At 43.0% G+C, this 62,883-nt stretch overlaps 4 protein-coding genes across 4 annotated transcripts; 2 read left to right on the top strand and 2 right to left on the bottom strand.

Annotated features, from left to right (window-relative positions):
* Window positions 1-13,791: 13,791 nt before the first annotated feature.
* Window positions 13,792-29,336, top strand: LOC308140251 (chondroitin sulfate proteoglycan 4-like; the record flags this gene model as incomplete). Its single annotated transcript, XM_080509936.1, has 22 exons — window positions 13,792-13,855; window positions 16,299-16,462; window positions 17,169-18,260; window positions 18,365-18,787; window positions 18,867-18,988; window positions 19,075-19,183; window positions 19,271-20,590; window positions 20,809-20,901; window positions 21,087-21,584; window positions 21,756-21,887; window positions 22,292-22,477; window positions 22,586-22,768; window positions 22,865-23,041; window positions 23,129-23,327; window positions 23,419-23,550; window positions 24,134-24,309; window positions 24,391-24,586; window positions 24,667-24,838; window positions 24,965-25,349; window positions 25,431-25,583; window positions 26,843-27,424; window positions 28,218-29,336. 22 exons carry the CDS (start codon window positions 13,792-13,794, stop codon window positions 29,334-29,336), a joined length of 7,677 nt encoding a protein of 2,558 aa, XP_080366062.1.
* A 2,662-nt stretch (window positions 29,337-31,998) lies between these two features.
* Window positions 31,999-43,120, bottom strand: LOC308140384 (sorting nexin-18-like). Its single transcript, XM_080510146.1, has 4 exons — window positions 41,835-43,120; window positions 41,196-41,489; window positions 40,225-40,607; window positions 31,999-34,085 (listed from the first exon to the last, which is right to left on the bottom strand). Exons 1-4 carry the CDS (start codon window positions 42,617-42,619, stop codon window positions 33,859-33,861), a joined length of 1,689 nt encoding a protein of 562 aa, XP_080366272.1. The 5' UTR covers window positions 42,620-43,120; the 3' UTR covers window positions 31,999-33,858.
* Window positions 43,121-45,178: 2,058 nt separating this feature from the next.
* Window positions 45,179-47,347, bottom strand: inip (ints3 and nabp interacting protein). The gene is made up of 4 exons (XM_080510338.1): window positions 47,202-47,347; window positions 46,154-46,250; window positions 45,867-45,954; window positions 45,179-45,772 (listed from the first exon to the last, which is right to left on the bottom strand). The coding sequence occupies exons 1-4, from the start codon at window positions 47,224-47,226 to the stop codon at window positions 45,674-45,676; spliced, it is 309 nt and encodes a 102-aa protein (XP_080366464.1). The 5' UTR covers window positions 47,227-47,347; the 3' UTR covers window positions 45,179-45,673.
* Window positions 47,348-48,854: 1,507 nt separating this feature from the next.
* Window positions 48,855-62,103, top strand: snx30 (sorting nexin family member 30). Its single transcript, XM_080509780.1, has 9 exons — window positions 48,855-49,106; window positions 52,862-53,098; window positions 53,937-54,047; window positions 54,137-54,295; window positions 54,456-54,645; window positions 55,468-55,667; window positions 56,395-56,484; window positions 56,688-56,840; window positions 57,622-62,103. Exons 1-9 carry the CDS (start codon window positions 48,972-48,974, stop codon window positions 57,697-57,699), a joined length of 1,353 nt encoding a protein of 450 aa, XP_080365906.1. The 5' UTR covers window positions 48,855-48,971; the 3' UTR covers window positions 57,700-62,103.
* The last annotated feature ends 780 nt before the right edge of the window (window positions 62,104-62,883 follow it).

The raw sequence follows: 62,883 nt of genomic DNA, 5'->3' as shown, positions 1-62,883 counted from the left end.
CGAGCAACAAGGGAGACTTACAGAATATTCGGGGTGTTTTCATTTGTTTTGTTATGTCAGAATAGGTTTTAATGTTACACGTCCACCTTGGTTTTGAGAATCCGGGAGTTTATAAACAAGCCCAGACCCAGACTCAGATCTTTGAAAACTGTGTATTGAATGATGTGTGACTTTAAGAGATGTTTTTATTCTAAATGTCATGACAAGAGAAGAAATGACTGTAGAGTCAGACCAATATGACAGGACCTTTTGAAACAGTGTGTTTGATGCACCTCTTTCCAGCCTCACTGCTCTGTTTAAAAGGGACTGATGACGTACAATGTGTTGGTGTGCTTTCCACCCTGAGCAGTAGCTGCCGCAATAACAACCGAAATGGTGTCCATGTAAAAGCTTGAGTTCACCTATAAACACCAAAACTTTGGAGCTTGTTTCTAACGATAAAGCTAACATGAATCATTGCCTTTGTTAAGGCACTATGGTTGAATTCCTGTAACTGAAGGCCTGCACAAATTGCACTGAAACTCTCCATTTGCCTTGAGTTTCAGCAGTGATTTAATGTTTTCCAGCATAACGTAAAACTGTAGTTTACTGTAGTAACAATTCTAACCTCCCTTTACTGTCAATCTCAGCAATCAGACAGTTGAACATAAGGTGTTTCAAGGCTGTTGGGGTCAAGATGAATACTCCCAAAAGATTGTTCCCTGAAAACTAAAAGGTTTTCTGGTCTTTTGCCATCTGCAGTTACACTGTGACATGATGTAACACGACACGAGTGGAGCTTGAGGGCTATGTACCCGGCCATATGCAGAACGACAACCAACAGAAGTTATTAGGACTGAAAAGAAGGATTTTAGATTCCTTAAACATGTACTAAAAGGATAATGACCCCCAAGCTTCTCAGAACTTCGGGAATGTGCCTCTGGGTTTCTTGAAACGACGGTGGGACATTCTTAGTGGTGACCAAAGAGAGATGTTCAAACACTCATGCATGTGTTGCACTGTCAGCACTGTTTGATGGTCTAATGTCTGGTTGAGTGCAGAAGAACCTATTTGGAAGAAGAGCCTCTACTCTGGAAGTCTCAAAAAGAAACCAAAAAAAAAAATGCATTAACTAGTTACAGGAAAATATAGCAACATAAAAGCAGAGGTCATCGACCAACATGCAGACTGCAGCATGAGCGTTAGGTCAGGTCATATTATAAATGAAATAAAAAGTCCTGTTGCATTTCTGAACAAAGTTTGATGAATCTTGTCTAATCTCTGCAGAGTGTCTGTCTTCAATCACTGTGACCCAGAATCCTTACATAATAACAATATGAACAATAACAGTACAGCAGCTGCCTGCATTCCTTTCATTCTTCTCCATAATAGGATGGATGCAACATCTATGTTCATCTCGGTGACCAAATTTAAACCGTCAACCTCGACTGAGAAGAATGCAAAGGAATCTGAGAGCATCCCGGACTTTCTATTGTCTCCTGTGACGTGTCGGAGGAAAACAAGAGTTATTTTTTGCTGTTTGTTTCCCCACATGTTGGGATGAATGGAGCGCCCCAGAGCGTTTGTGCGGACCTTGTGGTGCAGGTGCACAATCAAACCCCGGGGAAGGAAATGGAGGGGAGGGGTTTGAATGTGACACAAACAGGAAACAAGCTTCGTGTTCCCTCTGGCTCAGCAGTGTACAGAAAACATTCAGTCCCGACTTCTTTTTTTCACATGTGCGCTCTTCTCTGTAGGCCTTTCCAGAAGCTTACATAACAAACACTGGTTTGAGATAAATTTACCTCTGTCAGGAAGCTTTTTAAATCCTTAATTGGTCACATTTTCAACTTCTCGCGGACTTCTTTCTTTCTTTCTTTTTTTTTTTGCATAGAGATCTGATTCAGTAATTAATAGAAGCTCCGGGCGAAGTGCCACTGGATATTCAGGAGTAGGCTCTCTGCTTCATTGGCAAACTATCTCCACTCTCACCATGTTCAACTGTTTGTTTCGTGTCTATTTTCTGCCAGTTGTCCTCCTGACTGTTGATTTATCAGTGTTTCTAGCATTTCGGGTTAAAAAACAAATTAACACTGCTTTGCAGAGAAAAAAAGAAGAACACTTTCAAATAAAGAACAGGAAGGAGTCATAAACCTGCAAAAACATCTTGGTTTAAACTCCCTATTAAAAAGGACTCAAAACACCCCTTACATGTTTGTTCAGGACAAACTCAACTTGTCCTGAGGGAAAAAATGTAGCGTCAGCGCCAAGTCGTGCTCGGTTTTATGTTTTCTAGTGATTGTAATGATGACGGACACTGGCCTTGAAGTGCTTGAAAACATAACGTACCAGCATCCAAACCTCAAGCACGGAGTCCGCACATTATGTCTCTGGCCAGAGGGGCACTGGTGTTGTCTATCTGTGTGTTTGTCATGCGTGCGAGGGATGTCCCACACTTTGTGGGAACTGCCTTCCCCTCCCCAGGAAAGACATTAGGAGCAACGAGAGGCAAGCGGGAAGAGGAGGAGGGAGGCTTTTCAAGGAAGGGAGGAAATGAAAGGAGAACACCCTCTCGGTCTCGCAACAAAACCGCCCCCGTCCTCCCTACCCTCCTCCTCCTCCTCCTCCTCCTCCTCGCCTCCCTGACAAGTGCAAAGTGTCCCTCTCTTCAACAATAAGAGCACTGCAGCGTGGCACAACAACAAATAGTGCGTCACTAACGAGGCGCAGCAAAACATTCCAGCCCGTCTGCGTTTGCACGTCGTCCGTCGGTTCCCGCCACCCCGACTCAAACCAGTGTTTTGACACAGATAGCTTGTTATGGGAGGGGCCCTCTATAGGTCAGGGGGAACTGTCTGGCTGTTTTGTTAAAACCAAGCTATTATATGATTGCTTGAAAAAAAAAAAAAAGTTCCCCACAGTTTGACCTAGAAATGTAGCATAAATCACTTTTGTTTGAAAACCTGCAGTTAACTTATGTGATTCTTTGTCATGGATGCAAGAACATGATCCAGTGTGTGGGTTCCCTTGAATTCTCCATGTTTTAGAAGTGGTTTCTTTATAAGAGTAAATCATCATATCTGGCATCGCTGACGGACGTACTCTGATTTATCAAATTGCTTTAATTCCAGCCAGACTGTCAAGTTTCTTTCAATGTTGCCCAGACTGGATCTGAAAGTATTTCACATGACTGAAAACGGCGTCAGTCCTCTGATGAGCCGGTAATCCTTCTGTTGAGGTTTTCGCATGAAGATCCCCACTATTAGACATGAGGTTTTCATATATCAACTGCAATATTTTTGTCTCGAATCCAGGCTGCAGACCGCTCCACTGTCAACCAAAGGGAAGGAAGAGTGCTTCTTGTTTTGACTGGAGTGCCACTCCGGCGGCACTCAGGGGAGTGATTCACCCCCGTATTCAAAGAGCGTCAGAGGAAAGAGAGCGAGCGCGGCAGCGTGTGTTATTACAGGCTTTAATAAAGCACAAGTAATTACATATACATACACAGGTGCTAACAAATTACTGGAAATTACTCGAAAGCGTTTGTTCTCTGAAATTGTGGCTTAATCCAAACATGCTACAACGACACTCAGTTATAGCTGGTGAGTTATCATAAACATTCACATGCAAGAAAACCTCACTGAAGAGAGACATGAAAGTATTGTCCTCGCGGCAACTTGCTTGGTATTGACGGTATGGCCTTAAAGAGCAATGGTCAATCCGCAGGGTTGGTGAGCTCATTGTTTCAGTCAGTTGCTTAGTATTGCTCTCGCTGATTCCCGCCTTTATAAAACTCTGGGCCAAGTGTCACCGCTGAATAGTGGCTGCACACTCCTCTGTGTCAACATTCAGCTCGCCACAACACAGCTGCCTCTCTGTGGCTGTACAATGCTGAACAAGTTCACTTTCATGTAAAAAGAAATGTGGGGAAAATAAAGAGACAAATACTGTGGCGAAAATCACATTTTGGTTGTTGAAGCAATTTAACCTTTCAGTTTCCAACATAAATTTCTTTTTTTTTCTGTTTAAATGTTGTTTTAATGGAAACAAATGATTTTATTTCAATGTGTTACATTTTCAGGCTGGTACAGCATAGATTTATTCAACCTTTATGTATTAAAGGGACACCTATGAAGTTCTAATCCATCCATTTCTTATACTGCTTTATCCTGTTTAGGGTCGCATGGCACTGGAGCCAGTCCCAGCTTACTGTGTGGCCGAGGGCAGGATACACCTGGACAGTCCATCAAAGACACAGACAACCGCACACGCTCACGTTCACACCTTGGGGCAAATTCAGTGTCACCAATTTATCTTACATGCTTGTTTTTTGGACCGTGGGAGGAAACCGGAGTAGCCAGAGGAAAATCACACACACACACAAAGAAAACAGGCAAACTCCACACAGCCCAGCCAGTATTTGAACCCACAACCTTCTCGCTGTGGAACATTTTTAATCTTGTGTGTTGATGAAATTTCCTCTGTTAATTGAGTTTTGATTTTGTAAATGAAACTTATTATTATAATCATAAATATCATCGATTCTTTCTGTTAGACATTTTTTAACCATTTATATGACATATTTAGATCATCATTTTCCAATATTGTTTGGATGAAAAGGTCTTTTTCTATATACCACACACTATTGTGTAATCTTTGGTGGGTTTTTTAAATTTTTGCAAGCAGGTGTGATTTTTTTTCATCACCCTGTGTGCAAGCAATACACAGCTTTAGATACAATTCTCAATTTTATCGATTCTATATTACTTTCTTTTTCCACTTGATTTAAATAGATCTTTTTTGTAAACCAATGTCCTAATCATAAGCATGTAATACAGATTATTATAACAAGTAAAACTTTAATGTACAGTGGCCCAGATGGGCCAATAGCACATTGCAACCGCAAATGCCACAACACAACAAGTTCCGCTTGTTGTGTGGAGCACACAAAATTAAAATACATTTAAAGCCATATTGATCAAATGTAGCCTGAACATCATAAAATTCCCAACAATGGGATTGAAAATAGTGGATTGAATGGATGTCACTGTATTTTTCATTGTTTACAATAGGCAGATTTTAGTGGCTGAGTCAGATTTCAAAAACATATATCAAATCTGAAAAGTTTTTGAAATATCAATGACCAGGAATTGTGAAAAATATTGTGACCTTTAATAACATGTGGTGCAAAGTGTGTAAAACCCACACCTCTGTCCCTCCTAAATGACACAGCGAGTTTCAGTTCACTGTGAAAGAGAAGGAGCTTTACGGTCAATCACATGGGAACCCTGATGTGAGTATAGCATCAGCATATGTTTGGCAATCCTGTGTGTGATTCTGGGTTACAGCGAAACACTCTTGGAAATGCCAAAATTAGACAGTTTTGGAGGAAAACAATGATCGATTCATGGCTGAATTGCTTTGCGACCAGGTGACAGTTTGACCTTCTGACCCTGGTTTTTGTCCGTGATTTTGCATCACGACCTCCTAATTAGTTCAACCTCACAATTGGCTCTTTCATTTAATGCCCAGACTCTTTTCGGGCTGCTTGTTGTTTAAAAAGGCACAACACTGTCGAGCTGTGATACCGGCTGTACGAGTTCAGCTGCAGCGAGAGGAATCGTGGAAATACCGGTTTGAAAACACGAGGGGGTTGGAACTTAATTTAATAGATTATCAGTATCTCACTGTGCTTGATACCAAGCCAGCATATTTGTCTTATTATTTGTTAATGACACACTACTGGCCTCAAAACATTAAAGTATGATAGCCATAGCTTTAAGGTAAGACTACATAACTGCATCCCCAGGGGTTTTCTTGGTGCAAAGTGTAAAAAAATCCATAAGAACATTATGTTGAGTGTTTTTTGGGTTTTTTTTGACAGCTTCTGATTGTTGGAATGAAGACAAACGCACTCCTGTGTGTCGAACCCTGAGAAATTGTGTCAGTGTAGATAATCTGGTTACACGTTGTCTGTACACGGGAGGACATCGCTGAGAGAACGAGAACATTAGCACATGATATGCTTTGCATTTCCTGTGCTTCTGAGGTCAAACACAAGTCTGAGCTGTGTTTGAGGCCAAACCTCTAAACTATAACCAACCTCAGAGTTGTGAAAGTGCATCACGCAGCTGAGCCATGCGAGCCTCCAGTCACATGAACATAAAGCACGCTGTACTCCAACCTGTTCCCGTGGTCCATGCCCCGGGAATGAAAATCCGCGCTGTGAACACATGTGCTACCCCCTGCGTGCTACTTATTTCCCATAGCCCTCGCTTGTTGTGTGGAGCACAGTAGCAGTGACTCAGGCGATGTTTTGCTTAGAAGTCTTTTGACGAAGTTTAATTGTGTGATAAGCTGCTGGGCTTTAAATGGCTTGGCTGTGAGTCAGGCCACCAGCTGCTGGCGGCCATTGTGTCCAGGGGACTGACCTTTTGTCACAGCGATGGAGAGAGGAAGAGTGGAAAACGGGAGCAAAAACAATGCTCGGTTGAGTGTCACATTGTGCTGGACGTGCAAGCAGCGTATGCGAGTGGAGAGCGCCTGCCCTGCGACTTGTGATTCGCATGAGTTCCTGCAAGTGTTTATTTGGAGGTGTGCACATGTGGCTCTCAGCTCATTGGACTGGATCTGTTTATTACTCAGAAAACAAAATCCAAGTACAGAGCGAGACTTTGTTCCTGCATTTGAAACCTTTTAGAAGACAATAACTACATTTACAGAGTTGAACACGGAAGGGAGGGAGGGGGGGGCACGGTGAGGTCCAAAGTCTCCTGATGCATGACCAGGTTTCTTCCATTTGTACAACTTTCTCAGCATTATGGAAAAGAAATAATTATAAAGTCATTTCCTGGAGTGTGTTCCCATCCTTCCTCTCCTGGAGTTTCCCCTCCTGATCGCTCAACGTGTTGAGTGCTGATCTTGCACATGGTTCCCTTTCTTGTTTTCTCAGGACTGAGGGCTGTTTAGACAGAAAGAAAAGTGAAAGTATCATGAGTTCAGGACAGCCGGGCCAATTCATGTGAAGTAGCGGTGACTTGATGTCAAACCTAATATTCGGCATCAGTGCCGCTAGATTATTTGTACTCAGAGTCAACTTGCATTCTTTTTTTTTTTTTTAATGGTGTTTTTTCAAGTGAACTAACAGAAGCAACAATGTTTATGGCAGCTCACTCGCTCCAGTGTGGCTGACTGTTTTTCCACCTGTTTCTTTTCCTGCCAGTTAATGTGTTGTAAAAGAAATCTGTCCAGGTCTCTTTCTATTGCAGTTTTTTTTTTTTTTCATTTTTGACAGATTTTTGACATTCGGGATGCAAATGAATACCACAATCTCCACCACAAGTTCAAAATGCTGCTGCAACATTTCTGACAGAAGCTCCCAGACGCTGTTATATAACTCCTATTTTAAAGTTCCTGCACTGACTTCCAGTTAATTTCAGGGTCCAGTTCAAAATTCCGGTGCTTGTTTTCTGAGCGTTTCACGGTCGGACTGTTTAAATTAAAGAGCTGCTGAAGCCTCATGTGTCCGGACATTGAGGACATTGAGATCTTATGAACAGGGTTTACTTGTTTCTGTGTTATCCAGTGTCTCGGAAGACATTTTTAAAAAGCAACCCATCATTGTAATCTTGCTTTTATCTAATTGTGCATGTCTGGTTTTTTATTTTTGTACCATTTTTTGATCTGATTACTGTGAAACACGTGACATTTCTGCTCTGTGAGTAAATAAATCTTCATTCATTTATTTTAAATTCTCCAGGACTCATTGTACTTGTATTTTGTTTTTTTTGTTATTTTGCTTTATTCATGTGTGGGAAGAAAATGCTGATTCTAATCAGTCTAATTGATTTTTAAAGTGAGGAGACCAGGATGACCCAGACAGATACGGCGAAGTGTAAACCACAGCAGGCAGAAATTCATTTTCAGAATTCTTATCACAATATTTTCCTTTGGTCATTAATATTTTCTACATTTCAAAGCCTCGTGTTTATATTTTACTGTGTGTATTTATTTTATTTTACAAGGTTATTCTCAACCTTTCATTCTCAAGTTGTTTTTAAAGCTTTATTATTTACCTTCAGTGTTAAACTGTTTCATTTTTATTTTTATCTGCTTTTTTTTTGTGTATGTTTTAAAGGCCCTACTGTGGACAATGTGATTGTCCTGCATTATGTTTGTATGAATGGTTCTACAATACAGAGTTGGTTGGTTGCTTGATAAATTAAAGAGAACCCAGTCCAAGGAAGCGAATGTCTTCCATGGACTGTCAAAGTGTCCATGGTGTACTAAGGCTGTCAAACCCCCTTGTCCTGCATCTTTCAGGTCTCGTCCATCAGCAACACAACTCCCTTCAAAGACAGACTTTATTATTAAACTTTCATAGACGCTCGGTGATGATCATGCAGGGAGACGTCTCGCAATATTGAGAGCAATTCCCCTCCAGGACCGGGGTCGGCCAACACCAGGCCAGATGGTTGGCTTGGGCCCTTTTTGCTGTAGCTGAGCTAAATCAGAAAACAAACCAAAACTGAATGAGCAGGAGCCATTTTTTTTCCTGATACTGTGTCAACGTCGCCCTTATGCCAACAGCACAATAGTCTTACTGCTTTAGTCTCGTTTACGGGTTGGATTGGCGAGGGTTTGTCTAGTGGTGTGATGATTGGTCAGTTTGAGAAGCTTTATGGGGGTTTGTCATTCAGCAGGGTTGGTATCCCAGGGTTAACATAATGTGGACTAAAGTAGACTAAGCCTACTATTTTCTCGAAAAAGAAAAAGCGAAGTACTTTCTTCCTGCCAATGTCTGAGCACCGCTCAGCTGAAGATATTGCAGACTTGGAAATGCTTCTCTACACATAATTTGCATTTGTACTTTTGAGCTTACACTAGTTTTGTTCTGTCTGCGAGATTATTATCGCCTTGTCACGATCGCTCTTCTTTGTGTTTTCATACCTTCTCCTCTTCCAACACATGAGCTCAGTAAAGTAGCTCCTGACTCAAAACGTGACTCACACCTCGTCGCTTTCTTTCACATGCGTGTCAATGCATGAGATAGACTCCCGTTTGATCAGCCGTTCATTACGGTAAGTGTTCTCTCTCCATCATCCTTGGCGTCTGAAAATTGCACTGCCTGGTGAAATATATCCCACCACACACGCTTTGATATGTTTTGTGTATTTCATGTCTTAAAAGTGCCGATTCAAATGTTCAGGGGAACTTTTCTGATATTTGATATTTGATTGCCAAACCATGCAACTTGACGCTGAGACCGGCTGTCACCTTTGCTCGGGGACACGCTGGAGTCTTTGTGTCTGTGTGTCGAGGTATTTACTCCTGTTGTTAGGAGCTAAATCTGTGTATGTAATCACATTAAGGGGATTTATCATCCTTGTGGGGACAAAAAGCGAGTCGAAGTGAGTAAAACCCTCTCCTGTTGAGGTGAAGACACGTCTGAAGGCGAGACTGAGGTTACAGTTAAGTTATGGGTGTTGGAAACGGTTACAATTAGGTACGCTGTCGAGTTTAGAGTAAATCTGATAACGCAGGGTCATGTCAGAGTACCCTAAACCCAAACTGTGTCCAGTTCATTTCTCATTTAACATAGTTTGTCCTCAAATTAGTCCTGAGGGAAGCATTTCAGTACAAACTAGTCTTGAAAGGTAAACACAGACATAAATTCACATGTGTTCTCAAATGACTTAAACCTGGCAACTGTAGTCAAAATCAAACCATACCCGTTGCTTGTCTAACCATAAATGTATAAACTGAGGTGAGATGGTCCTTAAAAAATTAGATTTGTGGATCATTCGCACACACACACACACACACACACGTACACCCGAAAGGATCAGATGTCCGGAGTGCTTCTCATTGAGTTTTGTTAAAAATGTCATGATATTTCAACTAAATGCTAAAAATGGCCAAAGCAACAAAAGCAACTCCCTACGTCACCCGCCCCCTCATAGCCGCCCCCCCACAACAACCTGGCTGCTATTTATCCAAGCTCTTTCAGTCTGGAAGGACCATGGTAAAATCTCCCTCTATGCACTGTTTCTGCGTTTATATATCTGTTTGGAGATTTTGCTCTGCAGCTCGCTTCTCCTTCTGTTCTTATGCAACCTGCTCATGAATAGAAAGTGGACGTGTCACTCAATTATTGTATTTATGCTGGAAATGGTCGAAAGGCTCGGGCCAAGGTTTATGCCGAAGCCCACACAGCGTTTTCAGCCTTCTTCCATTAACTTTATTTTTACTCCCGTATGAAAACACAGTGACTCATTTATCACGCCTGCACAGGTGGATGATGCGGGAGGCTTTCTCTCCTCCTTTTTATAGCGCACCTCGCCACACAAAAATCAATGGATCCGCATTGAAATGCCACAGGAAAATTAGGAGCGATGCATGTTCAAGCAGGGCCAAGAGTGTCAACACGTGGAGGATATGAAAGGTGAGGAAGGAAGCCGGTGGAGTGAGGGGAGGGAACAAAAGGAAGCCGTCATGTGTTTTCACTGGTTTTCACTCAATGTTTTCTTTGCATGCTGTCTTGTACACACTCGGCGAGAAGCAGGGACCTTTCAGGTTGGTCCCGTCCAGATGTGTCGGGTGTTTTTTTTTATTGTTTTAGCTGCTGCTGGAGTTAAATCAGTGTGGTTCTTCCTGCTGCTCCATGCTCTTGGCCTTATCCGAAGCCAGGTGGTTCCTGTACGTGTGCCTTGTGTTGTACCAGTTATGTGGCTGTGGGCACTGCTCTTTCTGGACCACCAACACTTTTCAAGGTCTTCCAGCTGAAGTCATTCGTACATTCGTACGGCTGTTTTCTGCAAGTCCCGTCAGAATGCTCAGCAATGTTTGTCAAAGGTAGAAATAAAAAAATAAAAAAAAAACTCATGGATTTTTCTGGAGATATTCATAATGTATTGAGGAAAACATACATATAAAAGGGTTAATGTTAATAATAACTTATTAACCATAACCATAAAGTGCTATAGTGACAAGCCACCAGAAAGCTGAAGCCAGCTGGTAAAATTACTTTAACATCACATCTATACTGCAAAAGTGAGATTGTGAAAACATTCATGCTGAAGGCTGCAGAAATCAACAGGCCTCATGCAACATTAGTCCAAAGAGCATTTCTGTGGCAGATAGAACTGATCCGTATCCACTTGATATACAGGAACATGTCAGGTTGTTTATTGCAGTTCAACAGGAGACTCTTGTTGTTATTGAAATGTTTGCATGCGCTCTGTTCAACGTCACCACCTGGTTGAAGGTTCAGACGTCAAACAGGAAGCGCGAGATTCCAGCACTCTTTAAAGTGAGGGCTTATCTGATTGTGCCGTGATGAGAGACGTGTATTGTTTGCAAGAGGCACAGTCTAAGAAGCCCCAAACAACCTGCATCACGAGTGGTAGACTGATTTTTGTTGTTGTTTTTCTTTTGTTAGGGAAGTCGCATCAACATGATTCATCGATTGTGAAAACTCCTGATTTGTGCTTTGAAGGCCAGCTCAGCACTGCAGAGTTCAATATTGTGTGTGTGTGTGTGTGTGTATGTGTGTGTGTGTGTGCGTGTGTGTGTGTGTGTGTGTGTGTGTGTGTGTGTGTGTGTGTGTGTGTGTGTGTGTGTGTGTGTGTGTGTGTGTGTGTGTGCGTGTGTGTGTGTGCGTGTGTGTGTGTGTGATTTACTTGTTTGATTTATGAAAAGCTTGCCTAATCGTCAAAGTTTTGTGACATTTGTACACACTTATAATGAAACTATATGAAATCACGAGGTAAAAAGTTGAAAAGTCAGAAAGTATAGTGAGCATGATATGTGCAGTTGGATTTGAAGATGCAACGTATCAGATGGTCTCGTTTAGCTGTTTTAACCTCTGTATAAAATTGAAATAAATCACAAGCAGGATTATTCATTATTGGGGTTTTTTTTTGTCAAGCAAAATATACAAATGTAGTACTTTTTAAAATTGTTTTCAAAGAGCCTGGATTCTATTTGATTGAAGGCTATATTTGTGTATCTTTTATGATGTTTTTGAGATTTTTTTTATCAATAAATGAAGGAGTGGTTTCATGTTGTTTGTTCTCCAAGTCATTTCATTTCATACTAAATTGTGGATTAAATCCAAACAATTCTTCTCATCTTATATGCTTGCCAAGATAGCATGTTGCTGCTGGTAGTACCAAAAGTGACTATGATGTGATCATTAACTTGTAGTTCGCATATATAAATTGTTTATTTAGAATTTGTCGATACAATCTTTACAACTCAACACGGAGGCTGATTTGGTCAAGTAAGTACTAGTTGAGCTTGAGAGACTTTTCCATCGTGGAAAGACAAGACGGTAATCCTCTCAGCGTGGGACCCAGGCTCATTAAAACCCCATGCCACCCTCATCCAGGCAGCAACCAGCCACCAGCTGAACTGTGACCCATTTTAAGGGTGTGACCCTTTCGCTTAAGGAACCAGACTGTAGTGTATTATTCAGCATCCTGGGAACTAAACCAAAACACAGCCCTCCGTTGGAGTACCAGCGGTTGAATAGGTGCGCACTCGCTGATTTCCTTCCATCCATTATCCACGTGTACTTTGTCATTTAGTGGGGTCGTCTGGAGGTGGGGCCTCCTCCAATTCACATCCAGTAAAGAGAGACCTCGCAGCAGTATGAAAGGATATTGTCAGACCTTTAGTGGGATTGTATTCATAGTGGTTTTTTTTTTTGGTTTTTTTGTTTTTTTTACAAATATTATGACAAATTAGACATTTCTGCTGTGCCAATTTCATAATCATAATGAAGTAGCCATGCATTTTAAAAGTGAGTTTCGTAGTATAGGAAGCTGATTGGAATTAGATTATTATGGTAATGTAAACTGTAAAAAGAAATTTAAAAAAATAAAATAAAAAATAGGGCTTCATTCTGCTGCTCAGGAGCAGTACTTGTATGGTGTCGCTGGGACACGCCCTCCTGTAATCTAATTGGCCTTCTTGTGAGTACTCTCTATTGTCATTGGTTAAAATGTATGTCAATCATTAGTAAAAAAAAAATTCACCAATTACTCGTTATTGTTATATAAAGGATAATCAACTCAAAGCTGAGAGAAAAGACTATTTCACAATGAAGACTTTCCTGTAGATACCCTTCTTGTTCGTAATTTCAATATCTAGATATTTAATTTGAATATTTAGGCAACAACGGCAAGATGAAGAAATAAGTGTAATGACTGCACACTATAAATACAGTTTATTTCCACATAGTAGTATACATTTTAGTGTCTGTAAGTACTGCCCCCCCCCCCAGTAGAAATGTTCTGGGTCTGCCCCCGCTCTGGACTTTTTCCCACACTGGTCAAAAATATATTGTCATGGGTTTCCAAGTTTGGCACCACCTGAGATTCACTCTGGGTCTCCCCAATGAAAAGAAACACCACACCATCTGCTGCACTTTCTGTAAAGCACTTCTTCCTTTTTTTTTTTTTTTTTTTAAATAACCACCTGCTCCATGTTAGTTTCTACATGCTGCAACACTGCCCCCCACTGTCTTGTTTTAGTACCGAGCACAGATAGACCTCCTGGATCTGATAATGGGAGGATCTGGGAGGTGAAGCTCCACCTCTCTGCCCTGCTCACAGGTACATTTTTTTTTTTTTTAAAGAGTGTAATCCAGAGCCAGTAGAGAGAGAGCACACCACAAGTTGAGGCTGTCTGGAAGTTTCCAGCCATGCAGGGACAGTGCTGCACACACAGGACAATGGACTGCACGGTCAAGCTGCCAGATGTTGCTCTTTACTGACTGCAAATGCCACTGTAAGAGACTAACCAACGATGAGGTGTTTTATGGTTGACCTTTTTCTACTCCTGCTGGTCTCCACGGGGCACATTTATGCAGGTAAGGAATAAGAATCATTCATTTCACCTGAAAAGACGCATGGGTTATAGATTGTCACTGCAATTTTTTTTTTACATTAGTGGAGGAAAACACTTGCAGATGTCGGACTGCATGCAATACCTGCCTAATTGCAGTTATTATTATAATCATGCATAATGCTTAAAATGTGTGTGACAGTTGCCAGATTATTGTTTTATCCAGTCTAGTTTTGTAGACTGGTGACATATGGCATTATGCTGGATTATATATATATATATATATATATATATATATATATATATATATATATATATATATATATATATATATATATATATATATATATATTAGAGTTGTGTTTAATAAACTTTTTAAGTAGTTTAATTTGATGCTCAGAAGTTCAATATGGATAAACAAATCTATCACCATCAACTTTCTGCACTTTAACCTACTCTGCAAAACAGTAAAATCTGGAATTCCTTACCTCATCTGTTAGTTTTCTTTCAATTAAAACTAAATTAGCAACATAGATAAAAAAAAAAAAAAAGAAATGATGCATGTGCAGAAAAATGTTACCCTCAGACAGTTGTTACTCACACTGTTATTTATGTTTTTAAATATGCTTTTTGAATTATTCTCATCATTGGGGCCTGCATTTATATACAAGGTGTCTGTAGCCGAAGGAAGATTACTAATAATAATCCAGTGTTCACTGGTATCATAGAGGCAGATTAGAGATGAGTGGACAGGCACTGGTATGACCATGAGCTTATAGGCTTTATTCAGAGAGGCATGCTGGGCCGGCCTGCTGACTGAGTACTTCTCCTGTCGACCAATGTTATAACACTCAGCTTTGATAATAAACCTTTTCCAGGCAGGGCATCTGCCAATTGCAGATAAATAAAAAAAAAAGTGATGGGTCAGTGGGACAAATGAAACCAGTGCAGACAAATTATAAATCTGGATTGTGGAGTTATTCTGGCTAAAGACAACATTTTGTTTGTACATGAATAATCGTTTAAACTTAATTTCCGATGTTTTTTCCTTGATCCATTAATGACAGAATAATGCACAGAATTTTGTAATACTATGTGAGAAGATATAGTATTTTAGTTTAATCCAACATCTTGTGTAAGAACTTGATGGTCTGGACTAAACATGGAGGATGGTGAACTTCAGTTTTCCCCACTGAGCTGAAAATGGAAACAGAGGCACTCCAACATGTCCGTCTGCCATATTTCTTTTTACTTTTGTGGCCAGTGCCTCCCAACACTGCTGTGCCATTTTCTGCAGTTTTCATCGTCCTCGATCCCTGAAAGTAACACGTCGCTCTGACCTCTATTTGCTGCGTGTCAGAGATACAACAAATGGACCGTCATTTTCACAAAGCACTTCAGTGCTACTACCACTTTGTAGGTCAAATCGATAGAAAGGAAAAAAAAGACAGCTTTACTTTATTCGTCATTCACCAGTGTCACTTCAGTGCAAAATACAAGTGCTGTAAAAAAGAAATGATGCACTACAAACCCGTAGAAGGAAAATAATTGAATCACATATCTAATCATTGTTGTCTGGATTGAAGTAAAGGTGGATTCATGATTGAAAAGGCATTTGCATCCACATGGGTCATGGCAAGGGGAGACCTGGATTATTCAACACATACAAATGATCAAACCAAATCTTTCAGGGATTTCCTAATTCATGGAACACAAGCCATATTTCTTGATGGAAACCTTTTTCCCAGTGCAAGGTTTGATGCTAGAGATCTTTATATTTACCTCAGGTTAAATTAATTACACTTATCTTTTGATAGAACATAGTAAGGCCCTTATTTGTTGGTCAAAATGTCTTTCACAGCCTCGACTCAGTATCAAAATGCTAACCTGTGTAGTTGCATTCTTAACAAACTTCTTCGAATGAATACTACTTCTGGACATATGACTATTATTTTCCTTTTAAATACTTATTATTTTCTTACAACTAAAGGCAACACTATCAAATGTTTCAGCGCTTTTCTGACAATTTATTTATTAAATTCCTACCCTATCAAAAGGGAAACGGCACACAACAAATGCTGGTATTTGTGCCTGCAGTTTATGCAGGTTTGCGCAACTGAAAGTCCAATTTGCGTCATCTGGGTCAGCCAGTGTAGTGTAATTAGCATCAGACCGTTTCGGCGCGACCCGATCCGGAATGCATTAGTCGTCATTAATTGAATTCAGAGAGCAGGTGCAAAGTGCAGAACGGACACCACATCGACAGACCAGTCAATACAGATTAATGGTCTTTGCTGAACTCCTGTTGCCACCTAGTATTTTAAATTTCAAGCCATGTGGGCTTTCTTTTTAAGTAACAGCCACATAAAGTGAATTATTACTAAAACAGCAGAGATGTCAGCGATTCTGACCTTGGAACAGATTACAATAAAAAAATTTTAAATATGCCTCTTTTTTCATTGTTGCAGTTTCATTCTACGGCGATGGCTACATCCACCTGCGGACAGTGGAGACGTCTGTTCAGACGTTAATCCATGTTCGATTTCGAACCTCCGGCCAGTCAGGCATGCTGTTCTTGGCAGCGGGGCCCAAAGACTTCATGCTCCTGGAGCTGATTTCTGGTCGTCTGCAGGTCGGCCACAAGACACGAGCGCCACCTATTCCTCACGCAAATCACAAAGCTTCACCATTTTTTTAAAAGTTACACCAATATTCCGACAGCAAGTGTTGGAAGTTATTATCTGGAACAATAAATATGTTATTGGAATTTCTGAAATGACTACAGGTCAGTAAACCTCGGGGCTCCCACCTAAAAAATTCCTCACATTTCCAAAATGAGAGAAACTTGTCCCTCGGGCCATTTTCCACTCATCTATGTGAGCTTTTACTATCCAGAGGAGGGCCATTGAAGGAAAGCACACTCAAGGTGTTGAGTTGCACACACACACACACACACACACACACACACACACACACACACACACACACACACACACACACACACACACACACACACACACACACACACACACACACACACACACACACATAGAAAATGAACCCTTTGACTCTGCTTTCATGATAGAACAAGTTCCATCATGACCAAGGTTATGTTTAATGAAAAGTACCCAGCAATGACACCACTAATGAAAGACCCGGATTGCATTTGTTTTTATACAATAATAATTAAGTGTTCCCTCTCATTATTCTTCGAAAACTCTGTCATCAGTAACTCATGAAGGTTGCAACACTTTACTGCTTCAACTTCCACAGTGGTTCTGTTAAAGTCCTTCTCTAAATGCTTTCTCTTTTCTTTATCTCTGTATCCAAACCTCTAGATACGTCTAGACCTGGGCTCAGGTGAGCGCTCACTGCGTTCAGAAAAGGGTGTCCATCTTAATGATCTGGCATGGCACACTGTAGAGCTGACCCACAATCACCACAATATAACCATGACCGTGGACCGAAACTCTCGCACCGCCCTCCGAATGCCCGGACCAGACCTGGAGCTCAGTGTGGAGGATGGACTTGTTGTTGGTGGAACAGGTGGGTTAGACCTTCCCTACCTCCTCAACATCTCCTCCGGGTTTAGAGGCTGCATGGATGAAGTGGTCTTCAATGAGCACAATCTATTATCCAGTCTCAGACCATACTCTGGGTACAAGAGTGTCCATGAGGTGTCTCTGGGTTGCAGCGCACAGTTCTCTGCAACAGAAGACGATCCTGTCAGTTTCTTCAGCTCCAAAGCTTTCATTGCCCTCCCGGTCTGGGAGGTACTTCAGGAGGGGGCATTTGAATGTGAGTTGCACCCTTCTGCAAGAGAAGACGACGGCATGGTCCTGTTCAGCTCCGGGAAGCCAGGAGAGTTTGTTGCCATTGAGATCAGAAATGGTCACCTGGTGGCGTCGGTAGGAAATGATCGAGGGAGTAAAACTGAGCTGCACTCTCTTACGCATGTCCACAGCAATCACACCTGGTACTCCATCCAGCTGCATTTGCTGCCCCAGAGTGTCCAACTGAAGGTAGACAGGGAGTTAGTAAAGGCCCGGCTGAGTGAGGAGCTTCAGGCCATCCAGCTCAAAGGGCCGCTTCTCCTCGGAGGGCTTCATGAAGAGGCGCGGTTAGAAGCAAGGCGAGCCGGACTGCCGATTCCACCCGGAGGAGGGGGCTCCTTTAAAGGCTGCCTCCGAGACATTAAAGTGAACACTCAAAAAACAGGCCTACCTCATGCCACAGTCACCAAGGACGTCACAGTGTCCTGTAAGATAGGACAAGCTCCAAAGACGGTCACCACCATCAGGCCGACGGATCGTCCTGAGTCTGAAGTGACGACCATCGTAAACAACAAGAAAAACCCCAACATATTGTTTCTCAGGAGGTTAGAGGTGGCAGAAGGAGGCCGGGCACCACTCGAACCCAAACACTTGAAGGTAAGAGCTTTCAGTTTTATGTATATTATGCTTTTCTGCTCCCAAAGAAAATCGTAAGAATTAGATTGCATGATGAATCTGTTCCTTCGTTGACTCTCTGGCAGGTTAGTTTGGATTTCCATAAATTGGGCGTCCATCCATCCCAGTTGATGTTCCGCATCGAGGAGCAGCCTGTCCACGGCCAGCTCCGTCTCGACCTCAGCCCCGACCTCAGTCCAGACATCAGTGGGAGGCTGAAGGAAGGGCAGGGGAGGACAATGACGATAGGAGTAGAGGAGAGGGACCGCACTTTCAGCATGCTGGACCTGTGGCAGGGCCGGGTCATGTACGTCCACAGTGGCTCAGAAGATCAGAACGACTTCTTCATATTTTCTGTGTTTTCCACTGTCAAGAAGGAGCTGCCTGTGTTTCTGAGGGGAAACCGTCTGTACCGGTTTGATATTAGCATCACTCCCGTTAATGACGCACCTGTGCTCAGTTTGCCCGACGGGAACCTCTTCACTCTACTCGAGAGATCCAGTCGACGGGTAAGTCAAACTTATCATTGATATTCATGTAAACGGGTTTATAGTGCATAAAAACCAATGTATCCCAAACTCCCACCAGCTGACGACAGATGTGCTGAGAGTGTCGGACCCTGACAGTAGCCCCGAGGAGCTGCTTATCAGCTCCCTGGGAGACCTCAACACTGAGGCTGGATATCTGGAGCACCAGGATTACCCCAGCAGGTCAGTGCCCTGATGTGAAGCTTAGCAAAACTTCTAACAAGTAATGTTTGGACATCCAAAGTAATGTTGTCACATCTGTCCTTCAGGGCTGTCAACTTGTTCTCCTTAACTGACCTGCAAGAGGGTAAGATAAGCTTTGTCCACACGGGGGTTTCCAACACCAGGCTGGCTCTCAGGGTCAGCGATGGACAGAAGGTGAGAATTATTGTGACGTTGCAGCAGTAATAGTAATAGCAATACAGTTTTAAATGTTTTTTTATGTTCATTTTCGTCTTTCTGCAGGTGAGCAACACCGTGGTTTTAAGGATTATGATGGTGGCACTCGAGCACAAGCTGGTGAACCACACTGGACTGGAGGTGAACCAAGGCGAAGCCTCTGTCATCTCCACCAATCAGCTCGCAGTACAAGTGAACTTGGCCGTGGAGGTCTGGTACAACGTGAGTGAGTTTCCACGATACGGAGAGCTCCAGCGGTTGCACTCAAGTGGAGACTGGAAACCAACTGTTGCCTTCTCGCAGAAGCTTCTCGAAAAAGAACGGATACGATACCTCAGCACTTACCGGGGCCTCCAGACACAGACTAACATCACTGACTACTTCAAATGCAAAATTAGCATTGATTCCACGGCTAGAGAGGAGGTGGTTTTCCCCATAGTGGTACGTTGGATTCAGTTTAAGGTCACAAGAAGCAAGATGGAGGTCACTGGTGTTCACAGTGCTGTTTTAACTGCTGAGGACCTCCATGTGATTTCTAAAGGTGTTAAACTGAATGAGAGTGAACTTTTCTTCCGGCTTCTATCAGTGCCAAAGAAAGGGCAGCTGTTCTTCAACGACAAAGTCCTCCAAAAGAACTCGGCTTTCAGCCAGAAGAATGTCACAGATGGCTTGGTGAAGTATGAGCTTCTGAACAGGCCGCAGGATGACACAAGAGACACGCTCAGCTTCCGAGTGTTTTCACAGCATGCCACTTCTTCAACTTATGACTTCAGGATCAACATCAGGGCCGAGTCGAATGCCGTCGTCGTCGTTAACGAAGGCCTGTCGATCATGGAGGGAGGGACCAAAGTCCTCACCAGAGATATTCTGTTCGCTCACACAGCAAGTAACCGTGAGGTCCACTACAACATCACGGTCGGCCCCCGTCATGGACGGATCCGGAGAATCAACTTCTCCAACTCGACTTCCATTAATGACAACATCACGTTCTTCACAAATCAAGATATCATTGAGGAGAGGATCATGTACGTTCACGATGACAGCGAGACCAAGCAGGATTCCTTTGTGTATCATTTTACCGTTTACAAACCTCACAAACACGCGAACAAGAAGGAGGATAGAAACGCGGGAGAACACGCCTTTAATATCTCAGTGCAGCTCGTCAATGACCAGCGACCCATCAGGGTTGTCGATAAAGTTTTTCACGTGGCCCGTGACAGCCAGAGGCTGGTGACGCTGAATGACCTCCGTTACCGGGATGACGACTCGGACTTTGAGGACAGCTGGTTGGTGTACACGCGGAGAGGGATTCCCATGGGAGAGCTGGTGTTGGCCAGCAATCCGAGTCACAAGCTGTACGAGTTCACACAACGAGACCTGGAGCAGGTTAGTGAAAGTCACTTCATAAGTCATCATATGTTGATGATGATTACTCTTTCATGGATGCACGGATGGGGTGGGATTTAATAACGCTGCACTTATTTTCTTTCATCTATTTTCAACTTTTATTTATAATTATATCAGATTCTAATTTGATTTATCGTCAAAGTAAAGTAATTCATTCACTCAAAAAAAAAGTCCCACACATGCTTCTCTCTTTCCAGAAAAAAGTCTTGTTCGTCCACCGGGGAGTGAGTTTTGGCCGTTTTGTGCTTTTCGTATCAGATGGGAAGCATTATGTTTCAACGCTGCTTGAGGTGATCACAATATTGTATTTTATTTTACATATTTTTCTCATAGTGTTAGAAGGAGACATGACTCTTTTAAAAGTAATCATTTAAAATGAATTCCTGGACACTGACTAACTTTTGAATATGGATAACTCAAAAAGAGGAAACATTTATTATTTTATTTTCTTTGTTGTGTCGCTTGGCTTGTGTAGGTCATGGCGCAAGATCCCTACTTGCAAACGGAGAACAACACAGGCTTCATGGTGCAGCGAGGCGGGGTCGCGACCCTGACCTCGGCTAACCTCAGCGTCCTCAGCAACCTCGACATCCGAGAGCCGCAGGAGGTGACGTTCGAGGTTTTCCTGCCGCCGAAGCACGGCGTGCTCTGCTTTAGCGAAGGACAGAGGCAGGCTGTCACCGAATCCGACGCAATTTCAATCTTCACCCAGCGAGACTTGGTGGCTGGGCGTCTGGTTTACCACCACGACGGCAGTCCAGACTTGTCGGACGGCTTCAACGTGACCGCGAGAGCGAGAGAAAGGAGCACAGAGAGGAGACAAGAAAGGGGGAGGAGGGAGGTCCACCTGGATATTGGTGTGCCAATAAAGATATACCTCGAGAGTCATCAGAGGCCACCGACAGTCAGAAGCAACCGTCCAGTGGTTGTGGCAGAGGGACAAAATATCTCTATAAACAGAGAACATTTAGAAGTAAGCCCTTCACCTGAACTTCTGTTACCTCAATATATCACAATTTAAAAACGTGATTTGGTCCATGCCAGCATTTTCTTCTGCGTGCAAAGGTTATTGTGAACACATTAACAGATTGTTGTGGGATTTATTCGATATTTATATACGCGATGCCGGTTTGTTTTCCACCAGGTGGTCCACGAAGACAGCCAACCCTCAGAGATAGTTTTTACCATCCAACGTCCTCCCACACTGGGCATTATTCACAGATCAAATAGCGTCCAGCATCATAACGTCATTGGAGAGCAGCAGCACATCTATAAGGTATCTACAGATGGCTGGAAAAAAAAAGAAATAAGCAAACTATATACAGTTTGCTGCAGGGACAATTTTGTGATGTTTCTGCCAGTTGCTATCTGCTGGTACAAAATATTGAATCTTTTCACATTTCCCCAGTGGAATCCTTGATATGGTGGCTTTACGTTTTTGGTTTGTTCATTCATGCAACCTATCTTCCCAATGTCTTCCACTAATGTCTTCAAATTTGAGCTTTATGTTCTTGGTAAGAAGAAATCAGTGGACGATGATTGTTCATGGCAAACCACTCTAAAATATAAAAATAGCACCCTGAACTGTTAGCATATTTTCTTTTTTGTCAACCAAAAAAATGTCAAATAATCCCTCAGAATCAGCGCTGAAAATGCTTGTGTTGTCCATTGTTCTGTCAGAGCGTCAAAGAGGAGACCATAACATCCTTCACTCAGGAGGATCTCAACCAGGAACTGATCATTTATCACCAGCTGACTGCAGGAAACTCCAATGACTCCGTCCTGCTCGAAGCAACGAATGGGCTGACAAAAGTGGGACCTATTAGACTGGAGTTCGATGTAATCCCAATCCTGCTCCCTCTGCAGGTACAAAGCATTGTTGTAGCTATTCATGAAAACAATGAACACGAATCCACTTTACCAGTCAATCCAAACTGAACAATCATCATTTTCTTTTGCTCAATGATGCTGCAGGTTTCTGACTTAACACTCGATGAGGGGTCATCACTGCCTCTGACAACAGACGTCATCAAGGTTTCCAATCATCACTTCTCCGAGATGAACTTCCTGTACCAGGTCACTGTTCCGCCACGACACGGACACCTGGAGCACAGCCGGATCCCGGGGATGCCCATCACTGCCTTCACACACACAGAGGTTTGACTGACAGCAAATAAAAACTACCATCAGAAGCATCAGAGAGTAGAGATGAAATTTCCGTTTTACTGCTTTTTTTTTTCTTTTTTTGTCCAGGTGGAACGTGAATACATCTCTTACATCCACGATGGCAGCGACACTCAGAGAGACAACTTCACCATCGTGGCCAATCAGACTGAAATCAGGAAGCACAGTCTGCCGTGTGCCGTTCACATCAGCATCACCCCCGTCAACGATGAGACTCCGGTCGTTACAATTAACCGTGGCCTCAAGGTAGCAAGTCACTCGTCAGACTAGGATCATGCAAGCAACAGTCGACGGGAAAAGTATTTCCCTAATTTCCTCCTCTGGTTCCTTCAGGTGTGGGTGGGTTCGGTGACAGAAATAATGACGGATGACCTCAGTGCGGAGGACTCTGACACTTCACCCGTGGGTTTGGAGTTTGTCGTCACGCCACCCAGCAATGGCCACTTGGCGCTGAAGAGCGCTCCATCCAGACACATCCTGAACTTCACTCAGGATCACATACAAAGCAGACAGCTATTGTTTGTGCACAATGGTTAGCCTGCGTTTCCTTCTATTGTTTCCTTTTTCCAATAATGCACCAGATGTGTGAACTCTTTTGGGGGGGTTTTTTGGTCTCTGTGCAGGTGCGTTGACAGGCGGCTTTCACTTCCAAGTGAACGACGGAGTCAACTTTGCACCTCGCCAGATCTTTAGCACAACAGCTCATTCACTGGTCCTCTCCCTTCACAGAAACAACCCCTTGGAGGTGTACCCGGGTAGAACTACACACTCAACATGTCTTCATCACTCTGCTTTATCCAACAACATTTATTTAGGGCTTTTTGACTGCTATGAAATTCAGATTTCCATTACAATGCCGGAAGCCATCATTGGCTTCCGGCATTGTTTTATTTTTTACCGCCTCTGATGCAAGGATCTTGTCAAAACATTTACTAAGACAACCTCAAAAGATAAATTAAAATGCAGTTTGTACCTTGGCCACTGGGTGGCCTCACTACTCCAGTATGAATACTGTATGTGTATGTTATAGTTCCTATAGTTCTTATGCTGCTTTGATTTTATGTTCAGCCCACACACTTATCAGCAGTCTCATCGAGATGACAGAAGTGGAGCTATTATTCTCATTTACCATACTGTGAACCTTGTGATATCATTATTACAGTCTGGAAAAAAGAAGTAATACCTACTTACATCACTTTTACAGTAACATAGTGATTTGCTGGATGTGACATAACAATCATTTTGTTAACCTCTGTGTTCACGGTTCTCTTTCGTGATAGCAGACCTTAGGGAACCTCTTAATGTGTCTAATATTAAAGTTTCTTTTGTGACCTGAAGGCTCCGTGACACCAATCTCAGAGCAGGAACTTCAGGTGGTAACCAACAATGTCAGCGACATCAGAAGGAAGCAGGCCGTCATCTTTGCGGTGACTGTTCCTCCCAAACTGGGCCGCCTGCTCCGACGTATGCCGGACAACTCTACAAGAAACATATCCACATTCACACAGAAAATGGTAAAGATGTGTTGTTTGTGGATGGATTTGTACTATTTCATCTCGCATACGCAGACCAAGAATCTCTTCGCTCTCTCTCAGGTGAATGAAGGAGTCATCCTGTACAATCAGGATAAAGCAGAGTCGGTGGGATGGTCGGCGGCAGACTTCTTTTCTTTCACCGTCTCGTCCCCTCCAGCCTTTCTACCCCCCCACACTTTCACTATCCTGATCTCCTACCAGGCGAATGAACATCACGATAGCCCACATCACAAAACCCGACTCCTGAACAATGCAGGTACTACCTTCACTTTCAGGGGGATCAGTGTCTTGAATGTTTCACAGTGACCACATCTGCTGTGCGTATGTGTCTGCCAGGAGCTGTGGTGGCTGAGGGAGGCAGAGTGATGATCGACAGGTCAAAGCTCGACGCCTCTAATCTGTTGGGGAAGGTTCCCGAGGCCCACCGGAAAGACCACCATGTCATGTATCGAGTTATTTCTCTTCCCCACCACGGGGTTCTTTCAATACAAGGGCATAATCTCTCCAGGTGCTTGGGTTTTTTCTATTCGTGTCAAGTTAATGACTTTTCGAGCGCATTAAACCAAGCGTTGTCTTCTGTTAAAAGCATGTCATAACAAATAGCAATCGTCTTTCTATGTTTGTTTCTTTTCAGAAACCAGCCAGATTTCCCCCAGGTTGCCCTGAACAAGTTTGGCATAACGTACACCCACGACGACTCTGAGACAACCAGCGACAGCTTTACTTTTCAAGCCTGGGTGGCACCGACGGATCTCTCGTCTTCCTCCTCTTCGTCGCCAATGTCTGCATTTCCCTCAGATTCCTCCTCTTTTTCGCCACTCCATTCAGCCTCGTCATCTTCCTTCTCATCATTAGACAAAGTTCCTCACCGCCACGCCAAAGACGGCATGGCAGTGACTGAGATGTTCAACATCACAGTGACGCCGGTCAACGATCAGCCGCCACTGATAAGAAGCCGAGCCCCGACTATGAAGGTCGTGGTCGGAGAGAGAGTCGTACTTGGACCAGACTATCTTCAGGTGGTGCCCATTTTCAACTTTCAACTTTCAACTTCAAATGTTTGAGGGAACATTTCCTTTAATACTCTATTCTGTGTCCAGGTTGAGGATCATGACAATCCTCCGGAGGAGCTGCACTACCTCGTGATCAGTAAACCCAACAATGGCTACCTGACGCTGGGCGAAAGACCCGAACCCGTGACCTCCTTCACTCAGTATGACGTCAACCACGGCCGCCTGCATTTCATACAGCAGGTGAAGGAGACTATTTATTCCTAGAGATGTTTAGTTGTCCAAATGCTACTAAAGTGTGTCAAGAACAGATATTCTAATCGTAGCCATCAGCAGACTTCAAAAGTCCTAAAAATTGCCCACTTTAGGATAATTGTTACTTCACATCCTTCTAAAATCGGCCACTTAAAATCTACATTTCCACTGTTGAGGCAGTTTGTTCAGTTCAGAACAAATGAGTTAAAAAAAATGTTGAAAAGGGTTTCTAATTGGGAAATCAATACAAATGACTATACAGTTCCTAAACATGGAAAATTGGGCCCATTTGGTTTTAGAAAGGTGAATTTGAGATTATTCTCACCGCCCTCGACTAATTCCATGAAAGTAACAAAGAACAAAACAAAAACTAATTTGCGTCATGACTACACACACAGACACACAAATCTTCAACAAGCGTCCTTTTACAGCCTAACAACCAGGTGTAAAACCACTAAAGGTGCGGCCGATGACCCGTGACGATCCAGGTCCAGTGAAGCCTGAACCCGAGAACATGAGAGTCCCTGTGCTCTTAACATATGAACTATCTGGACGTCAACAATCGCCGGAGGTTTTTAACTGGATTTTCAACAAACAAAAGAGGGTTTCATGAAACACGTCCAAATGAAGGTCATTTTCTTCAACAGTACAACCATCCAGTGACTATTTTATTAAATTTACCCATACAGGAACAGCCACCAACTCCGAGCTGCATAGTACAACTTGGAAAGCATCACCAGTTCACCACAGATTCACATTCATACTAACGTGCTATCGAGGCCCCTATACATGGCAACATTTTAAGTAAATATTTTGTTACGTTGTTGCATTTTTGTTCCAGAAATGCTTTACATTGAAAATGATGTCTATTTACATGGCAGCGGCAGAAATGTTGAGAACAACACAGCTTTCCCGTTTTCAGTGGCTCCTGAGCAAAGATGTTGCGTAACGGCAACTTTTTCGGCCATTCCCGAGTAAACAACATCATTTTAGAACCGTTTCCATGTAAACATGAAATGTTTCTGAAATAAAAAAATGCAAAAATGTCACATTTTTACTTGAAACGTGTAAATGTTGGAAAGCCCTTCCAAGCCCTTCAAAATCATCTCCCCAACACTGTCTTTCTTTCTTCTTCTATTCATCTTGTTATGTCCTTTGGTGAGATTCATGAAACCATCTGCCCGCCTCAGTATTTATGTAGGCCATTTGTGTTTTCGGGTATTTTATTCTCGTTTCGTTTCTTCCAGGGTGAGGCCTCGACAGGAGTTTTCTATTTCAATGTAACTGACGGTCATCACCGTCCACTCTACAAACTGTTCAGTTTGGAGGTCATTAAGCCGTCTGTATTCATGGTGAACAACACCGGCCTGTCCCTGGTTCAAGGCCGGACGGCGGTGGTCCTGACAACCAACCAGCTGGCAGCCCAAACCAACAGTCGGAGCAGTGCCGACGTCTGCTACACAGTCACCACGCATCCTTATCATGGTCGCATTGCTATTAACGACCAGGAGGTCACCACCTTCTGCCACGAGGACCTCCAGTTCGGGCGTGTTGTCTATCACATGACGGATCTCAGCACATCAGAGGACAGCTTCCAAATTTCGGTAACGGCCTCTTCCCCTGGAGTCCATTATGGGAATGTGACAGCACAGACAGTCAGGGTGACTGTGCGCCCTCTGGTCTACCTGCGGGAGCCTGTGAGAGTTCCCAGTGGCATCGCTGTGAAACTGGGGAAGGCCATGATCGACGCCTCAGAGCTGGCGAGAATCAGCCGGGCAGATCCAGTCTTTGAGGTTCTTTCTCCTCCCAAACATGGAAAACTCGTCAAGGTAAAGCTGTTTGCTGGAGTATATATACAGACGTGTGTTTAGTAGAGGCAGGACGCAAAAACTACAAAACAAATAAAGATGAAATAATATATATAAAGGTATTTGTATACTGTCGTGCGAGAAATGAATTCTTTGATTTGTCATATTACAGAATTTGCTTTTTGTTCAATTACTGATTAATCATGATTAATCACACTTTACCTTCAAGTTTCAATTTCTTTCACATTGAATTTGCTGACCAGGAATACACAGGGCATGCCATCATAATTGAGCACACTTTAGTCAGACTAGTAGCCAGAGTAGCGGCTCTACTTCGAGCTCCTCCCTGGTGACTGAGCTCCTCACCCTATCTCTGAGGGTACGCCCAGCCACCCTACGGAGGAAGCTCATTTCAGCCACTTGTATCCGGGATCTCCTTCTTTCGGTCATGACTCAAAGCTCATGACCATAGGTGAGGGTAGGAACGAAGATCGACCGGTAAATCGAGAGCTTCGTCTTTTGGCTCAGTTCCTTCTTCACCACGACGGACCGATACAACGTCCGCATAACTGCAGACGCTGCACCGATCCGCCTGTCGATCTCACGCTCCATCTTTCCCCCACTCGTGAACAAGACCATGGCCTCGGATTTAGAGCTGCTGATCCTCATCCCAGTTGCTTCACACTCGGCTGCGAACCGCGCGAGTGCACACAGAAGGTCCTGGTTTGACGAAGCCAATGTGTATGCAATGATATCTTGATAACTATTTGGTGCTGATGTTCCTCTTGCTGTTCTCGTGTGTCCATGTATGCAGGTGACTTATGATCCAAACCGAGCCTCACAGGTCCTGAAGTCCTTCACGTTCAGAGATGTGGTGCAAGGCCGAGTCGCCATCGAGGAAACTCTCAGCGACAATGACAACCAACTCCCGAACAGCTCGCTCACAACAGCACGAGGCCACGCCCCCGCCAGGCCGCTCAATGACTCCTTCGTCTTCTTGCTGAAGGCCGGAAACGTCCAGCCAGCAAAGGGCGAGCTTCACTTCACCATCTTGCCTCACCACCAGATGCGACACGGCCCCGGCGGGCTCAGTCAAGTCGATGGCGCCAGCCGTGAACACACCACAACTCGTCTGCCAGCACACAACAGGACGACGACCGGAGGAGGAAGAGGAGGTGGGAGAGGAGGAGCCACAACCCACGGTGGAGATTCCACAAGTCTGCATCCGCACATTTTGTCGCACAAGAACCGGACGCACCACAAAATGAAGCCTCACAACCGCTGGGGGAACCACTCCCGGAGCGGTTCTCACGGGGGGAGATCGGGGAGCGGCGCAGATGTAACAGGAGGAGGTCACGGCCATGCCCCGCAGCCCCACGCTCCTGCTGTTCCAGAAAAACATGGCCCCGGAAACCCTCCGGACACACACCTGGTTCACGTTGAGGTCCTCCCCCGCCCCGCCTCCGACCCTCTTCTTATTATCCTGCCCCTGTTGGCGTGTTTGCTCCTCATCGTGATCCTCGTGGTTTTGATTTCCGTGTTTCGCCACCGCAAAGAGAAACAGGCTCGATTGCGGCTCATCCGGGAGCTCGCCGCAGTGTCGCTGCCCGCCGAGGAGAGCCCTTACCTGGGTTCGTCAGAGAGGAGCGTGGCCATGCCGTCCGTGGTGGTCACCTCGCTCGGCTCTGCCAGCTGTCCAACTTCCCCCAGGCTACCCATCAGTCCTCGGAGGAGGAGTCTGGCACCTGGCATGACTTTCTGGAGACCAGTTGAAGCTAATGTTGGAGGGGCTGATGGGATTGCTACAAGTGGCAATAATGAAAGCAATAATTTACCATGTGATAATACCCAAGTCCATGCAGCAGGATTTAAGACCGTTGTGAGATCTCGGTCGCCTGCACCGACACTGAAAGACAACCAGTACTGGGTTTGAGGAAAGTTGAAAGGAAAAATTGTGCCTTGAGGGTTTAATGTGCATGGACAGGTTACGAAAGGTATATGCTTGCTATCTATAGCACTTCTAAGCCAGCCTGTTTTAGATATCTCCCAGCAGACTTGATTGAAATGACCTGGCCGTAATCTGGCTTCTGCAAAGCACCATGGTGACCCACATTTGAATACAAAGCGAGGATGCAAAGTTGACATCTGGTTCTATTTTGTATGAGCATTTTGCACTGATATGGCCAAAAAAAGTAGAAGCTGCTAAAAATGGACAGAGTAAAAAAAAAAAATTCAGTATGCATGTCCTCAGTTTACACTGTATCCAACCTAACAAACTAATGGAAGGGCATTGGTGTTGTTCTGTCAGTGAGACATGCTTTTGAGTGTCAAGTACATGTTTGGAAAGCTGCATTTAGACTTTTCTTTGTTCAGAGAAATTGAATGACATCATCCAAACTATTGCTCATTTTTGCGTAAAGCTAAAGATGAACATACAATTACATGCAATTATTTTAAATCAACACCGGCTTTTCACATTGGACACTACTATGAAAACCAATGACTAATTAAGGCACACTACATTTATGTGTAGCAGGTAAGTAGCGAGTTCTAGAATCCTCTCAGGCACTTCAACATGTTTTAATAGGTGAAGATATGCAAAATATTAGATTGGGTTTTTTTTAATGTTTTTTGATGACCTATTTAAATCGTTACACTAGGTTGACAAGGTCTCATTTCTTCTTCTTTTGACAATATTGTCTTGTTGTTAGTTATACTTGTGCAACATGAACATGACCATCGTTAGTCAATTCATGTAGAAACACCACTGGTTTCCAAATCTCTCATTCCTTCTCATGCATTTTTTAAACATGTGTATATTTTTGCTGAATAAGGAAGTGAAACATTGATGGGACTGTAAAAACGAATTGTGAGTGAGCACAATACTTAGTGCTGTAAGTAGTAAATTTCACTTCCTACCTACAGCTGTCACATGCTACAACACAACCTAGGAAACTACAGCTTTTGTACAGGCCAAGAAAGGTATTTAAGCAACCTGTGACATGCAGCCCTTATGCACAATGTTCCCAAAGATGCACTTTGTTGTGTGTTTTTGTCTGATTTTGTTTCTCCTCAAGGCGGCGAGTTGTCATGTGACTGCTCCCGATGGTTCATGTATGATTGATTAAAGCACTGTGAGACACAGACGTGGCGAGCTTCCTCAGTCCCTGTCATGCCTGCCATGCACTGTAAGATATATATTTTAATAAAGGTTATTTCTTAAATTTGGCTTGTGTGTTAAGGCAGGTTTCGAGAACGTATTTGCACTTTTTTTTTTTTTTTAATTGTTTCAGTTTTGAAATACTCAGTGTAAATGATTGACAAATGTGTTTTTATGACATAACTTCACAGGTTTTAAGCAATTTGCAAATAAATGGGCCTCTCAAAATCTTCCGTGCACTTTAGTGTATCTTTAGTGAGATAGATATTTATATATCTTTCAGATTACCTTATGAGCAATTGCAATTTTGGATTTCAGCTCATAATGGTAGACGAGCATCAATTGTAAGACTGACCCATTCAGAATGATAAATCACTATCATTTGAAATAATCACAGAGGAAAATGAAGACTGGAGAAAGACGGCGTAGAAAGAAGCAGGTCTAAATAATGAAGCGCCTGCGGTTACAGTAACCTAATCCGCAGTCTGTGAACTGTGGCGTCGGGTATCAGGGACCGACTGTCGCTGCCTCCGCAGGACAAACAAAAGAAGTGACATGACTTTCTTCAGGAAATGGCAATGGCAACATCTCGGTGACGGGCTTTATTTTAGTGGTAGAACTGGACCACAGATATCCTTTTTGATGTCAGAATTGTGAAAACATGAGAGAAAATGTCTTGTTGGGTGATCTTTTTGATGGGTTAGATTTATTCTAAAAAATTATAACAGCCAAAAGTATTTCCTGACTAGACAAATCCACAATTTGGAAAAGTCTGATTTATCTTTAGGATTATGATTTATGTCTCGTTGACGGTTACTGTCTACTTTTAGTAAACTACATTAATTAGAAGACTTATTTATTACCAATAACTTGTTTTGGTCCAGCAAAGAACTAAAAACAACAGTGGAAATGTCATTTTCGTTGTAAACATTTGGGATCATTTCAATAGTTTCCACATTCTGACACACTATTACAAAAAGGAAGGGTTCGCAACTTGCAAATTGGCATTATCTGAGAAACATTTCAACGCAACATGTGTCTGGGCTCTGTGTGTTTCACCTCGTGTTTCCAATTAACCAATGGCCTTCTCCCTCTGTGTGCTCCTATCGTTGCGTTCCACCTACTTGTGTATTTAAACCCTCTCCCTCAGTTCAATATGTCTCGCCTCTAGTCACCCCTCTCGGCGTGTCACGCCTGTGTTTTGGTTCTGTAAACCTGGTTTTTAATGCAACTTCCTGAGTCTGTTTGGGTCCACCCTGCAAATCCGTGACAGAATTAACATAGGATCATTGAAATAGTGATTGGGGATCAAGTAACTTATACCAATAGGATTATGGCTTATCTTCAATAAACTAAGCATTTTATAAGTTACAATGAACATGGATATATTAAAGACAGGAAACGGGTCAAGTAAAACGATAAATTATATTCTGGGAAAACAAAGTTAACAAAACAAATTCATAACTAAAGAAATGTATAGTTTTTGAGTATTTGCTGAAATTCTTGTCAGTTGGATTACATTAAAGGTACAATATGTCAGATTTAGGTCTTGACACATTTGTGCACTTTATGTGGTTGTTTTTCTTCTTGTGTTCAGCAGAAACTCAGACTAACCACTGAAGTGACTCATGATTTGTTGTGCAAAGTAGTGTTACAACACTGAGGTTCAGCTTGGGAATGTAAGCAGATTTCTCAACAATAAAACACAAACATGTCTTGAGATGACATCAGATTTCTTCACATTCCTCATATTGATTATTTAACTCAATGTGACATCTTGTACCTTTAAAAGCGGTGAGAAACAGTTTTGTGATCCGAGCACAACAAACAGTGATAGCTTGTCTTGTTTCAGAGCTTGTAAAATCCCAGGATCACACCTGAAAATACAATCTTTACCAGAACTACTTTATCTGAGTAGAAAACTGACAGCATTAAGAGTTCCAATGTTGAACTGAAGTGAAGATCCCAATCATCTCTGGCAGTTTTTTTTCCCTTCCAATTTGTAGGAAGATATCGGTGATATTCACCAGACTGTATCATTCCCTCTGGCATCGGTGCCTCCAAAGCCCTGACTGTTTGAATTTAAGGAGTTCCACTGAGACTCGGGGCTCAATAAATCAATACAGGATGTCTCTCCAGGATGCCAAGCTAAAAAGGTTCAGCAACAAAATCCTGTGACTGTTTAGAACAAACAGATTTATGAGCTGAGCTTATTTCAGAGGCGGGTATGCAAACTATGAAATGCAACACGTCGAGCAGCTCCATGTAGATTTTGGTCATATCGGACCCTAGATAGTATCAAAAAAAGAAAAACATAGACATTGCAATGGAGGGCTTTCCTCGCCCTAAAAAGAATGCTGCAATCAGACAAGAAGTCCACATAATCCATCACGTTGAAGCAATCAATCTGATGTCTGACCTCTCCGGGAATGAGCCAAAAGCCAAATGTCAACCTCAGGTTTTACTCAAACGTCTGGGTGGAAAGACAGCTGTGAAACTGCTTCCCAAACGAGAAACATACAGGGGGAAATAAAAACAGAAAAGAAAAAAAAAAAAGATAAAGAGCTTGGAATTAAAATGCACTGAATATTTTGCTGACGTGTAAGAGAGGCGAAACATCTGAAGTAGATCCAATCCCAAACTGTAATGGAAATTCCAGCTGGACAGATTGAGACAGATTCCCAGAAGTCTCAACCTTGAATATGTTGCCATACAAACCAAATACTGAGCAGGGCAATTCAAGTAAAAAACAAATGTGTAAAGATAATAATAAAAAAAATAAAATAAAAAAAAAAGATACATTAATGCTGCCTTTCAATCGTTGGACCATCCAGTTGAAATTATTTTGCAAGTGTTTTTGGGTGTTTCCGTTGGATTTTCTGACGGAGGGCGTCCTTGAAGTGGCGAGGTGGTCACATGACTCCCCCCTCCTCACCGAGAGCAGCTGTTTTAAATATCTGCTGCAGTCCTGCTGAGTCGCAAGACAAGTCGGGTCAGCACAAATCCCTCTTACTGGTACATTCATCAGAGCTGATCTGATAATTCAAGACATTGTCATGTGCGCTCTATCTTTTTATTTATTTTTATTTTTTTAAAGTAGAGTGTTCCTTCCCGCACAGACGCAGAAGCCATTGCATCGAAACATCTGCAAGGTTTTCTCTTCTTTTTAAGACAAATAGCAATTCTCCACTACCAGAGGACAAAGCCAACAATTACCCTTGTCTGATTATACGGTGAGGTTTCCTCCCTTGTCCTCCAGGCCTTTGTAGTCGGACCTCTCCCTTATCTCCACATCCTACTCCTCGTCGTCGTATCTCTGCAAAGTTTCCTCGAGCTTGGCGGTGATCTTCTGGAAGAAGCTGATCTGCTGGCGGAGGTGGTGCTGCATCTGCGAGCGGAAGTCCCGTACGCGTGTGCGGTGGAAGTGCTGAATTTCGGCCAGTGTGGCGCAAGAGATGATGTTGCAGCGGTTGTGGAGGTCACTCTCCTGCTTCGGACAGTCTCTCACCTTGGTCAGTGCACCTGGGAATGGATGCAGAGTGAGAACATTTAGTAAAAATAAGGGGGAAGGGTTGTTCTCTCAGTTCATGAAGCCAATAAATTGGATATTTGCATAAAGGAAAATAACACGAATTCAGCCATAGCATGCTGCATATAGTTTATTTAAGACATGCATCGACAGACATTCACTTAATAATGCAGTAAAAGGTGCCTGGCAGGTGACAGAGAAACATTTTACTAATTATTTTAGCTCAATTTGATCTGAAACTACAAGAATTAATTCGTCTGCTGTGCAACAAAATCAAAATGAAAATAAAGCCACTTTAGAGAGACAAGAAGGGCCACAGAGCTGGAGCTTTCAGATCCCTGGTCTGTACGATTAGCATTGCAAAGCACAAAAACAACACTCAAAGACAGAAAAGACTGTAAACAAGATAAAACCATGGTACGAGATAATGGGTGTGCATGTTTAAACAAAATAAACATTCTAACTTGTCATGGTGGGACTAAAACTGACCATCTACACAAAAACATTTTAGATTTTGTTTGTATTTGGGTTTTTTTTATTTATTTGAATTGTAAAATGTGCAAAATGTAAACTCTAAGTGATCCCACTTTTCACTGCAGCTCTTTTAAGCTCCTTCAAGAGTCAGTTTTGTAGTTATGAACTACGAAAAGCCACAGTCTCTGCTGTGTTAACTATTCAAACTGCTGTTTTTCTTATTGGAGCAGATTTACAAGACGAGACTGTTTGTTTCTTAACGCTCCCTTTACGTGAATCTTCACATGAAAAACTCTCAATGAGAGTCTGTTACTCAGCTTCTGTCGCTCAGCTCTCATAATTGAGTGCAGTTACCATCTGGAAGATGATACATTTCGGGCTCGCCAAAGGAAAAGGGGGAAGTGAGAGACTTTTATTTCTTTTCCCACTTTTTTATCTTGGAGTCATCCAACCAACAAAAGAGCCGGTTTCCATTTAATAAAGCTAAAAAAAGACAGACACCCCCGGTCATAAATTTCTTCTCACACAGTAGAAACGAGCTGGTTATTGCAGACTTTTTCCAGGATTTATTGAAGTTACCCAACGCCCAATCGTGACTCAGAAGGTTTGGTGTGATTCAACAGTTTGTGTGGAAGTGGGACTGTGTAAATAGACGTGATTGAAGAGGAACTCAGGGAAGCATTAACACTGCAGCGTGACTTTGTTGACCCCTTTTCTTCTAGATCCATTATTCTCTAACACATAAAAAAAAACCAACAACTGGCACACCATATCTGCACCAGAGGAGTGAAAATAACTTGGACTTTGCTCCATTCCTGCCAAAAGCGATTACAGAGCTTGTAATCTGAACTCTTGTTCTCTTGTCCTGGTGGGAAACTTACACAGCTCTGCATCGCACACCTCCCCACCACCTCCTTCTCCTTCCTCGTTTTCCCTCACCCGTACACGGAGAGGAAGGAGGGAGAGAGTCGGGTGAAGAAAGAGAGAGGAGGAGGGGAAGCTAATCCTGAGAGCGCTCCATTTTGCATTCCTGCAGTCCCAGGGCAACACAGGACAAGAGGCCCAGGAATCTCAGCTCATTCAAATCAGATGTCGCCCTAAAACAGCAGACGCAGACCTCGTGACGATGACTGGTACCGTACGTATGTAGGTCAACAGCATATTCCGCCGTCAGTGTCCAGTGGCTTTAATGAACTGCGATGCAGCCATAATGTCGAGTCCGTTTGCCGAAGAAGCCGCTCAGGACGAAGCCAGATGACTGGATGTCTGAGGAATGTGGATCTGCTGAGAGAAGCTGAAGGGCGGATGTCTTTGAAATCGGCAATCGTTTGCCACGATGAGTCAACGAGTGCAACGCAATGATTTAGAGTTTCTCCTCGCTCTCCCCAGCTGCACTGAGACCTGGGACGCATTACAAGCCAGTCATCTTTTATTGAAGAGAAGTCATTCGACGAGCAGGAAAGAGGTGCTGACTCGGCAATCGGGCAACGAACACGTCGGTGTCGCTCGGCAGACAAAAAGCAGCGATCGAGAACTGAGAATCTCCTGATTCAAGATGTTTGTCTGGACGAACAATGTCCTGGCAGACGCACACAGAAGCCTTTGGCTTTACTGGACATTTGTATCATGAGGTTCATTACTGACTGTTGTGCCACGAGTGGCTGTGGTCACAAGGACCATAAACGATCTGATCAAACGCCAATCCAATTAAAATCACACCACGTAAACACTTCTGTGGGATCAGACTGAAACCATGTGACACAATGTGTTACAAAGTGGATCTGAGGAGGTGGTGTAACCACATTTATAATTCATGAAGTGGAAACACACCGTTATTGTGTTTTCCTTTCAGAAACGTTTTGCATTTACATGGCAACACTTTGAAAAGGATGTCTGTTTACATGGAAGTGGCAGAAATTCTGAAAAACAGTGTTGTTTTATACGGATATGTGTATGGACAGGCAACCAAGTTCAATTGTTATTACTGCGATTCTCCATTAGAAAACCACCAAGTCCCAGGAGAATAAGGACCGGGAGTCATGACACTCTGGACGCCGCCATTGTTGTTATTGTCCGTGTATTCGCGCATGCTCAGACAAGCTATTTACTACAGACGTCGATTTCAGGAATTACTACAGCGGGAAGTTTTCCAGGAGACACTGGGTGTGAACAGGGTTGCCAGCTCTGACTGACAGTTTCCAGCACAAACACAAGTTGTATCACACCGAACTTGATAAGAACCAGCCTGAATCTGAATCTGAGCCTCTCTCAAAACTGACGTTAAAATTGTAACATTATCACATGAGCGATAAGGAGTATGTCACAAGCGCGCAAAGTTCCTCAACAGACCGAAATAACTGAAGACAAAAACAACTTGTGGGAGTGTTTCAGAGCGACAATTGATGAACCAATAACTGATGACGTAAACGCCGTCTGAAGTTCTCTCATTTCCAAAATAAACTCAGTCAGTAATGGGAACTACTCGGAGAACGTTTTCTCTGGAGCATTTTCTGAAAACCTGCCAAACGTATTAATAACCTTCTCAAATTTCATCAACGTACCCAATGCAATTTTTTTTCCAGCCCAACATGTTCAAAACACTTAAGTGGAAATGTGTCCAACCTGGCAACACCGGGGGTGGGAACCAACATCAAAGAGCAAAGCATTATGGGATTGATCAACTGACTCAATCAGATAATAATGGTGGTGCATTTACACCTGCACATCCACTTCTTTCATTAACTCTGGTCTCTCAATCAGAACAAATTCAATCAGACAAAAAAAAGAAAAAAAAGATAATGCAGCTGCTGTGTATTTCAGTCGAGGCTCTTGGGTGGCATTTATCTGCATGTGAGTGGCTTCCTACAGCCATTATCGTTGATTTAATGTTAGTTTCTTTATATGATCATGTTTCAGTACTGGGTTCTCAAACACATTTTAGTTTTGTCTTAAGAAAATAAATGTTTTCATTAAAATCTTTACAACGTACTCAGTGGTTTTTGGGGCCAGGTTGGAGAGCCTCTTGCTGGGTTTTGGCCCACGGCCTTATGGTTGACACCCCTGTTTTAATTATTGTTCCTCACTTGTCTTTAGTTGTTTAATTGTGTGGCATAATCATTGTGCTGAGTGCTTCCGCAGTCTCGGCATGGCCTCCCTTCAAAACAAGATCTTTAATCTCATAAAGGCCCAATAAAGAAATAAGATTTAAAAAAAAGTTAACATAACATCAGTCATTGACAATAACTATTATGTGTGAAGGCTGATTATTGTTCATGACAAAGAAGCCGCATTAATAACTGGAGTTGAAAATCAGTATTTATAGTCACTTGCTACCAAGTTTTCGAACTGATGTGGACTTCACAAACTATCAGCACGACGAGGCAGCTGATTAATCAGTTTCTTCATGATTTCATCGTCCATGCTTGTGAGTTTGTTGTCAGAATTTACTCTGCAAATTTGCAGTTTTCATGCAATTTACCCATAGGCTGGGTGAATTAGGAAACATTGCACATCGCAAAACAAAATGTTATATTTTGTAACGACGGGTCCTGAATGATGACAGGAAGTGCTTTGAAAGTGTTCAACCATTTGAGTTTCACGCACTGATTTTTGCTACAAAACACTGCTGATGAAATCTTGAGTTGTCATTGTAGCTCTATAAAAGAGTCGGCATGACTGCTGGACGGCCAGAGTCCAATGTTCCACACCATCCTGAATCTTACGAAACTGTTATCATAAAGCGCGGCAGGAAGCCACATGAGATGTCGTTTATTACAATCGGGAGACAAGGAGAGACTATATATGAAAACCATAGCGGACTGTTGTTCTCCAGGGCTGGAGGCATAACGCTGTTTTGGTGATGGTTACTTATCACCGTCTAAACTGCAGCAATGGAAAAGTGACGGAGCAAAAACAGGATGTCAACTTTCCTTTTAGTGCAAAGCATTAGAGCACTGATTTGTATTGTGATTACTTTTGTCAACAAACAAGACTGAATCATCAAACTGCTGTATTCGGTGAAACATTATGAAGTATACAGGACCATTTATGGACAGCTTGAACATTCTTTTATTTAATTTTTTTTTTATCACACATCTTTCTAAAATAAGTGTTTTTATTGATTTTACATTATATATTCAACATTTTCATAAAAAGTGAATTAGGTAACTAGAACATAACATTACGTTTTTGCTACAATTTAAACGAAAAACTATTTTCATTAACGAGTCTACTCTTGTGAAGCAGTATCACTTTAAGATATATGTACCACCGCTTCATGAACACAACTTGTATAAAAAAAAAAAAAAACCCCACTGTGTTTATAACTTCCCTTGTTCAAGTAAACAACTGGTGGGTCAGTGAGTTTAGAAAGTCAGTAATTGGAGCTTTGTGTTCTTTCTGGTCTGTTTATTTGATAAGCAGCATCAAATGTTGTCTTCCAAGGGGTTAAATCTACCTTTATTGAAAGATGAAGGGATGACCAAAGGCCTCAAAAATGCCCATTTTGTCTTGGAAAATAAAGTAAAGCTGAGAACGGTTTCTAAAAGAGTCCAATGACAGCTCTTTTAAAGTGATCCTCTCAAAGATCTGTTTAGATTGGCCCAACTTTGACAGAAAAAAGTGGGTCATGGTGAGTTCTCTTCACTGATTGCAGTAGTTTAGTGGATTGGATGATCTTTTCATACAATCCTAATGTTTAATACAAGAGAATGTGTTTGACTTGAGTAAGTATGAGTCATTTGCCTTTTTAAAACAAAGTTTTCCTGGGAGCTGATGCTGCAGAAGGATTTGACAATAGCCGTGCAGCTTCTTGCTTTTAAGCTCCGAGAATGGAATTGAACATGCACTCATTAATGAAACTTCAAAAAGAAAGTGGGGGGGTCATAAAAAGTAAAGGAAACCACTGGTGTTTCTCGCAAGACATTAAACAATGCGTTAATTGTCAACTGGAAAGGAGGTGACATCCTGTCAGTCTCTGGAGCTCCTGCGATTCAGCCTGTTTCCATAGCTCGGAGCTGCGATTGTATCGGTCGAACAGAGCTCGGTGGACTATAGAAACTCCAGTTTGGCAAACGTCTGGCCTGTGCGTGCCAGCAGCAACTCCCTCCTCCCAACCTGCATGGAACTAACAAGCTAACTCCTCTGCAAATCCTTTGTAAACGTCGTCGGTGTGAGTGTGTGTGCGTGTGTGTTTTTCAAGTGAGCAAGCACAGGCCCTCTCAGTGCTCTGTTACAATGGACTGTGAGTTTCAGTTTTCGACCCAGTTTAACATTGCAGTCCAGTAAATGAAAACAGATGTTGCCTCTGGGAAGAAAACAGCTTGAATCTGGGTCTTTGCAAATTATCTTCCTGTATATTGGCATGCCATGTTTCAGAATTTTTTTTTTTTTTTTACAGTATGCTGTTGAAGCTCAGAGCAAGAGGTCTCACTCTGGTCACTGCATTCAAGCCAGTTCTTCAAACCCTTCCTAAAAAAAAAAAAAAGAAAGAAACCTCCACTGGGCTCCATGTTGCATCTGGTCCCTTCCTCACAATCATGCTGAAGGTTTAATGCATTTTTTTCCTAGTGTGTCACTCCCCTCGCATACTTTTTTCATTGCACACCCACATTGCCATTTAGTGCACACACACACGCAGGCACACACACGCTTCCATACCTTTCTGCACGTGGACGATGTCGGGGAAGTTGGCCAGGTGTCCCCTGTACAGGTCCAGCAGGTCCGAAATGGGGTCCAGGTCGTGCCGCGGCTGTTCAGCAAAATACTCCCCTATCGCCTCGTAGGCGTCGCCGGTGTAGGCGATGGCCTTGTTGAGGCCGGCCGAGTACGCCTGCTGATCCAGCTCGAAGGACTGCCCCAGGAGCTTGAAGGACTGCCCCACCTTCTGGTACTCCTTCTTGAAACCCGCCATCTGTTTGCGGGCGAACTCGTTGATGGTGGTGTTCACCACCACGATGTTCTCGTCCAGCCTCTTGGTGAACGTCTTGAAGCCTTCGATCTTGCTCTCGACTTCCTGGAGGTCCAGCGGGACGTCGGGCGTGCTGATGGGACACATTATAGGAAGGATCCGTCGCTTTAGAAATGTTTTGGAAATCCCATCGGTTCAAGCGTGTCAACGTCTTCACTGTGGTGGAGCAGGTTTTCTATCTATTGCTCCACCACTATCAGACAACAGTTACAGGATATTAACATGACAAATACTGATAGTGGTTCTCTGCTAAGGGGTATTACTATAAATACCGGAATCTAAGTTCTTCTGATGACCCTCTATCGACAACTGCTGTATTTAATCTATACCTGCTGAGAAAGCTCAAAATGTTCCATACATTCATGTAAGTTGCTCATTAATGGATGAATGGATACAATTAGGTTGTATGTGGCCTAAAATGTGTGTGCCCAATGGTCTAATGTAATAATAATATTAATAAAAACAGGTAAGATAATCAGCTGTACCACCACACCACACTATCTGGTGATCTGCTCATTGCTTTACAGATCAATCTGACAGGGAAGCAAGAAGCAGAATGACACAAGATGACAATTTTGTTGCTGCGTCTTGTTTGGGGAATAGTTTCAAATAAAAAAAAAAAAAATTATAAAAAAAATCCCACTCAAATTTAGCCTCATACCTAATGGTGAGGAAGAAATTGGCTCCGACCAGCTCGTCCCTCTCCGCCTTCCTCTTGCCCTGTTTCCAGGCCTTCTCGTCCGCACCGCACGTCAAGAAGTGCTGGAAGACATCGCAGCGAGCCAGCACAGGGTGGCTGATCATGTGGTTCATCCACCAGATCAGACCCTTTCTCCTCTTGGAGATGAAGTCCTCCTCGAAACGGCCCGTGGCCTGCTTTTCTGGCAGGTGTGGCACCGAGATGACGGGGAAACGCTCCACCAGTCGGGCGTAGAGCCAGTCGAAGTGCTTGTACCTGATGGAATAAGGGTGAGAAATGAGACTGAGGTAAATGACACGAAGAAGAGCAAGTGAAGAAACTTTTCCCATTAAGCAAAGAATAAATTACCGTGTAATTGAAACGACAGAAATACTGACCCGGGAAAGATATGAAAGGCTGCAGAGGAACATCAAAGAAAAGAGAAAAGAGATCTCCAGATGGCAAAAGTCAACAATTCTGTTTTTGTTTTTTTTTTCTTCCTTTTTTGCAGGAACAATTGTGGTCACAGGAAGAAAGTATTTTAGGAATAATAGGGCCGGGGGGGAGAGAGCGCAGAAACAAGAAGGAAGTTGAAGAGAAAGAGGGAGAGGAAGAGGGTACCTGCGGTTGACTTGAACGTTGGTGTGCGTCGGGGTCAGGCCGTAGGACATGTAGCTCTTCATGCCCTTGAACTTGGTCTGCTTGGTGGGGTCGTCGATGGTGCAGGTGAAAGGATAGGGGTCGGCCTGCCACTCGGGCCCGTGCTGCCCCATCACCACGCAGATCCTGTCCCCGTCCTTCACGAACGCCGAGGCCTCGCCGAGCAGGAAGGCCTCCCCGCCGGACTTGACGAAGGTGGAGAACCTGTTGAGGTTCCTCCCCACCGTGGCCGAGCTCTTGGCCTGCTGATGCTGGTGATGATGCTGCTGATGCTGCTGGGCGCTGCCCCGCCCCGGCAGGGAGGTTGTCACCGGGTACAACGGCGGGGCGCTGCCCAGGCCCTGGGGCGCGTTGGCCGACGGCGAGCCGTCGTCCCAGTCGTCGTCCCAGTCGTCGTCGCTGCCCTGGCTGGTGTGGAAGCTGCCGCCCCCGCTGCCGCTGCTCCCGGCCCCAAACCCTCTCTGGGACTGGGAGTCGGAGGAGGTGTAGGAGGTGTGGGTGGGGGTCTGGGCTTTTGTTTTGGGCGAGGAAAAGCCGTTGTTGTTGACGCTGGCGGTGATGTGGTCCTTGACGATCTCCACGTAGGAGGCAGGTAAGAGGCCGGCCTCCCCCCTGCTGTTCTCCCCCTCCAGCCAGCCCTCCAGCTCCTCCTCACTGAACAGAGTCACCAGCTCGTTCTCCGATATGGAGATCTCCCCCGGGTTCTCAGAGTGGAAATCATACAACACTCTGGCCTTTAACGCCATTCTCTGAACTCCGTTCTTCAAAGTATATTCTCCTTTTTTTTTTGGAATTGAAAAGAGTTTTCAGGAACTTACTTTTGCAGAAGCCTCCTTCCTTTAAGATCCCATGTGAACTGGATTCTGATCAAAGCTGCAGGAACTATCCGACTACTTTTTTGTTTTTAGTTAATTAATTCTTTTTTCTTTTTTTTTTGCTTTTTGTCCGAGATCCCTGCACAAAAGAAGAAGCAGGGGAACTTGTGCCGGACACCCACCTCCTCTCTCTCTCTCTCTCTCTCTCTCTCTCTCTCTCTCTCCGCTCCTCTCCGGGTTCAAATATCATTTGTTTCCGAGCGCAACTTCATCCGAGAGTCGAGAAACCCGCAGCGAAACCGAGTTTAGTAGCAGAGGACAGAGATCTGACCGAGCTGGACGCTGCTGCTTCATTCCTCCAGATAACACCCGGGAGGAGGGGGGGAAAGTCCTCTTTCTTCTCCCCGTTTTTTTATTTTCTCCTCCTCCTCCTCCTCCTCTTCTCTCCCCCAGATGCTTGTGAGTTAAAGGCACCAGTCCGAACACGTATCAGGCCGAGTAACGGAGGGTGGAGCCACAGCAAGTTCAGTCAAGTCGCTTCACACGCAGAAAAACACGCAAACTTGATCGAAACTGGTGAAACATACAAGATGAAATAATTTGATTATAAAAGGAGGTTTAAGTATAAACAAACAAAAAAGATCAGGGTTCAGCAGTTTCGCTGTTTTTGTCTTTTCAACATGTTAAATTGGGACTTTGAGGAAATCATTAGTATTGTTACATGATTATGACATGTTCCTTTGGTTAATGAGGATTCTACTGAGAAATGTCTCAGAATTGCATATTTCGTTGCATAACTTACTTTGTTTTCTCCAAATATGAATGTTTGTTTTACGTATTCATCTGTTTAATTTATTTTACAACTAAACAACAAAAAAGACGTGTTGGATTCTTGTTATTGTTATTATTATTATTAATAATAATAGTGTTTACCTATTTATTTGTGGTATAACCCAGTCCAAATTACATGGACAGTCACAATTTTTTCAATATCTATTCATTTATGCATCTGTTTGTTTGGGTTTTTTCTTGTTTCTTTCATTCATTATTCATTACAATTGTAATTAAAAGTGCAATAACCGACTACTGCCTGATGTATGGGTGTGTTTTGTATCTGAGTGTTTTTTGGGACATTTTATTGTTTTCTTTCAATCCTTCTACCCCCTTTTATATATTTATACGGTGCCACCTTCATTTCATTGGTCCCTTTTAAACTGTCTGCCTTTTTATATCTTTATAATGTGGCACCCGCGCCGACTGCACTTTAAAATGTTGTTGTTTGACAATAAAGATTCTGATTTATCTTCATAATATGCTTGTTGAATGAACTTAAATGTGATATATTTATATGATTAACTTAATCGACTACCTGACAATAACAGTCCGAGTAAATGTGTATGAAAAGTAACAGTTTTGAACAAGAATGTACTTTTTTCTTGTAGTAATCTGATGGTCCCTCCTTTATGAAACCTGTTTCCCATCGCAGCCACTCGAAGGCGCTGTTTCCTGCTTCAGCTGCAGCAGACTGCATCCTCGTCCTGTCCAGCTACTTGGCAGTACAAGTACTCACTAGATCCAGAGACATTAAACCCTCCAGACAAAGAACGAATGAATTAAACTAAATAGTGGAGATGGAATGTGACATTCAAGATGCGCTGTGACATTATAAAAACATTAAGAGTCACCGGGGCTGGAAATGGATTGAGAAATAAGTGAAATGAAGTCAAACCTGCCTGGACTGAAAGTCTATTATTATTATTAAAAATCTTAATCATTTTTAATAATATACACACGTTTGCATTTTATAGTTAGCTCCATCAAGGCCAACAATTCTAAAGTACCTTTGAAATTATAATATTGAGAAAACACTAAGTGTTGCAGTCATGACAAGTGAAGACAATGATAGTAACAGATTGATTAAATTATATTAAGTGTGATTATAGTGATCATGCTGTAGTAGTGAACATTTAAACTATGCAGAGTATATTCTCCACTGACAAGGAAAAAGCAACTCAATTGTTCAGCATCCAGTTTTCCAAAGTAATCCAAACTACATTCCGCAACATAAATGAATCAAAAGTAAGAAGAGTTCCCAACATGTATTGTGACCTCTGTTTATTTGGCGTCTTTCATCTCTGGTCCTCTGGGTACAGATTGAAAACATAAACTGCCAAAATCACCCGTTCATGGTTTAAAACTGGTTTAAATCCAAGTTTTGGTGAGTGTGGCCTTGGAGTCGATCCAAATCTATTGAGGATAGAACACACACACACACACACACACACACACACACACACACACACACACACACACACACACACACACACACACACACACACACACACACACACACACACACACACACACACACACACACACTCTGAACGGCTTTCAAGTTCATCACAGGAACTTTAGGTAATCATTTCTAATGTTCCTGAACAATATCCTTGAGTGAGATAGTGTTTTCTAACCTAATATTTGGCATTCTTGGTAATCTCTTTGCCGCTCTCTGCAGGTTTCTGTCATGTACAGCTCGGTGTACACCACCTCTGACAATCAACCTTGTGCTTTTGGCTCATGGTCGCGGCACAATCTGGACACGCCTCCCACTGACTCTAATAACAATGCCTGTAAAACGATTCCCACAAAGTTTTTTTGGAAGGGAAGTTTTAACAACTACAGCCAGTTGAATGTTAACATTTAATGAGCATAATTAAGCAAATACAAATCTGTGTCTCATTGATTGCGATGTGTTTGGTGCCACAAGATCTACCCGACAAAAACAATTCACGGGAACACAATGATCTGGAGTCGCCTTCAAACTTTACGAAAAAAAACAAACAACCTTTGTCAGACTGATTTTCCCCTCGTTCGAATAGAAAATGTAAACCAGTCATGATTGTTCTCCCCTGAGATTGTTTGCAACGACGGTCCGAAACAGACACCGACTCGGGGTGGAGGGGTGCAGAGGCCAGAGGTTAGAGGTCATGACTCGGGCTCCAGACGAGGGAGGACGGGGAGGATGAGGTTTCCGAACGACGAGTCCTGAGTGATGAAGAAGCCTGACGAATGTGCGTGTGCATGCTGCAAGAGAAGAGACAGGTAGTCGGACATGTTTCCATTGCCTTCACCTCAATAAATCAGATCAGAAGTTGTACGTTGACGTCGCGTGTCTCACCTGCAGGGCGGCTTTCTGCTGGGCAGCAATGTGCTGCTGCTCCGCGTTGTCTCGGAACTCCTTCATGCTGGGTCTGGACAGCGAGATGCTTCAAGGAGGGCGGGAGGAAGACGGACACGTTTATATTAGAACATGACTGGAAAGTCCACTGACCACCTTCTTCTGCGTTTCCATCACTGCTCAACTATGCTATTTAATAATTTCAAACCCAAGACTTGGAACAGCAACACTGCAGGTTTATCTTCCAGAGAGAACGGGAGTATATATCACTCTGTTGGTACGCTCACCTCGCTCCGGGAGTATTCAGGGTGTGATTCTGCATCAGCCGTCTCCTCTCCTTCTCCAGCTCAGCGAGGATCGCCACTCGGGTCTTGTTTGGGAAAGCTATGAGGGAAAAGGCAAACACAAAGTCTGACAGGCTGAAGAAGTGTGGATCACGTCTAAAGAATGAATTATTCTCGATTGTCTAATTCATGTTCTGACCAACATTGCGTCAAGAACACAAAATGTCTCTATTATTACTGAAACAGTTCAGAGAAGTGCATTTCTGAAAACAAATAAGCTGTGCAGTTGAAAAGTTACAAACGCAGCTTTAGTAGCTGACATCTTTGAGTGATGCATTCAGGTGCATCACGTAAACCCGCCCCCGACATGTTAACGAACTGTGAGTATCATGTTGAACATTTCTCCATTGTTAAAGGGAAGTATGACAGTTGAGTGGAAGCGAAAGAGCAAAAACATAGCAGTTTGTCATAATTCCATAAATTCTCATTACCCGAACTGGGTTGCATCTTTCCCACTCTATAGCACAGCTAATTAATCATCTCTACAGAGATTTATATTCACTTACTATTGTTGCATTTGGAAGAAAATTGAAGAAGTAACCAATTAAATTATCAAGTGAGTAAAATTACCCCCCCGTCTTTATTTTATTGTTTAAGATGTCATTTTTGTTCAATCATAATGTAGATACAAGTCTCCAATCTGAATCTGCTTCTCTATTATTACTTTTTTCAATCTGCACATTTCTCTGTGATTCTGTTCCATCAAGACGTGATTTATTTATTTTTTGGTGACTTTTCTTTATTTGGATTCAGTTACAGTTGAAAAACTAATTTCGTAACAAATTAGAATGTGATGATATTTCTAATTAAAATATTTAAATATATAATTTAAATATTGTGTTTTTCAGGACAGGAAGTTGTGACGTCAGATATCCCTTAAAGGGGCCGCGAGGCTGGAAGAGCCCGAGGCTCCACACTCTGTAACTACCGCCCTGTGCGCAGGGGCGGACTGAAAAAGACAAAGAACTTGGTCAGAAATGTAAATAAATACCTTGTCCTGGAGGGTTTGTAGACATGTCAGTGAAGGCAGCAGGAGGCAGCTCCAAGAACCGAACAATTAAGCCGATTTATAGTGGTTTTTTTTTGGTTTGTTTCCACCACAAGAAAGATGTCGCAAGATAACTTGACGATTTTGGTTTTTTTTGACAGTGATCTGCTCGATGTCGGGCCTCGTGTGAGGTTTACCAGAACAAACGACAGACTGGCTGCAGTGAGACAGCTTTGAACCAGCAGCAGAAAGTTTATAGAGATGATTAAACTCTGGTTGGGAGCATGTGTTGTCGTCGCTTTCTGCTTACTCAGAGCAGGTACCGGTTTTGACACGCGGATGTGGGGTGACCGCGAGACGTCTCACTCCGCTCGTATTTACGATTCTCAAAGCAATTTCAGCAAACCCCAGAGACAATAGAGTCAACAACCATGTAGAATCCAATGCAATGTGGAAACGACAACATATTTACTGCTTTTATTTTATTTATTTTTTAATTTATAATGACCTGGGCGCTACAACCTATTTTTCCAAGTCACATTTGCATACAAATTGATTACAGCATAAAAAAAAAACAAAATCCCTCAAAACAATTTTAGTTGGCTACAGGTAACTTGAGTTAAAAAGACCAAACTAGGAAATTCTCATCGAGAAAGTGGGAAGATTCAAAGGGTTCATTGTGATATATATTTTTCCTTCACAGTTGCAACAAATCGACATGTTCACTGGTGTCCAAATAAATGTTACTATAGGAACTGTACTTCATCATCTTTTCAATTCACATGCAATAATCCGCTTTTTTTGTATGTCTTTATTTAATTGTGACAACAGCAATAAAGTTGTCATGTTGCCTGTTTCATTGAGCTGGGAAATGGGACTTTTCCAATTGGTTGTTCTCATCTATGTGAATTCATTAAAACCCACATGTCACTTTTTACTTCAAAAAATTAGCCAGGAACCGGTTTTTTTCAATTGTCTGAAAGGTATTTCACAAAAAAGATCTTCAATTGGTCTCAAAGCTCTTTGTCCAGGAGAAGTTATTGATACACAGACTTCTAAAGTCATCACAAAGTATGATTGTTTCATGTAAACCTCTTTGGATTGCTCTATGAAAAGAGCCATTCTCAGGATGTTGAACTTTTAATGTTTAAATGTCATTTTAATTTCATATTGGTACCTCTGCGATTACAGTAATCCGTTAAATGAGTGGTTGGTATCTTTGACCCCTTGAGTTGGGCAATAGCGGTCACAGAAGGGCTCAAAGCATTGTCTTGCTTCGAGAAAACCGAAATGATGGGAACCACTGAACTAAACCACTAAATCAGATTTTATAGCTCGATGAGTTATATGGCCATAAAATCTTTCAGATTTCAAATTCCGAATCAGAAAATGGGGTGATTTTTGTAATACAATAGGCCAAAATGTCAAAAAATTCTGGCTGCTCGTGAAATTACACCGATTCCTGAGAGACGGGGTATATTTTTGTTGTATGTTTTGTTGTTGATTGGTTTTCAGGAAGGAGTTGACAGGCCTGTTCAATAGACGATCTTTACAGGCGCTCGCTTGGTGTGTTTACATCCGGGGTGTTTCGGGTTCACCTCCGCAGCTGCGCGGTGGCGGTCAGCTGACAGCGGCGACCATCCAGCGGGTGTAACGGCTCCGCAGCAGCAGAACCCGCACGGAGGAGAGAAAAGCCTCCCGCACGGCCCCCGGAGAACCGGACTGCCGCCCGGCCACGTCTCCCCTCGTCCCCCTCCCCCCTCCCTCGCAGGGATGAGTGCCGGCGCTCCGAGAGGCCTGGCCAGCTCGGGGCAGAAGCCCATCACGGAGATCCTCCACCCGCTGTCCGCCGCCGAGGAGGCGCTCTCCCCGGGGCCAGATGTCACCGGAACTGTCGGAGGGGACAAGGTGAGGAGGAGCCCCCCCCCCCCACCCCGAAAACCCACGTTGCTGTTCAACCAGCCTGGACCTGTGGTCACTGAGCTGTTCACGAGCCCCGGCGCGTGCGAGCCGTGTTGTTCAAGTAAACAGCAGTCACGAAGTTTAACAGGCAAAACACTGCGATCTCGGCTGCGTTTACGTGTTTCCACTCCCGAGTTCAGGATCCGGGGCTTCGCGGGTTGGTGGGGATGCAGGTATACATCTCCAAATCAGAAATCTCACCACTTTAACTCGTGTACAGTTGCACCAAAAAGAGCAACGAGCTGAGAAGAAGAAAAAAAAGATGCAAATGATCAGACTGATGGGAGGGGGTGGATGATGTTTACATCCATCAAGTCCGATTGTCTGTGCACCACTTCGGGGTTAGAAATCACGTCCATATCGTCCTGATGGACCCGAGCGGCTGCGTAAACAAAGATTCTCTGTGCAAACAGCTGTTATAGTCCTCCCTGCTGCTGTTTGTCATACAACACTGCCGCTGCAGTTAATTATTGCCAACAGGAGATGCAGTGATACACAACAAGGGGGGCTTCTGCAACAGCTTCACTTCTTGTACTTGATTGTTTTGGGCTGAGGTGACCTCTCACTATTGTCTTTCTGGGAACAGATCGCAATAGAAGTCGGTGGGAATCAATTCACACCTTGACTTGGTCATTAATTCACAAGTCTTTAAAGTGGTTGCTGTGCGCCTCTTGGGTTGGGCGCTTGAAATCACTCCGTCTGCTCTGAGGTTGTCCCACACATGTCGAAGAAAGCCATTTTCCATCCATCTTCTACGCGGCTTCATCTCGTGTCGGGTCATGGAAATAATGGAAAAAGGCAATTAAGAATCTTAATAGATTAGAAAATACATTAAAACAAAGTGATTAAGGTTACGAAATAAGATGCGGTTAAGAAAAGCATAAAAAGGAAAATCAATAAGACATAGTCTTCACTAAGCAGAAGGTAAGACCGTAAGTACAATCTATTGTTAAATGGAAAGTTTGAGCAGATAATAGTGCTTTAAGGTCTGGTTGTAAAAGAAGTGAGTCTATCAGGAAGATTTGTTCCACGGGTGAGGAGGTAGGAACTAAAAGCTGCTTCACTGTGTTTCTTCTGTCTCTGGGAACACTTGGTGCACCCCTCCCTGAGGACCTCAGCGGTTTGGGAGGGTTCATATTCTGCAAGTAAATCTAAGATGTGTTTCGGCCCGAAAACCAATCAAAGCTTCACGGACAAGAAGTCAGATTTTCCAAGTTAATCCTTTGACACACAGGCAGCCAGTGCAGCGATTGAAGCGCAGGTGTAATGTGCTCCACCCTCTTTGTGTTGGTGAGGACTCAAGTGTGACAGATTTGTTATTGCGATCTGTAAACGCACCGTTAGAATATTCCGGCCTGCTGGAAATATGCACATGAACAAGTTTCCCTGGATGTTTTTCCATCAGAAATCCTTTCATTCAGATGGTAGTGAGCTGGTTTTGTTATAATTGTGACAAAAAAAGGTGGGGAAAAAACTGCATCTAGATAAGTTTTTGGTAATCGTCATAAAAGTGGACTAATCATGAACGACTTGGTCAGTTTTTGGCAGGACTTTGAGACGGAGTTCGTAGCAACAGGTTTCATTAATAAGGTTTGAAACGACTCTGAGGCCGACGGATAGAAAATTGAAGTGTCCACAATATATATTTTATCCATTGTATTACATTATATTGTGACACATCGATGAGTAATTGTACTCGAGTGCCTTGCATTACTGGATTTTCATCTCAAAAATGTCATAATTCCTGGCAAGTTTTGTGAAAATAGCAATTTTTAACACGTATATGCTGCACCAGGTTTATATTTAAAGGTTATTATGGCACTGTTTTACCAGTCCCGCCCTCTTGAGATGAAATGGGTCTGTTTGTGGCCCCCCGCCGATCTAAAATGTGTGTTTGACACTCCTGCTCTTAAGTGTCGGCCGAGTTGGCGCCTGGTTGTTCATTCCCAGCAATGCGATGATGCAACTGGGGTTCAGTTATGTGGAGTGTGACTCCAGGGGCAGGTTTGGCACCACAGTGTGAAACTGCGCCGGGTGTTTGTGATAAGAGTGACAAACTGAAGAGTGACCCAGTTGGAAAAGTTGTTCAGGGTGATATCCTTTAAAAAAAGAAAAAAAAAAACCAAACAAACAAGTGAGCAGGATTGAACATTAGCTTCTGTTCTGTTGAACCTTCTGCTGTCTCAGGAGAAAAAGTAGTTCCTCCTTTCCTGGAACTGGTTGCAAAGTGCTGTCGGTGTTCCTGACTTGTTGGGTGGATTTGACCCACTTCATACTTCAGTCATCGCTCACGTTGAACATTTTATCTCCAGTCGTCTCCGGCGTTATTTAAACAAATCTTTTCAACACCGAGTTGGGTTTTTCTTTTTTTTCTTTTTCTTTGTCCGGTGTCCAAAAGCCATCCCGAGTGCATAAGTATTTACTGCTCATTCTCTACCTCCAGTCAAGGTTGTTTTTAAAAAAAATATATATTTTTCTAACTTTTGCCAACATGTTTGATTTGATTGGTGGTTTGATGTGAAGTACACAAAGTTTTCACTGATGTAATCTGAAAACATCTTGGCCACAAAAGTCAGTGAGGCTGTAAACAACCGACACAAATATAAACTAATAAGTTTCACTGAGGAAAGTTAAATACTACTTGGTTTTAGAAGGTTTGAAAGATTTCTGATGATGGATTGTTCCGAGTAGTATTATGTCAGTAGTATTAATCTATTCTGCTAATCTTTTAGACAGAACGTTTTTTCCCCCTGCCAGGCATCTAACCAGAAAGCCATTACAAAATAAAAGTATAATCAAAGTCAAAATGCAAAGTCATATTCTGAGTTTTAAGAAAAGAATTCCAACGTGGATAAAACCCACCAAAAAAGGTTTTCTCCACAGGGTTGTGTGCTTCACGTCTTTAAGACAGGATGACGAATTCACTTAAATTAGCGATAGACGATATATCAGCCATCATATTAGAATCAATCAATTGGACTTAATTAAAAAACATTTATATCTGTATCCATCACACAATCAGTGTGACGTGTGTCTTCACGCATGCAACATGGATGTATGAGACATGAATATATTGTCAGGAAATATGTTTTTTTTGTACAATTTACATCTATGAAATATGTAAATCAAGCTGTTACACTCTCAAATAGATGGATAAAGATTGTTCAAATTCACTGCTTTTGTATATTTTCCAGTATCTTCCAAGGCTGATTATGAGAGATACTTTTTTTTTTTTTGTATGAAAGAAATCAGTATTGGTTGAACCAGCAATACGAATATCGGTCTCGGCCAAATATTTCCTATTGATGCATCTATAACTAAAAGTAGAGCCACTTCTTCACAATGGGGCGATTTGAGGTATTTGTGCCATTATATTAGAAACACTTGTCTTAAACTGTGTTTTTCACCCTAAAATGTGAAGCTTTTTATTGAAAAATGAGTTGAACTCGAGTGTTTTTTTGCCTACACATCTCTTGTTTAATTGAAATATGCAAATGCTTCATTACTCTCCACTCATGTGATCCGATGCTTCAGGAGGCGTAGGGTGCGCGACACGCGGCCTGAACAAGAGCTTCTTTGACAGAGATGGACGGCTCCGTCAGCAGCAGGGTGGACTCGTCTATCCGGCCCTTTGTTTACAACTTTCCCCGGCTTCCAGCGTCTGAATTTGAAAGTCATCCCGGTGTAATTGTGGCACACAGGAACCGGGCCTGACCAACGGCACGCCGGCGGAGACGTCCAGCCCCGCCTCCGCACCGCAGCTGCTCAGCAGGCTGCAGCTGGACGACGACGACGACGACAACGACGACGACCCGGATGTGGACGCCCGGGACCCCTACGTCTCCACGGAAACCAGGGACCTCTTTGTCACCGTCGACGACCCCAAGAAGCACGTCTCCACCATGGAGACCTACATCACCTACAGAGTCTCCACCAAGGTCTGCCGTTGGCTCGCGTCGCAGTATCACTCTGGGATATTGTTTTGAGTCCGGGTTGTTTTGTTGCACACCCTTTGTTCAGAGTGGAGTTGCACTAATGCAGTTTGGAGTACATGCGCTAATGGAGGACATGTGGGACGGCGGCGTTTTAACACCAGGTTGTCGGGAGACGGAGAGAATGTGCGTCATCCTGCACTCTCAGATTTGGTCGAAGAATTATGTTAAAGGGGTCGTATTATGCAGCTTTTTAACACTTTGGCATGGATTTTGATTGTCCAAAAACTTTGCATTCAAAGTTTATTGCCCCAAATCCAGATCTTTCTTGATTTTCCTCCATTTGAACGTTGGATCATGGGAGCTGCATTCAGAATCTGCTGTGTCTGTGTGAGCTGGACTGGCTCCGCCCACACATTGGGAAGAGGAGGAAGTATTTCCTCTCGTGGTGCCATGTGCCAGAGCAGAGTTGCATAATTGTGGGAGGGACAAAGGGAGGAGCCTACCTTGATTGCGATTGGTTAAACCCCTGATGACACTATTTAGAGTTTGAGTTCTGATTGGCTCGTTGAAGCAACGCGCTTTATGAAAGTTGAAGCAAGCCAGGGAGAGAGGTGAAAGACTTCATTGTGACCCCATTCCAGGAATGGGGTCACATATTTCTGTTGGAAAACCATTAGAAAAGGAATTTTGCATAATATGACCCATTTGAGAATTATGTTAAGATGCTGTGTTGCCACAAAGGGAGCCCCAGTGATCAATAAGCATATTAAGGATATGTACAGTACATGAGGGTTGTTCATATTCACTTTTAAATGTACTTTGTGGGTTTTTCTGTCTCTAGACGACCCGGATAGAGTTTGACCTTCCGGAGTACTGCGTACGGCGGCGGTACCAGGACTTTGACTGGCTGAGGATCAAGCTAGAAGACAGTCAGCCGACCCACCTCATCCCTGTAAGTTCAGCCGCGCTCCCTCGTTCCTTTCAAATGACGCCGTGACTGACGTTCTCTTCCCGCTTCTCCCCGTCGCCCCTCGTTCGCAGCCACTGCCAGAGAAGTTTGTGATGAAAGGCGTGGTCGACCGCTTCTCAGAGGAGTTCGTCGAGACCAGGATGAAGGCCCTGGACAAGTTCCTGAAGCGGGTCGCCGACCACCCCGTCCTCTCCTTCAACCCACATCTCAACGCTTTTCTTTCTGCAAAGGTCAGGCGGCGATCAAGGGGAGGGGACATGTAAAAGTGGATCTTTTTGGAGAAATGCCGTTGACTCAATACATTGATGGAACAGATCATGAGCTGCTGTGTCTTCAGGGGTAAATCAGTGGATACAGGAACGCTTTCACCTCCTCACCTCCATTCTGCAGGACCTGAACAAGCGCCAGGGCCTGGCCCTCCTGACCAAAGTGGGCGAGTCGGTGAAGCACGTGGCCGGCGGCTACAAGCTGCGGGCGCGGCCGCCCGAGTACTGCGCCATGGGGGAATATCTGGACACCTTCAGCCAGAAACTGGGAACAATAGACCGCATCGCTCAGCGGATCCTCAAAGAGCAGTCAGGTATCAAGATAACCTCCCGTTGGTGAATAGGCAAACTATTATTATAATTAAAGCTATTATTTTATAACTTCATTATTACTTTTCTGCCAGTTTTCCCTTTTTTTTTTAATTCCCTAAAAGCACGGGACTTTGCACGGGTGTCTGAGGGAGACGATGAAGTGAAATGTGATCTCACCGTTCAGATTCTTCTATATGTATTACGATTTTCTTCAGTTTATGAAATATCCCACCCTCCTGATGTTCCTCAATTTTTTTTTATTATAGTCAACAGATACACACCGAACTCCAAACTCCTTTGTTTCTCTGCATTTGTAAACTCATCCACTGGAAGTGTCGCAGCCTTCGGTAGAAGTCCTCGTCCTCAACGGACCTTCGCTGTTGCAGCTCCTTCTATGTGCACCATTGTGCTGCCGGTTGCAGCTTCGCATGTGACCGCAGCCCATATGGAATTATCAGCACTGTGCACCGTGGAGCCTGCTTTGTTCGGACAAACAATCCATAGACATTTGGCTGATGACTGCAGGATTAACCCATGCACGTCAAAGCCAGTCTGCAAATACCTGCCATCAAGTGTGAACGCTCCTCGTCACCGTCTGCTTGGCCCCGCCCACAGTCTCCATGTCATCGAGATAAGGTGGAAATTCAAGGAGGTTCATGTAATGAACAGCTACGAGCTGACAGGTTATCGCCACTTAGAACCTTGGCCACCACAGAAAGTTCACAACGTTCACCTCCCTGGTCTCGTAGAGTATTAAAAAGTCTGGAAAAGTTTAGTTTGATCACTGAGAATTAACCCCCCCCCCCAATTGTTACTGTTACTAGAGTACCTGACGGAACTGCGCGAGTACGGCACCGTCTATTCCAGCTGGGCGGGGTCAGAGGAGGAGCTGCAGCGCCCTCTGGAGGCCGTGGCCGGCAGCGTGACGACGTGCTGTGGCTCGCTGGACGACCTCAGTGAGAACATGAGCCAGGACATTCTGCCCGTACTGAGAGAGTACGTCCTCTACATAGAGTCCATGAAGGTAAGGCGGCAGCGGCGCCGTTAAATCTCACGCTGCAACTTTTCCATTCAGCAACTGTCGCCATCCCGTAGATTATAGGTCGGTACAGAATAAAATACAAGGAGAATCAATATTGTAAGATTGGCTTCGCTTTATTTAAGGTCAAACACTCGTTGGCTCTAAATGCTGAGGGAAAAACATTTTTTTTTTGGTAATAGTGTGGAAATAATCCGTGGAGTTGGAGTAGCAAGAATGAGGTTGAAGTACAATGTCGCGTATGTTCGACTGTAAAGAAAAAGTCGAAATTTCCGACACAAAATGTGTAAATATTGCGTTGGAAAACATTCTCAATATTGACAAAAAGACAAACTGCCAAACAATCCAGGCTGAGAAAAAGTTGGCAGGCTTGTTTTTTTTTTCCTGCTTTGCATGCAGGTGGAGATGCGAATACATTTAATATTTAAACGTCCCACGAGGACACGTCTTCTGCTTCCAGAGATGTTTATTCAGTCAAATGAATGATGAAGCCATTAGCGAGCCACTCACCCTCTAAAAATACTCGTTTCCTATCCTCCACTCTGCCTTTAACCCCTGAGTAGAGGAAGTGCCCGCTGAGATTCTGCTGGTGTCGCATCCTGATCTCGCCAAACCTCCTGATTCAGCATGTTTCTTGGTGTTGACATTAAGAGTACTATAAAACACAAAGTGTCACTGTGCAAATTGTCAAATTGGTGATGTTTGGTCCTAGAACGTTCTGAGGAAACGAGACCAAAGTCAAGCGGAGTACGAGGGCCGTCTCGAAGCAGCCGTGTTGCGCAAACAAGAGGACCGAACGCCTGTAAGCCTCTTTTACTTCCTCCGCATGAGACTGACAATCATGGGTGAAAGTCTCGGTTGCTTCTCACTACGACCCCCCCCCCCCCTCCCCCCCTACTCCCGCCACCGTCCTCACCCTCCGTCACTCTAGTCCCGCAAGGCGTAGCTGTGCAATTCTGTCCCCCAGAGGCTCCCGTAGCTGTAGTCTCGTCTGTGTCGCTGCAGATCCCGGCAGAGGTGGAGAAGTGTCAGGACAAGGTGGAGTGCTTCAACGCCGACCTGAAGGCGGACTGGGAGCGCTGGCAGAGCAACAAGAGACAAGATTTCAAGCAGCTTCTCACCGGCATGGCCGACAAAAACATCAGCCACTACGAAAAGGTAGACGGACTCCCTTTTAAATTCGGCACAAAACGTCGGGAGGACGTCTCAAGGAAGGTCTAAAGTGATGATAATGTTCCAATATCAGGAGTAAAGTTGGGAAAGAAGCGACGATTAGATGAGAATTAGGGGAGTTTTTGTGAAAACGTATTTAAGTGCATCTAATTTCAAATAAACAACAAAATATGAAGGATTAAAGTATATCAAGAAGTCTGTAAGATAATGTAAATCTTTATGTTGCATGGAGCCGGGATGAGTTCATGAAAAAAAAAAAAAAAAGCATGAATGAAGCCAACAGGAGTTGAAGAAATGTAAAATACAACAGCAAACAGTTGACGTTGAAGAATCAGAATTGGTAGTAACTTCTTTACGTCTGGAAATATATGGCTGCTTTCTTATTGCGATCATCAATTCTGAGCGGTGAACGGTGGGATTAGCTTAGCTTAGCTCTGACCCCATTGGTCAGTCCCATGTGATGACTCACATGGGACTGACCAATGGGGGGAAACTCGCAGCTTTTGGAAGGTGATTGTTTGGTTGCAGTTTGAAAACTCCCTGTGAATAACCTGAGCAAACTCAACTTTAAAACACACAAAAAAAAACATTGTACCTTCTACAATTTCTAATCTAAACCGACTTCAGATGAATAATTCATCTCACAAGCCAAACAAAATGAGCAAAGTCAGAAGCACGTTGTCCGACTCGTCACGACGTTGACCGATTTCCCGGTTTCCTCCCGTTCACCTTTTCCTTTCTGTCCCCACTCTCCATCCGTCACCAGTGCCAGGCAGGGTGGGAGTCCCTCATAACTCTGCTCCAGGACAAACAGACTGAGGACACAACGAGCGAGACGAACTGAAACATCCCCCCCCCCGCCTCAACCTTCCCAACCCTCTCGCTCTTCAGCGCGCTCTCTCATGCCAAGGAGAAGGAAAACTAAAAGACCGACTGGGCCGCGGGTTTCGACAGCTCCAGGGACTCGGCCAGCAGTGAGGTAATGAACGGTGCATTCAAGGACGTCCGGGAAGGAGGAAAGTCCTATGACGTACAAGCTCCTTGGGTTTTTTTTTTTTTTTTTTCTTCTCAAGTGTTGTTCCTATTAACTTTTTCTACTCCATATTTCCAATTAACGGTCGGTTGCCAATGCTGCTTGTGTTTATTTAAACGTGGTCTTCGACAGGTGCGTCCCCCGTCTCCCATTTTCACATTGAGCCAAATGTGAAGGATTGAAAAGAAGAAGGAAAAAAAAAGATGATATTACTTTTACAGGCAGATTTTGTTCTCGTATTGAAGTTCCAAGCATCTCAAGTTAGTGAAGTTTTCACAGCATCCTCAATGACATTTTTTTCTTTTCTTTTTTCTTCCCCTTGTTGTTGGGTTGTTGGAAGACTCAGAAAATGTTCAGACTAAAGCTCTCTGCTGAAACAGGACTCGTGGTTTCATTTTTCATCTTTCATCGCCGTAAACAGCCGGGGGGGCGCTAAAACTTAAAAGACCATGAACTGCGTTTTTCACCTCATTGAGGCCGCCGTTCCTGTTTCTCCTGTCGCGGCCGTCGCCGCGGAGGGCGAACGATCAGTTCGATCTGTGTCGGATTAAAAACCAGGAAGTGCATTTACAAGCAGGAGGCAGCGCCGCATCCCACAATGACGACACCGGCCCGTGTCTGAGCTGAATGCTGCTGCTTCATCAGGGAGGGCAGATTGTGCAAAGGTGGAGATGTCTCCAGTCCTCTTGAGGGAGCACTTTGCAGTGGCTCCACCTTGTGGATGACCTGCGAAATAGTTTCCTCTCAGAGTTCCGCTCCCTTCATTCATTTTCACTGCAGTTAATTTCACCTCTCACCTTTCAAGCCACAGCTTTCATTGGAAGTGGTGTGATCCTGCCAGTGCAAGAGGCTGACTAATCCCTGTAGGTACTCTGTTTATTCTCTCTTTAAAGGGACACTGTGTAATGGTTTTCGAATGCAAATGTTCAGAAATGAGCGACAGAATTGGAGGAAAACGAAAGTTTTTGACATCGCTTAACTGGCGCTAATTGCATGCGTGTCCATCCGCTGCATGCGAAAAGGTGGAGTTGACTTGCAACCAGTTTGTCTGTCTGACAAAAAAAAAAAAAGAAAGAAAGAGAAGGAACAAGATTAAAATATTTAAGATTGAAGCTGTCACAACCAATGGGTTTAAAAAAAAAAAACAGACAAAAGTCTGGATACTACAGCGACTCGCCACACAAAACACAAGCATCTTGTGCAACATGCAAATGGCACTGAACAGGATGTCATGTTTTTTGCAGTGCTCTGCTTTTGCGACATCTGTATCTTAAGAAAAGATCTTAAGAAAAGATCTTAATCTGCGGCGGGAATTGGCTGCAGTAGCAGATTTATATCCCAGGGTGGTTTTGTTTTAACCCAGTAAAACCTCGGGGGACACACGGGCAAGTCATTCATCTTCAACTAGAAACTGTGTGTGACGCTTTCACAATAAAACTGTGGGTCCTTGAGAAAGACCTGTGGTACAAATCACAAGGCTACAAGTGGTTGGGTCTGTTACCAACCTTTGTCGGTCATTTTCTCATATTCTGTTGTTTCAGTAAAACCATAAAGATGTCTAATATTATATCATAAGGGAGTTTTTTTTTTTCTGTAAAATGTTTTTCGCTTACATCATTATTGTGTTAAATCGATGCTCGATTTCTGAGTCTCCCATCCTGCAACATAAATGTTTTCCAAAAACAAAAACAAAAAACTGCTTCTCATGACCATTGTGCATCCTGATCTGCTTCGTCTAATACATTGTTTTCCTTTGAGCTTTAAAGGCATGATGCAGCTACATTTATTAACATCACTAATCAACAAGGTGACACATGAAGAAGATATTGCATTGGCATTTCGCCATTTAGAATCTGGAATGAGAAGAGCTGTGGTTCAGTCTTGAGGCAGCGGTTGTTCCATTCTACAGATGCACTAATGCTCAGAAGGGAAAATGTTCTTTGTATAGTGAAATAGCAGACATGGAGGAAGACGTGATCAGAAATCGTTGAGCGTCTGTGTGACTGTTTTTATACATCCTTATAAGATTTACTTTCCTCCATTTAAGGACTCATTTATTCCCATAATATTTAACCTTTTTTTGTTCTATCCAGCCATAGCTGACAGTACTTGGCATGCGTATTTCTAATAACTGTAACCCCGAGACTGTTTATGATGTGTAGAAAATCCCAAAGCAGGAAGTAGAGAAAAAGAACTTTGTGTCCATATGTCATATATTGAAAGCTGAAGTGAAAACGAGTCCTCATTGCTCATTGGGTTGTTTATGAATATAGTTGTAAAATCTAAATAAATCACCTCAATCCCGCAGTAAAAGAGCGAAAATCAAGTTGGGAATAGTAAACTTGGCAGGTCCTCGGTTTGGATAATGCAGGCCACAGTTTGTTACTCGGAGCGAAACAATGGCTGACATTACTTCTCACCGCTGCACTTCCTGTGTCTGACAGGAGATCAGTTCAACAACGTTACCTCTTGACTTCCTCCACAGTCAAAACAAGTCACTGTTTACCTTCGCTGTCTTAACGACTGCCTGCTTCTCTGAACTGAGGATGTGCCGCCGTCCCGATTAGAAATGTTTTGAGTTTTCCCCTTAGGTTTTGCTAAAAAGAACATAAGCTGAGTTGTGCGTCTCAAAAACTAGAAGTAAGAGATTAACTTGAAAGGTGCGTGAATATAAAATCCCAATGTTGACCATTCCAAAAGGTGCATTAGATAAAGTATTACAGGTGGACTCGCGTTAAAATAGGAATCTGGAAAAATAAACAAAACCGTTCAAATTTTACTGATTTGCTGTAAAACGAGAGCAGCAAAATAGAAACTCCTCAGTCTGGCTTGTTAAGAAAAAAATCAATAAAAGGGAAAACATTTTTGGATCTTTTGATATATTCCAAAACTGAAATCTTGTATTTTCATGACTTATGATGAACTTAAGATGCAACAGAAACTTTAAGAAAAATAGATATGTCAGTTCGTCTACTGAATTTTGAATATATGAAAATGTGCATTGTTTACATTGTTTTCGCATTTTTAATAGTCGGGAACAATGTCATACAAGATGGAAATCAACAGCAAAGTGTTGTTTATAGAAAATTATCAGATTCACCAAGTAAGACTGCATGGGCTCAATGACTTTATTCCCACATTTTCTGATGCTTATGTTTGTGTGCATTTTAGCCTCACGACTCGAAATAATAAAGAAAAGGGAATGTAGCAAATATGATACAAATGTAAGAACATATATATAATCTGGTAAGAGAAAACCTCCCTTTTTTGTTTACATGGTCAGATTGGTACTTGTTTGTTTACAGCCGAGCACTGTGAAATATTTCTCATTTATTTAAAAAAAAAAAAAAGAATCATTCATTGGTGCATCTGTAGATGTCAGCTTGGTGAAGATGAAGTAGACAGCATTGGGATAATTCAGGCTGAAACTGAAATGTATATAACTCTTAACGGTGAGTCTATTTTTGTACACAACAAACATCCCGATTGTTGTTGAAGGGGGTATTCACAGGTTGTAAGGGATTAGAGATGTGCGTTGACCAAACGGTGTGAGCAGTCCAGAATGTTAATTTGCATTTCTAATACCCATCAGAAATTTGATCGTAGTACTTTGTAGAATGAGCCGAGTGTACTCTTTGATAACAGCCATTGTAAAAACTCCATCCTATACTGTGTGCCTGCTGACTTACTTTGCACTATATATGTAGCCCCGAGCAGACGTATCTGTGGAGGATAAAACTAAATCAACATGGTTTTATTTCCGCTGCCTAAAACTAACAATACAGTGGGGAGTTCAGAACATTCACATATATACGTAAAGGGGTTGTGTGCAGAATTTTATTTTGTGAACTGTTTCCAAGCCAAATGGTCCCATCTTTTCCTCCCGTCTTCCCTGCGTAGATTCACACATGAAACAATTTTTTTTTTTTTTTTTACAGATGTAAGGACGAACTCGGCAAAAAATAAGCTTAAAACTCAGACGACCTCTGAATGTGTGAATCTGGCACCAGTCCTTCTTTTACATGTTTTTTTTTTTGTTTTGTTTATTTTGTCGTAACATCTGGGTTCCTCTCCGGTGTGTACTGTTTACGTTTAGATTCTTGATTGTACATTTGGATGTTAATAACATTTTGTTGTAATTATGAAGAAGCCTGTATATTGATGTTGTTTTGATGCAATTTATCTTTACCACAAATGATTTTTTTTTCAGATATATTGGACCAATAATAAAGAAAACAAATACATTTCATAATTTTTATGCTTCAGTTTTTTTTTTTTTTTTTCTTTAACATGTCAGGGTGTGAGGGATATTATAAGCATTTTGGAATCAAACCCATAACAGATCATATTGACTCAAACCGTAAAATTCAACAACCACATGAAGGCAACCGGACGAAGAAATGAGGTGAAGCAGATTTTAGTTCTTGTGGAACAAACTTCTTTACAGTAATCCTTCATGTGTATATGCTGTATTGTTTGTCAGTTTTTTTACCACAATCCCACTACAGAATTTATGGTACATAACATCAGTCTGGTTGTGCGAAACACTTCATTTGATATAAGGACCTAAGTCAGCATGTAGTTTTGGTCACAGCGAGCTGAAGGTGGAGTTCTGATACAGGCAGTTATCAATAAAGATGAGCTCATTTGACCTTTTCAGGTTGAGGATGGATTTAAAATGAACTCCCAGAATTCCTCCCAGTTTTCAGAGGACAAGTTATTCAAGCAGTAGTAGATGTAAAACCTTGCATCTTTCAAGAAGACATGCAGGATAACATCCCATCATAGGCATTAAAGTACTCCACGACATGGTTTCACAAGTAAAGGCCTTAAAGATGACAGGAAAATGTGCTGGTTTCTCCATGACTCATTGTCCTTCAACAATGCGAGAATATTTGAGATAAAAAGTGACAAATCATGACTGATCACCTGAGAAAGACTGAAAAGGAGTTTCAGCGTTATTTTTTTTTTTAATTTATGTTGTATTTTCATACA

This window comes from Blennius ocellaris (assembly GCF_963422515.1).
Source record: "Blennius ocellaris genome assembly, chromosome: 15".
NCBI classification, from domain to species: domain Eukaryota; kingdom Metazoa; phylum Chordata; class Actinopteri; order Blenniiformes; family Blenniidae; genus Blennius; species Blennius ocellaris.
Note: the sequence above shows the minus strand (reverse complement) of the source record. Positions and strands in the feature narration are given on the sequence as shown.

Excerpts from the sequence above, each read along its gene's own strand:
- LOC308140384 (XM_080510146.1), bottom strand. The coding sequence starts at position 42,619 with ATGGCGTTAAAGGCCAGAGTGTTGTATGATTTCCACTCTGAGAACCCG. Across the intron at positions 41,490-41,834 it reads AACGTTCAAGTCAACCGCAG|GTACAAGCACTTCGACTGGC; the intron begins GTACCCTCTTCC and ends TTATTCCATCAG. Across the intron at positions 40,608-41,195 it reads AATTTCTTCCTCACCATTAG|CACGCCCGACGTCCCGCTGG; the intron begins GTATGAGGCTAA and ends GTGTCCCATCAG.
- inip (XM_080510338.1), bottom strand. The coding sequence starts at position 47,226 with ATGTCTACAAACCCTCCAGGACAAG. Across the intron at positions 45,955-46,153 it reads CTGAATACTCCCGGAGCGAG|CATCTCGCTGTCCAGACCCA; the intron begins GTGAGCGTACCA and ends CCCTCCTTGAAG. Across the intron at positions 45,773-45,866 it reads AGCAGAAAGCCGCCCTGCAG|CATGCACACGCACATTCGTC; the intron begins GTGAGACACGCG and ends CTTCTCTTGCAG.
- snx30 (XM_080509780.1), top strand. The coding sequence starts at position 48,972 with ATGAGTGCCGGCGCTCCGAGAGGCCTGGCCAGCTCGGGGCAGAAGCCC. Across the intron at positions 54,048-54,136 it reads AGCCGACCCACCTCATCCCT|CCACTGCCAGAGAAGTTTGT; the intron begins GTAAGTTCAGCC and ends CCTCGTTCGCAG. Across the intron at positions 54,296-54,455 it reads ACGCTTTTCTTTCTGCAAAG|GACCTGAACAAGCGCCAGGG; the intron begins GTCAGGCGGCGA and ends TCCATTCTGCAG.